The following is a 72,089-nucleotide window of genomic DNA, read 5'->3' as shown; positions in this document are numbered from 1 at the left end:
TCGTCGGTGACCCAGAGCCCAAGCACCGTATGGTCAGCACCCTCTAGGATCCTTCGCAGGTGACCTAGTGCTTCACTCATAGGCCGCTTCCTTGGTCCCTCATCCACCGTACCAGAAGCTCACCATTTTAATCAAACTGAGGCTGGTCAAGACCTCGGCCGACCTTGCTATGCGAGATGTCCTCCATTGACTCTTCGTCAGCTGTTGGCAACGTTATTAGACTAAAACAGCCATTTAAAAACAGGTCATAAATACAGTTTCTATAACGAACACTCATCTCTCCACATTGTTCCACATCAATTCTCATTTATTTCATGTGTATTCCCATTCTCATTACATCATTTTCCATTTCATCACATCTTTTCTCATTTATCCGCATCAGATCTCATCCACTCGCATCTACCCATATCCACATCTCATCACATCACATTCATTCACATCTCATCCATTCAGACCACATCACATTCACTCACATCGCATTCATTTTACCTCACATCACATCGCATTCATTTTACCTCACATCTCATTCATTCACATCTATCCCGATTCACATCCCATCACATCACATTCATTCATATCCATCATATTCACATTCATTCATATCCATCACATTCACATTCGTTCATATTCATCACATTCACATTCACATTCATTCATATCCATCACATTCACATCCACATATATTTATGACACATCACATCTCTTTCCATCACATCACATTCTTTCACATACACATCTATATCCATTCTTTCACATACTCATTCACATCAATTCTTTTGCATATACATTCACATCCATTCTTCACTTATATATTTGCATCCATTTTCATCACATATCATCCACTCATATCCCATATCATTCATTTATATACTGATTCACATGACATGACATCTCATCTATTCATTCACATCTATCTGATTCACATCACATCTTATCGCATCTACTCACCTCACATCTCATCACCTCTATTCACATCACAACCACCCACCCATCCATTCACATCTATCTGATTCACATCACATCTCATCATCTTTATTGACCTCACATCTCATCACCTCTATTCACATCACATCCATCACCTCTATTCACATCACATCCATCCATCCATTCACATCTATCTGATTCACATCACATCTCATCACATCTATTCACCTCACATCTCATCACCTATATTCACATCACATCCATCCATCCATTCACATCTATCTCTGATTCACATCACATCTCATCACATCTATTCACCTCACATCTCATCACCTCTATTCACATCACATCCATCCATCCATTCACATCTATCTGATTCACATCACATCTCATCACATCTATTCATAGAATTTAAGAGAATTCAAATTTTTGAAATAAAGATTCTTTATGTCTCTATTTATGCATAAAAATCAACTTCAGTGGGAATAACACTTTTATAAAAATCTTTTTATGCATAAATTCAATTTTAAGGAAAATAACACTTTTGAAATAAAATTAAATCCTTTATGCATCTTTCTAGGCATAAAATCAATTTTAATGAGAATAACACTTATGAAAGAAAAATAAATCCTTTATGCATCTTTCTATGCATAAAATCAATTTTAATGAGAATAACACTTTTGAAAGAAAAATAAATCCTTTATGCATCTTTCTATGCATAAAATCAATTTTAATGAGAATAACACTTTTGAAAGAAAAATAAATCCTTTATGTATCTTCCTATGCGTAAAATCAATTTTAATGAGAATAACACTTTTAAAAGAAAAATAAATCTTTCATGCATCTTTCAATGCGTAAAATCAATTTTAATGAAAATAACACTTTTAAAAGAAAAACAAATCATTTATGCATCTTTCTATGCATAAAATCAAATTTAATGATAATAACACTTTTGAAACAAAACCAAATCCTTTATGCATCTTTCTATGCATAAAATTAATTTTAATGAGAATAACACTTTTGAAACAAAAATAAATCCTTTATGCATCTTTTTATGCATAAAATCAATTTTAATGAGAATAACACTTTTGAAAGAAAAATAAATCTTTTATGCATCTTTCTATGCATAAAATCAATTTTAATGAGAATAACACTTTTGAAATAAAAATAAATCCTTTATGCATCTTTCTATGCATAAAATTAATTTTAATAAGAATAATACTTTTGAAATAAAAATAAATCTTTTATACATCTTTCTATGCATAAAATTAATTTTAATGAAAACAATACTTTTATAATAAAGATTTCCATTATGCATCTTTCTATGCATAGAAATTAAATTCAATGAAAAGAACACTTTTATAATAAAAAGATTTCTAATATGCATCTTTCTATGCATAGAGATTAAATTCAATGAAAATAACACTTTTATAATAAAAAAATTTCCATTATGCATCTTTCCATGCATAGAAATTAAATTAAATGAAAATAACACTTTTATAATAAAAGAAATTCCATTATGCATCTTTCCATGCATATAAATTAAATTCAATGAAAATAACACTTTTATAATAAAAAAATTCCATATGCATCTTTCTATGTATACAATTTAAATTCAATGAAAACAATGCTTTTATAATAAAATTTCCATTATGCATCTTTCTATGCACAGAATTTAAATTCAATGAAAACAACACTTTTATAATAAAAATTTCCATTATGCATCTTTCTATGCATAGAATTTAATTTCAATGAAAACAACACTTTTATAATAAAAATTTTCATTATGCATCTTTCTATGCATAGAAATTAATTTCAATAATTAATATCAATGATATCCATGCATATTGATAGGTGAATATGTAGATGGAGTAAATAAAAACATTTCTTTTAGAATGCACAAATGGTGGGAATTACTCTTTTAGAATAAAATAAAAATAAACCTTATTTTTCACAAAATTTAAGAAAATTTTACCATAACCTCCTTTGTTTAGTTGACCATTTTTCACAAAAATTTAATTTTTTTTTGCCATAACCTCCTTTGTTTGGCTGACCATTTCTCAAATTTTAACATTCTATTTTCAATTTAAAATTAACCCCAATTTGAAGTAAAGTACTCTAATCTACTCAATTTTCACTTTCTAGTGAGTAAACAATAAGAAAAATTTAATCAATTTATTTGTTACTCATTTTAGGATAAAGAAGGGCTGAATTCTTAAGGAAGAGAAGGGGGCAGCCTTTTCATCAAGGCATAACATCAGGATTCACTTTAATCAACTATAAAAAAAAGACAAGGAAATCTGAAAACCATAGATTTGAAATTAAAAAATAGAAATTTTAGCTTACATGGAGTTTTGTAAGCTTTCCTTTGGCTTGAGGGATTGAGGGTTCTACTCTTGTTTGGATCAAGAGTGGCCACCAATTTCTTTGGAGAGGATTTAGTAAAAAACAATTGAATTATCAATTCAATGTAATTGGCTCTGGGTATGAGTAGAGTAAGAGTGCATAAACACTATTAACCTTTTACAAAGGGGGAAGGCTTCTATTTATAGGAAAAAATGAGCCTCTAACCAAGCAAACTGATTCTAGAATTTTACAGATCAGTTTGGTCAATTTTTGACCATTTTTGGGTCAATTTAGTTTACTTTTTGGATCTAGTTGAAAAAGGAGAGATGAAAATATCTCATTATTTATGAGTTTAAAACTCCTCCACACATGTGAAATAGGTGCCTTTTTAATGAGGGGAGATCCCTACACTGAGGTGTCAAAAATGCATCATTTCCTCTAAATATCTCTTCTTTTTTAACTAATAAACCTTGTCCTTAGTCAACTCTTCATCTTATGTGAGCATTTACTCATTTTTGGGAGATTTTTTTTAATTCTTCATTTTATCTCCTCCCTACATTTGGATTAATCTTATTGGTCCATAGGAACCTTAATTGGAGTATAATTCAAAAATTTCTGAAAATCTGGACCCTTAGGCTAAGGTCCCTTATACCTATTTTAATTAATTTCAATTGCACAACATTGGAAAGTTCTTTTTGAATTTCTGTTTCAGAGGAAACCATTTTAGACACTAGGAGGATTTTTATATCCAAAAATATCTCAATTTTGAATTATCTCTCTCTAGATATTTTCTCTCTCTAGGCTAAAATAGGGTAAAACAGGATCTTTCTTTTATTTCAAAGAGGGGAATAATTATAAGATCAGAAGGGGAGGCTCTTACACCTCCACACCTCAAAAGCCACAGGGAGGAATCTTACATCCTACCCCACTTAAAAAACGCGAGATGTCCTCATCTCACAAAATTAGAGGAGAACTCTTTTCCTTAGGATCCAACTGATTCTAGGGTTCCTTATAGTCAAACACCATATTGGAGAATATGGGAATTTCCCACAATTGGGACACGTGGTCAAAAGTTTGGATCAACCATAACTTGAACACCACTAATCCAAAATGAGCGCTTTATAGCTCTTTAGATTCCATTTTTCAAGCGCTTTCCAATGATAGGTCATATGATAGGGTTTTGAGAAACTTACAAACATGTTATCCATGTCCCCTTTTTTAAGTATTCAAAAATGGGAATTGGGAGATTCCCAAATTCACTAATATGGTGTTGTCACGTGAACCCAACGAAATCTTGGGATAAAGATCCCTTATATAGAAATCATCAGATAACAATTCACTCAGATCATAACATTCAAATTCTTATCACAATAATGGTCCATTAGACTGAAATTTCTATGTGAACAGTCCTCCATGGGAATTTTCAATTATACAGATTTTTAATTTGACATCCCTTAACTTGATCCACTAGGTCAAGTGTTAACAATAGCAATCTGTTAGCACAATCCACTAATCTCATAGTGATTTGCTGAAGTCATTAACGTCATTCTAGTTATGAACATCATCACAGGGACTCGTCCCATTCATCATCATTGTGGTTTTGCTCAGCTTATTAAATTTCAACCAAAATTCAAGAATCATCATTTTTTAATAGAATTCAAATCAACTCATCAGTTCTTCTCAACCAGAATTTAAAAATCATATCAACCACATTCAAACTCATCATCTAGATAGCATTTATGCTTATAATTTCAAGTCTTAGATTTACTTGTATATACTGCCAATAAAGAGCTGCAGTTATAACCTCGGTATATACGAGTAGTCACAGTCATTGGAACTATAAGGTAAATACCATCATGTCCAGGTCTCAAGCAAGTCAGGGATTCCATGCAATTGTGGTACTGCCATTTAAAGACCCAATTATCAATTTATGAATTTCAGTCTGAACAACAATTTGTATGAATTTTATCACATAATTACAACCTTTTACTGCTACTTCATAAATTTTTAACATTTTTGGCTTCTCAATTAATCCACATTAGCCAATTTGCTCTGATACCAGTTGTGAGATCCCTGTCCCCACCGCGCAACGAATCCAGGGGTGCTAGCTGCGAAAGTAGCACTTCTTGCGCGGGGCAGGGTCCCTCACTCCTCGGGGTCTCGCCCATGGATATCCGGACAAGAGACTAATCCATCGGTTCTTCCAAAACTGAACTCAAAAAAATTGCCCTTGCCCGAAAAGCACGGGCGATTCCTCCAGGATAAATTTTCTCTAACGTATTCAAAAGCCTTAACTAACTGAACTGATCTGACTGAACCCACAAGTCCCATAGTCAGATTAGGGAAAAGATTGCACTTGGATCATAGAGACCAACGCTTTTTTCCTCATTGAGAGGCACAGCCGTTGATTCTTTTCCATAGAATAATTTTCATCCGGGATTTACTTCATCTATCGTACCATAACAGAATTGAGTCTCAATTTAGGGATCCATCAGTCTAGCCTAACCCCATCCAGTCTCGTGGGTTAACCAACCGCCCAACCACTGTAGTGACGGGATCCAATTAAGAATTTGGTTAGGTTTTGTCCCTGGTACCAGGGAAAACAGTTCCCAGGCCCCCTAGCCGGGTATTCATACAAACTTAAAATTAGTCACACCACTTACACACCCAATATGAAATTGCCTTTTTCACATAATCAGTTGTCTTTAAAACAATCATTAATGAAATCATAGAGTCACTGATCATAATCCTCAAAATCTCTGGTTGAATCCTTATTTCCAATCAGTCCTTCATCGGTGTACCTATGGCATCACTGGCAACCAGAACGCTCACCACCTGTCCACTCAGGGGGCCTTTTCGATAGTTCCTAGGTCATAGTAACCGGCAATATATTCACATATCAAAATGGAATCTCTGTTGAAGATCAGAAAGGTCAACCAACGGATCCATATAAATGAGCCATAGACTCATCCATTGAGGACCAGCAAGTCAATCAACCAGAACTATGCCCGAATTCAGAAAACAACTCTTACTCCTTGTTCCAATATCTTCCTCGATGCACACGTGGGTATCGGCGACCCAGAGCCCGAGCACCGTATGGTCAGCACCCTCTAGGATCCTTCGCAGGTGACCTAGCGCTTCACTCATAGGGCGCTTCCTTGGTCCCTCATCCACTGTACCGGAAGCTCACCATTTTAATCGAACCGAGGCTGGTCACAAATCCTCGGCCGACCTTGCTACACGAGACGTCCTCCATTGACTCTTCGTCAGCTGTAGACTAGGTCTCCACAACCTCATTCACAAGACGGTCAAAATGCTTCCCCAGCATTCTTGACATAAAACAGCCATTTAAAAATAGGTCATAAATACAGTTTCTATAACGAACACTCATCTCTCCACATTGTTCCACATCAATTCTCATTTATTTCATGTGTATTCCCATTCTCATTACATCATTTTCCATTTCATCACATCTTTTCTCATTTATCCGCATCAGATCTCATCCACTTGCATCTACTCATATCCACATCTCAACACATCACATTCATTCATATCTCATCCATTCAGACCACATCACATTCACTCACATCACATCTCATTCATTTTACCTCACATCTCATTCATTCACATCTATTTCGATTCACATCTCATTCATTTTACCTCACATCTCATTCACATCTATTCCGATTCACATCCCGTCACATCACATTCATTCACATCTCATCCATTCAGACCACATCACATTCACTCACATCACATCTCATTCATTTTACCTCACATCTCATTCATTCACATCTATTTCGATTCACATCCCGTCACATCACATTCATTCATATCCATCATATTCACATTCATTCACATCCTGTCACATCACATTCATTCATATCCATCATATTCACATTCATTCATATCCATCATATTCACATTCATTCATATTCATCACATTCACATTCATTCATATTTTATGACACATCACATCTCTTTCCATCACATCACATTCTTTCACATACGCATCTATATCCATTCTTTCACATACTCATTCACATCAATTCTTTCACATATACACTCACATCCATTCTTCACTTATACATTTACATCCATTTTCATCACATGTCATCCACTCATATCCCATATCATTCATTTACATCTTGATTCACATGACATGACATCTCATCCATTCATTCACATCTATCTGATTCACATCACATCTTATCGCATCTACTCACCTCACATCTCATCACCTCTATTCACATCATAACCACCCATCCATCCATTCACATCTATCTGATTCACATCACATCTCATCACATCTATTCACCTCACATCTCATCACCTCTATTCACATCACATCCATCCATCCATTCACATCTATCTGATTCACATCACATCTCATCACCTCTATTCACATCACATCCATCCATCCATTCACATCTATCTGATTCACATCACATCTCATCACATCTATTCACCTCACATCTCATCACCTCTATTCACATCACATCCATCCATCCATTCACATCTATCTGATTCACATCACATCTCATCACCCTTATATTCACATCTATCTGATTCACATCACATCTCATCACATCTATTCACCTCACATCCATCCGTCCATTCACATCTATCTGATTCACATCACATCACATCTCATCACCCTTATATTCACATCACATCCATCCATCCATTCACATCTATCTGATTCACATCACATCACATCTATTCACCTCACATCTCATCACCCTTATATTCACATCACATCCATCCATCCATTCACATCTATCTGATTCACATCACATCACATCTCATCACCTTATGCATAAAAATCAACTTGAGTGGGAATAACACTTTTGAAATAAAATTAAATCCTTTATGTATTTTTCTAGGCATAAAATCAATTTTAAGCAAAATAACACTTTTAAAATAAAATTAAATCCTTTATGAATCTTTCTAGGCATAAAATCAATTTTAATGAGAATAACACTTTTGAAAGAAAAATAAATCCTTTATGCATCTTTCTATGCATAAAATCAATTTTAATGAGTAACACTTCTCAAAGAAAAATAAATCCTTTATGCATCTTTCTATGCATAAAATCAATTTTAATGAGAATAACACTTTTGAAAGAAAAATCAATCCTTTATGCATCTTTCTATGCATAAAATCAATTTTAATGAGAATAACACTTTTGAAATAAAAATAAATCTTTTATGCATCTTTCTATGCATAAAATCAATTTTAATGAGAATAACACTTTTGAAATAAAAATAAATCCTTTTTGCATATTTCTTTGCATAAAATCAATTTTAATGAGAATAACACTTTTGAAATAAAAATAAATCTTTTATGCATCTTTATATGCATAAAATCAATTTTAATAAAAATAATACTTTTATAATAAAGATTTCCTTTATGCATCTTTCTATGCATAGAAATTAAATTTAATGAAAACAACACTTTTATAATAAAAAGATTTCCAATATGCATCTTTCTATGCATAGAGATTAAATTCAATGAAAATAACACTTTTATAAAAAAATAATTTCCACTATGCATCTTTCTATGCAAATTAAATTCAATGAAAATAACACTTTTATGATTAAAAAAATTCCATTATGCATCTTTCCATGCATATAAATTAAATTCAATGAAAATAACACTTTTATAATAAAAAAATTTCCATATGCATGTTTCTATGCATAGAATTTAAATTCAATGAAAATAGCACTTTTATAATAAAATTTCCATTATGCATCTTTCTATGCATAGAATTTAAATTCAATGAAAACAACACTTTTATATTAAAAATTTCCATTATGCATCTTTCTATGCATAGAATTTAAATTCAATGAAAATAACACTTTTATAATAAAAATTTTCATTATGCATAGAAATTAATTTCAATAATTAATATCAATGATATCCATGCATATTCATAGGTGAATATGTACATGGAGTAAATAAAAATATTTTTTTTAGAATGCACAAATGGTGGGAATTACTCTTTTAGAATAACATAAAAATAAACTTTATTTTCCATAAAATTTAAGAAAATTTTGCCATAACCTCCTTTGTATGGCTGACCATTTCTCAATTTTTAACATTCTATTTTTAATTTAAAGTTAACCCCAATTTGAAGTAAAGTACTCTAATCTACTCAATTTTTACTTTCTAGTGAGTATACAATAAGAAAAGTTTAATCAATTTATTTGTTACTCATTTTAGAATAAAGAAGGGCTGAATTCTTAAGGAAGAGAAGGGGACAGCCTTTTCATCAAGGCATAACATCAGGATTCACTTTAATCAACTATAAAAAAAAGACAAGGAAATCTGAAAACCATAGATTTGAAATTAAAAAGTAGAAATTTTAGCTTACATGGAGTTTTGTAAGCTTTCCTTTGGCTTGAGGGATTGAGGGTTCTACTCTTGTTTGGATCAAGAGTGGCCACCAATTTCTTTGGAGAGGATTTAGTCAAAAACAATTGAATTATCAAGTGAATTCAATGTAATTGGCTCTGGGTAGGAGTAGAGTAAGAGTGCATAAACACTATTAACCTTTTACAAATGGGGAAGGCTTCTATTTATAGGAAAAAATGAGCCTCTAACCAAGCAAACTGATTCTAGAATTTTACAGATCAGTTTGGTCAATTTTTGGGTCAGTTTAGCTTACTTTTTGGATCTAGTTGAAACAAGAGAGAGGAGAGATGAAAATATCTCATTATTTATGAGTTTAAAACTCCTCCACACATGTGAAATAGGTGCCTCCTTCATGAGGGGAGATCCCCACACTGAGGTGTCAAAAATGCATCATTTCCTCTAAATATCTCTTCTTTTTTAACTAATAAACCTTGTCCTTAGTCAACTCTTCATCTTATGTGAGCATTTACTCATTTTTGGGGGATTTTTTTTAATTCTTCATTTTATCTCCTCCCTACATTTGGATTAATCTTATTGGTCCATAGGAACCTTAATTGGAGCATAATTCAAAAATTTCTGAAAATTTGGACCCTTAGGCTAAGGTCCTTTATACATATTTTTAATTAATTCCAATTGCACATTGGAAAGTTCTTTTTGAATTTCTATTTCAGGGGAAACCATTTTAGACAGTAGGAGTATTTTTATAACAAAAAATATCTCAATTTTGATTTATCTCTCTCTAGACATTTTCTCTCTCTAGGCCAAAACATGGTAAAACATGATCTTTCTTTTATTTCAGAGAGGGGAATAATTATAAGATCAGAAGGGGAGGTTCTTACACCTGCACACCTCAAAAGTCGGAGGGAGAAATCTTACAAGAAAGGTGGCATGACAGATGTAACTATAGGAGTTCAAGTTTACCACCACAAGGCACACCCTAGCATGGAGTGTAGATTTCATGTCTAAGGTAGAATCTGGAGAAGTTGTAGTAGGGTTTGAAGGATACTTCCCATATGCATAGGTGTTTTTTGTAGATGGTGAGAAGATGAACTGGTACAAGGAGATGTTGTAATTCTTGAGTGACTTATCATTTTCAAAATATATGACAAGAGGCCATAAAAATAATCTAACACTCATGAGTATGTCATTCATGGTGATACCCGGGAAATTATGCAAAATGGGCATTGATCAAATACTTAAAACTTGTGTCATGGAGCATGAGTGATCAATGGAAGTAGGATACTTTTTAGGAGTGATCATAGGAATTAAAGAGTTCCAAGCATGTCTATGGTGTGGTTGACAACCAAGAAAGATGCTCACACCTTTACAAAAGAACATGAAATGTGCCAAAGAATGGGATAAAAAAAGGCTTCAGATGCTAACCAATCTAGTATTGCCTCTTGAGCCATTCCAAAACTAGGCAAAATTGGGGCCTAAACTTTGATAGTGGGCCCATTTAAACCGACAACCCAAAGAACATGCAACAAGTACATCCTATGGTGCAAAATGGGTGGAAGAAAAGGAAGTATTGCAAAGTAGCATCAGTTGGCCAAATTCCTATACAAAATAATCATGAGAAGAAAAGCTTTAGGTACACATGAACACAAACTTTAAGATCTTTTGAGGAAGGAGATGCAGTGATGTTATGTTTTACTATGTTTAATTTCAAGATGGCACCACACCCACTAAATCTTAAAATGAGATGGGAAATATCATGTAAAATATTTAGAAGTTAGGAATAGGGACATTTAGACTAGCAAGTCTGGATGGCAAAAATCTGCCAAAATCAGTCAAGGGGTAGAAGCTAAAACTGCACCATGGACTTGCCCCAAATGAACATCTCAAGGAACTGAAGCTAGAGGATGAAGGAAGAGGTCCAGATGAAGAGGAAATCCAGATCCAAAATGATGTGCTTATAATAAATGTGGTCATGGAAGAGGAAGAGCCAGTTGTTTTGAGATAACAACGCTAATAATGCTAAAGGAAATAACCATAAATTGCATGCATCGTGATGGTGGTCACACATCAGTAAATTTACACCCCTATCCCCTCATTATTTCTATTGTTTTGTGTTCCTTTTCTACATAAATCCTTTAAAAAGTGAAGATCATGCTTAATCATGATGATCATCACACTAAACACATCGCTATCCCTTCATGATTTCTATTGTCTAGTGGGCCTTCATAAATCCTCAAAAAACTAAAGATCTTGCTTAACCATGAGGATCTTGATGATGCACGATGCACAAGGAGCCCAATATCATCAGTAATTGCGCACCCTTCTTGAGTTGGGTAGATACCGCCACCTATGGCTTTGTTATAACCTTGAGCCTATTGAGCACTAATGTTCTCTACATCCCATGCTCTCTATCATTAGCCACCTTCTTCAAACCGCTTAGAAAGATGATGGAATTTGAACACTTGAGTTTTGTGTCCCCAAAGAAGTAGGAAAGCATGTAGAATGGTTGCAAAAAGTAGGCCTTAATGAGTTTGTTGAGCTGTCAGGAGGGAGGAGATGCAATTTAATTTGCACAATGGAGAAAGGAAACTGACCAAGTTATAGAAATCCAACATGATAAAACTTCCATTTGGCAAGGTGAAATTTTCCCTAGCTTATAATGCAAAAGTACTCCCTTGATGAAGGAGAAATCAAAATTAAACTAGCAGATGAGGAGGACCCCACCAAGCAGTTTAGGCTACGAGAGGGAAGAGACAGAGAATATAAGATCACAGGAAACCTAGATAAGGACATACATAAGCATATAAGGTTTGTGGTGGAGATGATAAATCTTGTCCTTATTGTGTATGTCCATGAAAAACTATGGGTTGGTAAAGTCAGCAAAGGCTAGTTGCCTGGGCTAAAATCTTGTACAATAATATGAAAAATAAGATCATGGAGAAACTAACTAAATAGAGCTAAAAAATAGATTGGATGTTATATCAAAGCCCTCTTCCAAGAAAGAGCAATCCTAGAGAAGCTGGAGAAAGTAGAGGAACAAGAATTGGCAAAGCATATTGCAGAAGAAAGGAGAAGAAGACAAAGGGAAACTTGAAGATGCAGAGAAACAATGTGAATGACACCAACAAGAGGATAACGGGGAGCAGAATATGTCAAAGATGGAGCCCATGGGTGGGCATAAACCCCCTGCCACTCATGCCACACTAGAACAAACAACATCTAGAGTGTCTAAGAAAATAAAGTTTAATTTTGGTGATAAGAAATTAAGTAGCTATAGCCTGGCAAGAAACTTGAAGTGAAGTAGATCCATAATGCAAGAACTCCTTACACTCAGTGCCACAAGACTATAAGTAGACCATGCTAGGAAGCCCCTGCACCATAGAAAGACTATAAGTAGACCATGCTAGGAAGCCCCTGCACCATAGAAAGAGTGCAAGAACTAGCCAATGTCGTGGGGCTTTACCTCACCGTACTCAGGAGCATAAACAGCTCAAACCGAGAGGTTAATCTACCATAACCTAGCCTACAATTACATAAACAAGATGTCGTGCGATTTTCCTCACCGTGCTCGGGAGCATAAACATCTCAAACTGAGAGGTTAATCTACCATAACCTAGCCTACAATTACATAAACAAGATGATTTCTTGCACTTGGATTCTTGTAGGAGACCTTGTTGCCATACAGCCACACCCCAAGCTCCGCTCCAATGTTGCCACCACACTCCAATAGAAGCTTGACCCTCCTCTCTCACTTAATCACACACACTCACTCTCCACACACATATGCAAGCAAGCACACAAGAGCTCAAACAATTAAGAGGCAAGCAAGGAAGAAATAGCATAGGAAAGTAGAGAAGAAAATCACTCTATTGAATTATCATAAAAGAATGAATGGTGAGTATACACAATGACCCTTATCTTGGTCCATAGCCTCACGCCTTGGGTGGCCATACTTAAAAAATAGTTCCATGGTCATTTACGATTGCCTAGGCTTATGTAAAAACTTAATCTAAGAATACAATCTCCATTATTAATCCCATGGTGCACCTTTATAGATAAGTGGAGACGATCACACATCTAAATATACAATGACTCTAGATAAGTGCCCAATGAGGATTAACATTCCCCCCTTCTTGATACAGATTTCGTCCTTCGAATATGTCGATGAAGATTGGTCGAGGCTATTGCTGGATGTATAAATTGTCGGAGGGCCTAGAAGGTCTGCAAGGCAACATGGTACCACGAGTAAAGTGCATTTAAGCAAAATGCAAACACCAATCAAGAAATGCGGAATGATTTTTATGAGACTGGTCAAATTTTCTAGTTAAGACAAAGGTAATATTGTAAGATTCCTCCTCAGCCTGAATAACAAATAAGCCTCTACTTGAATCCCTTGTAATCATTCTATTTTTCTGAATACAAGAAAATACTATTTTTTCCTTGTTTGGCCTAGTGAGATAAAAAATTTCTAGAGAGTGGTAAATCAATATTGGGATATTTTTGGATAAATAAATTCTACAAATATCGAAAAAATATTTCCCTAAAACAAAAAATCAAAATAGATTTTCCAAGGTGCAATTGGAATTAATTAAAAATGATTTAGAAGACCTTATCCTAAGGGTCAAGATTTTTTTAAAATTTTGGATTAAGGTTCCTGAAACAAAAAATCAAAATAGATTTTCCAAGGTGCAATTGGAATTAATTAAAAATGATTTAGAAGACCTTATCCTAAGGGTCAAGATTTTTTGAAAATTTTGGATTAAGGTTCCTATGGACCAATAAGATTAATCCAAGTGTTGGGATAAGATAAATCCAAAGAATAAAAGAAAATACCCAAAAGTGAGTAAATACCCACATAAGATGAAGAGTTGACTAAGTACTAGATTTATTAGTTAAAAACTATGAAATAATAAAAAAATGAGATATTTTGGAGTAATCATTCATTTTTGACACATTGGTAAGGAGAAGGGGGCCCTTCAAGGAGGCGCCTATTTCACATGTGTGGATGAGTTTTAAACTAAAAAATAATAGGATATTTTTATCTCTCCTAGATCAAACCAAATAAAAAAGGGAGCCAAACTGGTCCAAAACTTGTCCAAATTCAGCCAAACTGAAGTTGAAAAATTCTAGAGCTTAGTTGGACTAAGTTAGTGGCCTCCCTCAGCTATAAATAGACCCTCATTCTTTTGTATTCTTATCTGTGAACTAAACTATGCCGGTATTACTCTAAGATAAGCTTATTTTCTATTATCCTCTAAAAACCCTCTACAAATTGAAGATATTGGAGCTTCTCTCTCTCTTCAATCTTCCTTGGAGACATCATCAACATACCAAACCAATTGATTGGTTGGGGGCCTCTACTTTGATCAAAGAATCAAGCAATCTAGAAGGTAAAATGTGGTTTATGGTCTTTTTTCTTTAATCTCCAAATGTTTCTCTCTTCTCAACCCCTCTCAAGCTTGAGAAGCATTCAATTGAATGGCTTTTGAATACAATTGAAGTTCTTTGATGAATTGTAATGATAAAACACATAAATTTCCATTTATGCTTAAATTATAATGTTTTTTTTAAAGCATGTCTCTCTCCCCCCCAAAGAATTGTCATTCCTATGACCTATTCTATATTCAAATTAAGCTTCTCATGAAGCAATTCTCTAATCTAAAAGTAATTTCTATGCTTGTCAAATTAGAGGCCAAATAAGTGGCTTTTTAATGCTTTTATGCTATTTAATTTATGGAAAAATTAAGAATCAAGTCCATAATTGGATATTGATCCAATTAATGGTTATTCTAATCATAGGGATATTACTAAACTTTATGCTTTCAAATTATTTGAGAATTATCAGTAATAGCACAGCGGAGCTATGGTAAAATTTTTGAAAAATTAACACATAAATCATTTTCATTCATAATATGAAAAGAGGACTTCCTACCATATTCTAGGATTAATCATCCTAGATTAATTGAATGATTCTCATTATAATCATGAAAAATTAATTTTTATGTTTATGTATAAATAGTTAATTACAAAAAAGAAGAATTTCTAGTAATCCATTTTTATGTTAAAAGAGTAATCCCCATGACAATGGAAATCCATGTATTCCAATGAAAGAGAAAAATTGTGATGCTAAAATAATGTATAATTTATTTAAATTTATTTAAATCTATCTTTTTGTATAGATAAGTTTAAATGATGAAAGAGGAATTCCCACCACATTGGAATTCAAATATTTAAATGAGGAAAGTTTAATTCCTAGTGTAAAGGAATTAATGGAGATTTTATTGAAATTTTAAGAGAAAATTTAGTTAAATTTATCTTTTTGCATAGATAAGTTAAAATGATGAAAGAGGAATTCCCACCATATTGGGATTCAAATGTTTAAATGAGAAAAGTGGAATTTTTAGTTTAATGGAATTAATGGATATTTTTTATGTAATTTTTAAGAAGAATTTTAAATAGATTTAATTTATGGTAAAAGAGGAATTCCCACGATAATTGGATTGCACTCATGGAAATGAGAAAAAGAAGGATTTCAAGTTTATTAAAAAAATAGGTATTGATATTCTAGTTAAAAGAAGAATTTTTTTGATATGGATTTGATTTAAATTTTAGTGTCAAAAGATGAGTTTCCACCATAATTCTACCTAATGAATTAAGGTTGAGAAATTATGTGATAGAAGGAATATCTTTGGATATTTTAATTAGTAAAATCACTAAATTGATATTTGCCTAAAACTAGATGTTTATCTGAAGGGAATCCTTGTAGAACTAAACCGAATGAATTTGGTTAGACTACGAGAGGGACGGACAGTAAACCTACTTGTCCATCTCTCGATCTGAATCAAGTAAAAACTTCGTGAGACCAATTCCAGTTTCTAATCACAAAGAATAGACTACCGGAGCTACACTAGTTTCTCCTGACCAAACTCACCAAGAATCTGGTTGGACAATAAGACTGAATGATGGGTAGATTACCCTGATGAGAGATCAAGGATCCTCATTATGAAAGTGGAAAATATGGAAAAAGGGTTTTTGGAACCAATCTCAAATCGAAATTTTACTTGCATTAGAACCTCTGTTTTTTTAATTCAAAGGACTGTTTTACGCCAGAATGCTGGAGGAAGCAATTGGCTTATGTTTTTCTAAGAGGAGGTTCATTGGAAAAGCTGGCGGGGAGTCATCAAGGGACGTCGCTCGCGGCAAAGCCTACCAAGGTCTTGATCAGCCTCGGTACGGTTAAAATGGTGCGCTTCCGGTACAATGGCCGAGGACCGACGAAGCGGTCCCTGAGTGAAGTACTATGACACCTAAGTAGGATCCTAGAGGGTTTTGACCAGGTGATGCACGGGCTCGCGGTTGCTAGGACACCCATGCGTACGTCAAAGAAGATTTCAGATGGACTAAAAGGAAAGATTTTGGGAACCAAATTTTGGTATTGGATCTCGTTGGTTGGCTAGCTGGTCTTCAACGGAGAGTCCAGAGGATATTATTGTAATACAATGGACTCGAAATTTTGGCAAATGATGAGATCAGAAATATTATGATTTTTATTGAAGGATTGGTTTAAAGCCAGTAGAATCTGTTATAAATGGCAATTTCATATTGGGTGTGTACGTGGTATGCCTACCTTAATTTTTGCATGAATCGCCAGCTAGGGGGCCTGGGAACTCTTTTCCTCAGTACTCAGGCAAAAACACAACCAAATCTTTATAAAGGAATCCCACCAATACAGTGGTTGGGTGGTTGGCTAACCCATGGGCTGGATGGGGGGATTCCTGAGAAACAACTAGATATGATTAGTTACGTTAATTAGTTTAAATCCTGAGAAGACCTTGTTCTGTGGGAGGGGATCAGCGCGGCTGTGCCTCGTAAATGAGAAAAAAAGCGGTGATTCCATGGACCAAGTGCAAGTCTCTTCTTGATCTCCTACTATGTGACTTCAGGTTTGGTCAGATCAGTTTATCTAGTTAAGACTTTGACTCGTTAGAGTAATTCCCCCGTTAGAAGATTTTTCCCATGGGGGAATCGCCCGTTCCTTTCAAGCGAGGGGAGTCTTCCGAGCCCGGTCTCGGAGGGACCGCTCAGGCTAGCCTCTCGTCCCGGACATTCGCGGCGGTCGGGCGAGGCCCAAAGTGTGGATCCCTACCCCACACGAGAGGCCGACGCCACTTCCGCCACCGCACCGGCAGGGCAATGCAACTAGGGGGTAGGGGCCTCACAGCTGGTATCAAAGCTTTGTTGAAAGCTAATAAGGATAAATGAATTCTTATCAGAAATTAATAATAAAAAAACTCAAAAAAAAAAGCATTTTTCATAATGTATTTTTATTCCGTAAGTCTCATGAATAAAGAAATTTTAATCAAAGAAATTGTTTTTTTAGATGGAAGTTCCATACTTATCTGGTGTTCTAGACCTCACCCAGTCACAAGACATGACTACGTTTGCCTTCGAGCATCTCATCTCTTTCGCTGTCTGCAACTCGAACAAGCCGAGTCAGACTCGTACGCCATTTCGAGGATTTATATTTTCCTGACCCAATAGAGAGACGACATCATAAGTGGTTTGCAGGGCAATATGTCCACACCTCTTGCAACCAGTGTGCAATGCTGAGGCAGAACCTCTCATTGGCCATGATTCTGATGAAGCTGAAAGTGGTACGTGGCGTCATTTTATATCATTCAACACCTCAAAATTTTAGACTTTCATGCCAAATCTACAGACTCCTTAGTCACTTTATTCCTAAGGAGAAGATAATAGCTCCCTTGACAGTAAGTGAACGTTTGTATCAGGGCATGGCTATGGCTCAGTACCGCCGTCTTATGCGTCTCTCGAGGAGATTTTGATTTCTGGAGCCGAGCTACTCTATGTACATATTGCAACTTTTATATAAATAAAGAAATGTTTTCTGGAGAAAAATTCCCTATTGTATAAGTGACTGTTTATGGATGAGCTGATAAAGAAGAATCTGTTACCAGACATATGTCATAGATCTCCAATAAGATCATTTATCTTGTTTAAGAAATTGTTTTCCGAATCCCTTAAGTCTTAGGATCTCGTGGATGATATCAAAATAAAAATTTAATAATATATCATTTTTGGCAGAATCATGAGACGAGAAAACCGTGGCCATTAGCTAGACCCTCTCCTGAAGATGATGAGCTTGACCCCGACGTTCGCAAGTCTCTTCATAGAACTCATCCAAGACCCTTCAAAAGAGAAGGGGAGAACCTGGGCGAGGCTGTGGAGAAATGGGTGGAAGCTATGGAAGAATATTTTGACGTGTCACAGGCTCAATGAGCAGAGCAAAATGGCTCTTGCCAGGCTGAAAATAGTGGAAATAGCTAGGGTGGCATGGAGGAACCATTGTGACACCAACCGTCTGGACACGAATACTCAGTCCTGGAACGACCTTAAAACCTATTTGAGGAAGAGATTTTGTCCCCCTAGGTTTTTGGAAACCAAAATGAACAAATTCTTAGAGCTAAAGTAGGGGATCAAAACCATCGAGGAATATTAGCAGGCCTTCGCTCTTCTACTCAAATATTCACCACCTTTAGATGAAGAGCAACTCATGGCCAGGTTCATTCGGGGAATGAACGAACCCTTGGACACACTGGTCAAGCATGCCAAGCCAGTGTCCATGGCTGAAGCTGTCAGAATGGCGAAGGACTTTGCCAAAGCCTTCATCGTGAAAGTCCTGCCAAAGCCAACTCCCTCATCCTTTAAAAGATTTTAGACACCGGGAAGTTCTTCCAACTTTCTGCCTCCAAAAGAGACACCAAGGTCCTAACCAGAATGTGGAGACGGGAAGCTTCAGAAATGAAGGAAGACCTTTCCCCGGAAGTACATTCTCAGGAACTCCGGCTCTCTCCAGAATGCAAACGGAAGAGCTTTGAAGTGAGAACAAATGCTTCAGATGTCAGGGATTTGGGCACTAGTTCAAGGATTGCCCACCTCCTTCGGTGGGCCAAGGAAGCCAGGGTCCCAGAGTTCAGAGACCGACTCCTTCTTATCAGTCCAATCCGGGTCCCCCATGCTAGAATTAGGGTAACCCAAGAAGAGTGCCAGCTCAACCTCTGTAGCCTCCATGCAAAGTAGTTTCCGAACTCCCTCCTAGAATTGGAATAACCAAAGAGAGAGAGTTCCACCTCAAACTGCAACAACCAGAGTAGTCACCATAGCTGAGGAAGTAGAGGAAGAGAAAGGACAGATCTATGTAACAATAGAGCATCAGGGGAATAACCTTCAGTTCTTAGTCCTCCAGACTCCAGCAGAGTACTAGGGTAAGCAATTCAAGCTTTTGATTGATTCACGCAGTACTCATTCTTTTATTTCCCTGGGATGTCTGTGTAAATTAGTCCTAAATCAAAAATCAAGGAAACCTATGCAAGTGGAATTAGCCAGTGGGAAGATTCTTTTCACTCACCTTGAGACTGACCTTATTCAGTTTAGCCTAGATGGGAACGTAATAGAGTGCCAGTTCAGAGTCCTACCCCTGGGAATATATGATGGAATCCTTGGAATGGATTGGCTCCAAAGGAATCAGGCTGACATTCATTGTCACAAAGGAACCATCTCTTTCCTTGACCTTCACAGGAATAAAGTTCAAGAAATTGGAATTTCCGGATCCCAGTGCTACAATTAGTCAAGGCTTCCAAATTATTAAAAGGGCTAAAAAATAATCAAGCTGTGTATGTCGTTAAAATGAATCTAGTAGATATAAAATGCAAGGCTAAGAACCAGAGTGGTTAAGTGAGTATGTAGATGTGTTTCCTGAAGAGCTGACTGAGATGTCTCCATCTCGTGAAGTAGATCATGAGATTGAATTAACCCCCGGAGCTCAGCCAATAGATCATGAGATTGAATTAACCCCCGGAGCTCCAGTAGCCCAGCGTGCATACAAAATGCCAATCCCTGAAGCCATAGAACTTCAGGAACAGTTAAGACAACTGTTAGAATAGGGATTCGTCAGATCTAGTGTCTCACCTTGGGGTGCGCCCGTTCTCTTTCAAAAGAAGAAAGATGGAACGTTAAGACTCTGTACTGACTACTACAAAGGACTAAATCAATTAACAATTAAGAATAAGTATCCTATTCCTAGGATTGATGAACTTCTAGATCGGTTAAGTGGGACCCAAATGTCCACAAAGATAGATCTCAAATTCGGGTACTACCAGATTAGAATCAAGGAGCAAGACATCCCAAAGACAACATTCAATACTCGCTATGGGCATTATGAGTTCACAGTCATGCCGTTTGGGATTGACTGATGCCCCAGCAACATTCAGCCATCTTATGCAAGATATTCTCAGAGAATACTTGGATGATTTTGTTCTTGTCTTCTTTGATGATATCTTAGTATACTCAAAGAATGCTGCTGACCCCATGAAGATCATGTGCACAAGGTCCTGGAAATCCTAAGGAAACACCAACTCTTTGCAAAGAAGAGCAAATGTTCTTTCTCTGTTGACCAGGTGGAATACTTGGGATTCATAGTGTCAAAGGATGGGATTTCTCCTCACCCCGCAAAGATCCAAGCAGTCGTAGAATGGCTAGAACCCAAGTCAGTAAAAAGGAAGTCAGAGGATTCCTAGGGTTAACCGGATGGTATAGGATCTTTATACCTAGGTATGCTCAGATAGCATCCCCCTTAACTAACCATCTCAAGAAGAGTACACTTTTTCAGTGGACTGCAATGTGTCAGAGTGCCTTTGAGAAGCTAAAGACAGCATTAGTAACCAATCCTGTCCTTAAATTGCCAGATTTTACCAAACCCTTTGAGGTAGTTACTAAAGCCAGTGGGTTTGCCTTAGGCGGTGCTTTGATGCAGGAAGGTCATGTAGTGGCCTAACTCAGAACACATGAGAGGAATTATGCCATCCATGACTTAGAGTTACTCTCAGTAGTGTATGCTCTGAAGTTGTGGAGACATTAGGGTGGTTGCAAGATGAGGTTATGTAGTTTCATGTAGTGGGCGCCCTTGGCTTTAGCTAGAAAACATGCATTTTTTCAAGAAGAATAGCCAATCTCTCATAGTTAGCCAAGGAGTTTCACTTCAAGGTATTCTAATGAAACATCATATGCAAAGTTGGGCACCTAAAACTATAATCCGATCGAATATCCAATAATTGCAAATCCCCTTTTCTTTGGGAACCAAGTTTGTATACAGGCCCTGTCGTAGGTTTAGACAGGTACAGTGAATGTGAGTAAATTGCCTATAACTTTTACATTATTACTCATATGATGTTCCCACTTTGCATATCACAAATACAAATAACATAGAGCTTTACTTGATTTATTGAGTAATTTTTTATGTATTCTACTATTTTCTATATTATTTAAAATGTATTAGAATTGTTAAAAAACATACTATTTTATCCTCCCACCACATCTACCATTTAAAATGCTCAAATTGTATGGATCTATAGTGATGATTAGATTGGGAAAGATTAGTATAATGTGGGTATAAGGTAAAATTACAAATCTAACGGTTGGATTTTTGTAGATTTACTTTGGAAAATTTATTATGATTGTTAGAGGCCCATTAAATCAATAGTAATTTAATTCTAGAAAATTAAATATCGAATCTTTCAATCTAAAAACTCAAGGGATCAATACTCTTGTTGCCATGAATTTATTTTAAAAAAATTTGGCTTATCGGAAGGTCCATTTTCAATCCTCCCAAGTGAAAATTCCCATATTGTGTCCACTCCCCTTTTCAAGTCTAAAACCAATCCTAGTTAGGTTTGGAAATCTAGGCTTGGTAAACTTCACAGCTTAGGTTTCATTCCATGTGTGAGGCTTGTGGGTAGGCACAAATCTTATATATGCATGCCACTTTATGTCCACATGAGCATCGAGAGGATCCACATAAGCAGCTTGCCACCTCAGCTGCCACCTCCACCCTCCATGTCAACATGGTCCACCTAGTTGACTCCCCACCTCATCATCCTAGTCATCATTAATGCCACATCATCTTGCCACCTTTGCATGCCACCTTGCACTTGGTGACATAGTATGCCACATCATGGAATTGCCACATCAACCATAAAAGTGCCACATGTTAAGAGAATGCCACGTGTCATGCACGCATGTGACACGTGGCACCTCCTTCCCACCTCCCCTCTTTTTTCAAAAACATATTTTTGAGAAAGTTAATTTAGTAATTTAGAGAAATAGAATATAGAATTTTAAATAATAAAATATATGTAACTTATTAAATAAAAGAATTTAAAATCACTAATTTTAAAGGATTATATTTTGGGATTAGATCAATAATAATATTATTAAAGTTCATATTATTAATTTTAAAAAAATAAATTTTTTAATTTAATATTTCTTAAATTTTTTTTATGTAGAATAAACCTTTGAATAAAATTTAAAAAAAATACTTTATTTAAAAAAAGTAGTTATATAATTATAAAATAAAAGATATCTTTAAAGATATATTTATATATTTAGTAATGATAAATATTTAGACTTGTTAATAAATATTATTAATAATATTAATTTTTAAGTGGATAATAGTTTATCTTTAATTATCTTTATGTTTATCTTAGTTATCCAATCAATCTTAGATAGGAAATCCAATAAGATTTGAAGTGGATAACCTATTTTTCCTATATAATCACACATCTCTAGTACTATCCCACACTTATCTCTAGTACTATCCCATCATTGAGTCTTTATAATATTTTCTCTCTTAGCTTCCTTGAGAATGGGTTCTCAAAGTCGTAGGAGTCGGAAACGTGATAGGACTAGACTCCCCCCCGTCCACCAAGTTCAAGAGGAGGAGAGGAGAAGGGTAGCTCGTGAGAGAAAGAGAGAGTGGAGAGCACGTCAACGAGCAACACCTTCCGTTGGCGATGATCCAAGCCTTGCTCCTCCTCTTCCACTTCCTCTCCCTTCGCCCTCTTCCCCCCCACTACCCCTTAGTTTAGATAATCCACATGAACTCGCTCTTCTTGAGTCCTCTCTTCTACAAGAACCCACTCCCCTCCTTTGGGCGCCCTTCGTGTGGATAGGAAAGAACTATCAAAGTCAGGGGCACATTGTCGTGCCCATGCAATCTTCCATTCCTATTTCAAAGACCTCACGCCTTCATCACAGGCATGTGTGCTTGATGCTTTGATTGATCTGCCCAACATGGCCAACTACAGGGCACTTTCTGACATTGGAGGTCGAAGAGAGAGGAGAGGTGACATGGCGGTGCTACAAAGTGTTCGTCATTCCTATATAGTAAACAAGAAGAGGAACTCTGCGGACCTTTGGCTGCTCGACGGGCTATTGTGGCAGCCATAAGTAGCTCCCAAATCAAGGGTAAGGTTAGTGCCACATCTCACATCCTTTCCATAGCACCACACGCACTTAGAGTTGGGTCTATTAGACGACAAAGTTTAGATGCCAATGAGGTTGGTGCTTTGTGGACGAGTAGTGGTCGTGTAGCTAGGCATGATCGCCTACTAGATGAAACCACTAGAACCTTGATAGAAAGTTTTTGGGAGGAGAATTGTCGTGCCTCGCCAGTTTTCAAGAAAGCTTTGCGTAAGAGAGTGACAAGAGGAGTGTTCATTGAGCACGGTGCTTGCTTTCTTGAAATGACCCAAACTGAGTTGTATTCTCAGTTTGTGGCTTCGTATCCAGAGCTTAAAATTGGGCAAAGGTCATTTGAGGGGTGTAAGCCTTGGTTTGTGAGGTACTCACGTCAGCGTGACACATGTTGTTATCGCTACCATGTTGAGTTCAAACTTTTTTATGATGTGTTCCGTTCTCTTAGTGGGCATAGAGAGTTGCCTCGTAGTCCACGTGATTTCATCCACTCTCTTTTGTGTGCACTCACGGAGGATGCCCAGTTCCATAGGATGCCTTGTGTGGAGAGCAATTGCACATCATGTGGTTCACTTGCACATCTACAGATGGTAGATCTTGATGCAAGTGACCAAGAGATAGTGGCATGGCAACGTTATGAGTATGTGACACACCAGCTCCAGAGTGGTGTGGACAGTCCAGGAAGTTGCAGCTCGTGGACAAACATACACCACGTTGTCACTTCACAGCCACATTTAGGGAGCAGATCTACCCCTATATACGGCATAGTCATTGTGCCAAGTGGCATGATCATCAGTTCCGAGCATGCCTAGCAGAGTTTCCTATTGGTGTGGTCGTCTCTGTGATTGATTTTGCAGAGAACTACACCTTCACACCTTTTCAGGAGATACAATCTGAGTATTACTTCTCAGAGCAGGTAATGGTTATATTTTGTAATATTTGTTTTATGTTTGAGCTACATTACTTATTTGATTTTTTGTGTCCTAAACGTATGTATTGCTTACCTCACCAAGTTGCTATTACAGTCCACATTAGCTATCGACATGCAGAGGCTCATGTAGATGGGATAGCGAGTACCCCCGAGACCCGTGTCATTATTCGAGAGTATCATTTCTATATCAGTGATGATCGTTCACATGATGCACATTTTGTGCAACACTGTTTTCGTCTCCATGACAATTTTTTAGGAGATTGTGGGATCAGACATGTCCAGCGATGGGTTTGGTCGGATGGTTGTGGCGCACAGCTCAAGTCATCACGACAATTCTATTGGCTCTACTGGTAGTACTTATGGTTTTCTTACATTTACAATTAAACTAAATTCACTAGAACATCTTAAAGAAAACAATAACTAAGACTATCTTTTATGGATTTATAGGTGGCATGTGCAGTCTAGTATCCCAGTGATTTGGTCATTCTTTGAGACTAGTCATGGGAAGGGAGAGCATGATGGTGCGGGCGCGTGTGTGAAACGTGTCTTGAGCCGTCATCAGCTCTGCGGCGACGGCAGCAGGATGCTCAGTGGTTCAGAGATGCGGGCCATGTAGTCGAGTGGTGCTCCCAACATTTGTGTGGGAGTGCAGCATCATCGTACCCCAAACGTGATGCTCGGATTGTCAGGAGATTTTTTTGGCATGTGGATGGTGGCATGATTGACCATAGAGCCTCCCATGATTGTGACACAGTACCTGGCACCTTGGGCTTACATTCCATCAGGAGCACGTGCATGGCGGCCCCCACGATTTACACATGACGGTTTGCATGCTTCTGTGGAGCATGTATGGATGGCGATTGGTCACATTGTGCCTCGAGAGGATGGGCAGATGCATGGATACAGACATTCCTCTCCCCCGAGCATCCTTCACATCCCAGTGCTGTCTGATGAGCACACAGGTCCTGCATTCATGGTCAGTTATGATGACTTGACAAATTTGCTACAGGAGGGTGATGTATTTGCTGTTATTGCCAGTGAGGGAAATAGCGAGGGAGTAGACTACTATCTGATGAGTTGCACTAGGCCAAAGTGCATCCTTGACCAAGATACAGTGGATGATCATGGGTTTTCTTATGACGCCCATAGCATGATTGTGGCAGGCTGGTTCTACCAGTAGATTCGACTTCATCGAGGGAGTCTTGAGTTCGAGTAGTGGAAGTGGGAGTTAGAGGCATTTCAGTTCTCTCATCTCGTGGTTGCTACCAGGCTCACTCTTGTTCGAGTACAGAGCCGAAAACACAGTTCTCACCCTCGTTTTCGGCTTCGAGTGGATGACCATGAGAGCATTCTAGAGCAGTTGAGAGAGCTAGAGAGGGTGCTGTTGACTAGATATCTATCTTGATAGTGACTAAACTCAGACTAGCTGGGTTAGCTCACTTACATTGTACTTAGATTTTTGGGCAGTGACTAACCTCAGACTAGCTCGGGTAGCTCATTTTCATTTTGATGTACTTATTTGATGTTTATATCATTATGAGTTTTTTCATTATTGAGTATCATTACATTTTAGTTGATGTTCTTGATTTTATTATATTTTTTAACACTTTGGCTATCATATTGTCTGTCGAAAATCCAAACATGCTCCGATGGGGACCAAACTTTGCAAGCATGTGGGGGTGGGCCCCCCCCACATGCTTGCAAAGTTTGGTCCCCATCGGAGCATGTTTGGATTGGTAATTAGCGCCCAGTGCGGGTTTTTGAAGTCTCTTAGTGCTTAAGAGGCCAAGGAAAATCCGGGCCTTCCCCATACCATCGTACCCAAACATGCTCCGATGGGGACCAAACTTTGCAAGCATGTGGGGGAGACCCACCCCCACATGCTTGCAAAGTTTGGTCCCCATCGGAGCATGTTTGGGGTACGATGGTATGGGGAAGGCCCGGATTTTCCATGGCCTCTTAAGCACCAAGAGACTTCAAAAACCCGCACTGGGCGCTAATTACCAATTAAGGAAAACACTGCAGAGTATGTTTCTTTCACTAGAATTAGATGGGCAACTTTGGTTAGCCTGTCAACTACCACAAAAATGGAGTTGTAACCTGATTGCACACAAGGTAACCTGATTGTACACAAAAATGGAGTTGTAACCTGATTGCACACAAGGTAATCGAGTGACAAAGTCCATACTGATGCATTCCCACTTCATCTGTGGAATGTCTAGAGGCTGCAGTTTTCCTGGCATCTTGACTCTCTCTGCCTTGACTCTTTGGCACATCAAGCATTTTCGCACATGATCAAGTACTTCTTTTTGAGTCCTGGCCACAAAAGAAGCTGTTCTTCACAGACATATAGGTTTTTATAAACCCTGGATGTCCAGCTATCAGGCTATCATGAGCTTCTCTCATAATTCTTCCCTTTATTCTCACATCATTGGGGATACATAGCCGATTATTATAATACATGCATCCTTCATCTAGTTTGTATCCAAGAACTTGACTCATTTCCTGAGGAGTCTTGCTTTCCTGCATCAGAAGGGTAGCAGTAGGGGCAAAGAATTTGTCATGCAACACCATATTGGGGAATATGGAAATTTCCCACAAGTTTGGGACACGTGGTCAAAAGTTTGGATTAACCACATAACTTGAACACCACTAATCCAAAATGAGCGCTTTATAGCTCTTTAGATTCCATTTTTCAAGCGCTTTCCAACGATAGGTCATATGATAGGGTTTTGAGAAACTTACAAACATGTTATCCATGTCCCCTTTTTTAAGTATTCAAAAATGGGAATTGAAAAATTCCCAAATTCACTAATATGGTGTTCTGCAAGATTTTCTCCTTTGCTTCATTGATCAATGGATTTGACACCACTGTTATTGCAAGCAAGGAGGCTTTTCAGCTGAGCGCATCTACAACCACATTTTCTTTCCTCGGTCGATACTTTATTTCAAAATAAAATTCCTGCAAGGTTTGCATCCATCTCCTTTGACACATGTTGAGATCCCTTTGGGTGAAGATCCACTTCAGACTTTGATGATCTGTCATCAAAGTGAACCTTTGTCCCAAAAGATAATGGGAGGTTGCAAGATGAGGGTACTCACTTTCGTTCACTCTCTCTAAAATTGGGACATCCATACATCTCGGGCGGAGTACCTCGATCGTGATAGCGCTGTGAATTAAAACACGACACGTGCCTCCCAAGCCTAAATCGACATATCTCGATCGAGATGCCAACTAATGCCACGCTAGCAGGTCCGGGTTTCCAATCATCATCCATGTCACCATTACATGTCACCGCCACCACATTGTCTCGATCGAGATATCTATGCCACTCGGATCCACATCAGGGCCACGCTGTATCCCCCTAGGCATATTTGACTAGCACATCTCCATCGTCCAGTATCTCGAACAAGAAATTAAAATCAAATTGCGACCATTCATTGTTCAAGGTAATGGGATACAATCTCCACCGTCCACGTATCTCGAACGAGATATTGAGATCCAATCTCCACCGTCCAAATAGCTCGTTCGAGATACAGAGATACAATCTCCATCGTCCAAATATCTCGTTCGAGATACGTAGATGCAATATCCACCATCCAAATATCTCGTTTGAGATACGTAAACGCAATCTCTACCGTCCATTCAGGTACGTTGGAAGATGCGATCTCAGCCGTTTAAATATCTCGATCGAGGTATATAATGAATCTCGACCGTCGACATACCTTGGTCGTGGTAATGACTTTAAATCGTAGCCATCTATGTACCTCGAACGAGATAGTAATATCAAATCTCAGCCCATCGATCCTTCACCAACCCTAAAATTAAGTGTGTATCTTGGCCGTATGTTGCACTAACCCTAATATCCATAGCGTTAATCTTGCAAACCCTAAATTGCATGATGCTACCGAACCTCGATCGAGGTTATAAAACCGAAAAACTTTTTTTTTGCCTCATTTGTCACAAGTCGTTTTCACTCTCCTTGCTCTCTTGATTTGGATTAGCATTAGTGAGCCCATTAGCATTGTTTTATAGCTTCATTAGTGCTACTTAGCACTAAGCATTAGACCCTTCACATTAGACCCTTCACATTGGACACTTCACATTGGGCCTTTGTGTTAGGCTTAGGTTTTAGCATGGAGTCACACGAGGAGGGCCGCTCATCTATTGCGGACCTCATCACGGAGATAGACCGCCTGCGAGTTCGGCTATCTGTAGGAGTGCTAGAGACACACCGTCTACATTACATATCGTGGCACACTTGGAGGCGATGCTTTCGTCCCTTCATAGCCTTCACGATATTGTTTATGTAGATGAGTGGATAGCCCACCATCGCACTGCTCCTGTGTCACATGGCTTGACATATCGTCAGGTTTGTGATCTTGCTCCGATTAGGGATGGAGCCTACTTAGATCTTTTCCCCAATAGTCGTGGGATGAGGCCTGGGGGGCGGGCAAGCCCCTTACTATTTCGCGGTGTTCGCATCCTCGTATGGCGGCACATATCTATAGTCGATATGTTGCCGCATATGGGAGAATGCCAAACAACCACCGTCAGATTCCCATATACTTCGCAAAGCAATTATACGCGGAGTTTGTCTTTTGGGAGGAGGTGGATTACACTAGCCATTGGCCGGGTGGTGGTGCTGGCCGAGGCCGTCTCCAGGACCAGGGTAGGCGGCCTCCGCCAGCCCTTTGTGTAGCACCTACTACTACAGATTCTTCATTTGTGACATTGTCGACAGTAGAGGCTCTTGGCACCCAGGTCGGCATCGACATACGGAGTACTACGGAGAGCATCCAGCATGTGGTGCGCCTGTTCTCACGATCGATACCGACGACAGATGTCGAGGTATTTACATATATATTACTTCTTAAGTTTTTTTAGTAATTTATTTACATGTTTATATGTACTTTTCTATATTTTTACATGAGCGGCATGGTTGATTGTGTCACGTAGGGTCCCACACCTACCACTGAGAGACCCACTCAGGAGTTGGTAGAGGCGAGAGCGGAGATTGACCGCCTCAAAGCTGCATTACAGACGGCAGAGGCAGCTACTGCAGAGGCACATCATCTGAGAGAGTCCGACATCCAGCTTTCTCTTGCACGTAAAAGAGTTATAATTAAGGTCCTAAGTTATAAATTTCTTTAAGTAATACCTAATGAGAGAGACTAATCAATTATTTTAATGCTTTACTTTTTTTGCGTAGGCTCGGACCGAGGTAGAGAGCTCTAGAGCTGAGGCACAACATCATCTGATTATGGAGCGGATTGCCCAGCATAGGGCAGAGCAGTTGATGCTTCATGTTCGAGAGTTTCGCAGATCCTCGGACGTGACAGTGCCTTACCTACCTTTATATCCACGGCCTGTTTTACAGAGGTTTTTCGATGACCTCTCCCGCAGGATGCACCACCCTTCCTACATGATGCGTGCTGCACTTTATGTATCGAGGACATTGATAGTACTGGTGGATATGCCCTGGGATGTGGACATTTTTTCCATTTGTCTTGCATCACCCAGGAGCTAGTACGGTTCTCAGCATGCCCCTCTTGCCATGCATGCGTCGACCTAGCGACATACAGAGTTTTGGGCATTGATGATCTTCACCCAGGCCTCGAGTAGATGCTAGGACTGGCAGGCCTATTGATTTTACATCAGCTATTGACTTGGGACTCGACGCCTTCGATGATAGAGATCAGGAGCCTGAGGTGCCTCCAGAGATTGAGTGGAGCTCACATGAGTTTGATGCATACCAGAGAGTACTACATGAGAGCCAGATCACAGCATATGAGCACGTGGGTGGTGCTGGTCCTAGTGGTACCTCGGGTGATGGTGCTAGCAGCAGTGCTGCTTCTCATGAGCAGCGTGTCCTTACAGAGCAGAGGAGCTTACACGAGCAGAGTGGCAGACACGTACCATTGCAGATTATAGATTTTGGGTTTACAGACAGAGACGTCTTGCATTAGCACGACGTAGAGAGAGAGAGAGGGCTATAGCAGCTTTTGGGACTCGTGAGCTCCCGAGTACACCGGCACCAGCTCACGATCCTCCCTTTGAGGCAGACCTCCCCGTAGACATTCGACGACCCCCGTAGGCCGGCACAGCCTCCTCGACATGCACAGCAGCCTCGACGCGCACGTCGACCGGTAGTTAGAGATGACGATTTTGATTGGGTTGCCGTTAATAGTGACTAAACTCAGACTAGAGCTGGGTTAGCTCACTTACATTGTACTTAGATTTTTGGGCAGTGACACCTCAGACTAGCTGGGGTAGCTCATTTTCATTCTGATGTACTTATTTGATGTTTATATCATTATGAGTTTTTTCATTATTGAGTATCATTACATTTTAGTTGATGTTCTTGATTTTATTATATTTTTTAACACTTTGGCTATCATATTGTTTGTTGAAAATCTCCATGCCATCGTACCCAAATATGGTCCGCCGATGGGGACCAAACTTTGCAAGCATGGGGGGGGACCCACCCCCACATGCTTGCAAAGTTTGGTCACAATCAGAGCATGTTTGGATTGGTAATTAGCGTCCAGTGCGGGTTTTTGAAGTCTCTTGGTGCTTAAGAGGCCATGGAAAATCCGGGCCTTCCCCATACCATCGTACACAAACATGCTCCGATGGGGACCAAACTTTGCAAGCATGGGGGGGGACCCACCCCCACATGCTTGCAAAGTTTGGTCCCCATCAGAGCATGTTTGGACTGGTAATTAGCGCCCAGTCCGGATTTTTCAAGTCTCTTGGTGCTTAAGAGGCCATGGAAAATCCGGGCGGCCTTCCCCATACCATCATACCCAAGCATGCTCGAATGGGGACCAAACTTTGCAAGCATGTGGCGGTGGGTCCCCTTCACATGCTTGCAAAGTTTGGTCCCCATCGGAGTATGTTTGGATTGGTAATTAGCGCCCAATGTGGGTTTTTGAAGTCTCTTGGTGCTTAAGAGGCCAAGGAAAATCCGGGCCTTCCCCATACCATTGTACACAAACATGCTCCGATGGGGACCAAACTTTGCAAGCATGGGGGGGGACCCACCCCCACATGCTTGCAAATTTTAGTCACAATCAGAGCATGTTTGGATTGGTAATTAGCGCCCAGTGCGGGTTTTTAAAGTCTCTTGGTGCTTAAGAGGCCATGGAAAATCCGAGCCTTCCCCATACCATCGTACCCAAACATGCTCCGAATGGGGACCAAACTTTGCAAGCATGTGGGAGTGGGTCCCCCCCACATGCTTGCAAAGTTTGGTCCCCATTAGAGCATGTTTGGATTGGTAATTAGTATCCAGTCCGGATTTTTCAAGTCTCTTGTGCTTAAGAGGCCATGGAAAATCCGGGCCTTCCCCATACCATCGTACCCAAACATGCTCCGATGGGGACCAAACTTTGCAAGCATGAGGGGGGGACCCACCCCCACATGCTTGCAAAGTTTGGTCTCCATCGAAGCATGTTTGGATTGGTAATTAGCGCCCAGTCCGGATTTTTCAAGTGTCTTGGTGCTTAAGAGGCCATGGAAAATCCGGGCCTTTCCCATACCATCGTACCCAAACATACTCCGATGGGGACCAAACTTTGCAAGAATGTGGGCGTGGGTCCCCCCCACATGCTTGCAAAGTTTGTTTCCCATCGGAGCATGTTTGGATTGGTAATTAGCGCCCAGTCCGGATTTTTCAAGTCTCTTGGTGCTTAAGAGGCCATGGAAAATCCGGGCCTTCCCCATACCATCGTACCCAAACATGCTCCGATGGGGACCAAACTTTGCAAGCATGTGGGGGTGGGTCCCCCCCACATGCTTGCAAAGTTTGGTCCCCATCGGGACCCACCCCCACATGCTTGCAAAGTTTGGTCCCCATCGGAGCATGTTTGGATTGGTAGCGCCCAGTCCGGATTTTTCAAGGCCATGGAAAATCCGGGCCTTCCCCATACCATCGTACGCAAGCATGCTCGGATGGGGACAAAACTTTGCGAGGATGTGGGGGTGGGTCCCCCCCACATGCTTGCAAGTTTGGTCCCCATCGGAGCATGTTTGGATTGGTAATTAGCGCCCAGTGAGGGTTTTTGAAGTCTCTTGGTGCTTAAGAGGCCAAGGAAAATCCAGGCCTTCCCCATACCATCGTACACAGACATGCTCCGATGGGGACCAAACTTTGCAAGCAGGGGAGACCCACCCCCACATGCTTGCAAAGTTTGGTCACAATTAGAGCATGTTTGTCCGATGATACATTTACAAGGGGAGACGTAGACTCATTGGTTTCTTGGTGGGTATTGACAAGGGTACGTGTAGAGATCTGCAGATTGCATGGTTTACCCAGGAGGATAGTAAGTGACAGAGATCCCAAATTCACATCGAAATTTTGGAGTCCGTTCTTTGAAGTAGTAGGAACTTTCTTGGATCTCAGCACAGACTATCACCCCAAAACAGATGGCCAGATGGAAAGGGTGAATCAGGTAATAGAAGATATCCTTTGGTCATGCTGCAGGGAACCCAAGAAGTGGTTAAGTCATCTGCATCTAGTCGAATTTGCTTACAATGCTTCTTATCATCGGAGCATTGGGATGAGTCCTTCCAAAGCTTTGTATGGACAAGATTGCCTTACACCGTTGACTTGGTCTGACCCATTGATCAGAGTTGAAATGTCCAAACAAATGCTTGATGACATGGACCAGTGGATGCAATCAATCCGTAAAGATATAAAGGCAGCCCAAGACAGACAAAGCATTATGCAGATAAAAAGAGGTCAGAGAGAGAGTTTGAAGAATCGGATATGGTCTTCATTCGAGTACGACCGAAAAGAAGTTCCTTATCCTTAGGGAAGTACAAGAAGCTCTCTCCCAGATACTGTGGGCCGTATGATGCTGTCATAAAGAAAGTGGGCGATCTAGTCTACAAACTTCTTCTGCCGCCTCCCCATCTCAAGGTACATGATGTATTCCATGTCAGTTTGCTTAAGAAGTATGTACCTAGCCCGAGTCACATACTTGATGATGAACAATTGATCTCTCTGACTCAAGCCCAGATGGTACTCCAACATGAGGAAATCCTTGACGTTTGGGAGAAGATTCTCAGGAGCAGAGTCCTCATAGAATTCTTAGTAAAGTGGAAGTTCTTCCCTCTAGAAGACGCCACTTGGGAGAAAGAAGAAGAGTTAGCGAAGGATTACCCCCACTTTGTGCGAGATGAGGATATCTCGCATTTTTCAAGTGGGAGAGGATGTAAGATTCCTCCTCAGCCTGAATAACAAATAAGCCTCTACTTCAATCCCTTATAATCATTCTATGTTTTTGAATACAAGAAAATACTATTTTTTCCTTGTTTGGCCTAGTGAGATAAAAATTTCTAGAGAGTGGTAAATCAATATTGGGATATTTTTGGATAAATAAATTCTACAAATATCAAAAAAATATTTCCCTGAAACAGAAAATCAAAATAGATTTTCCAAGGTGCAATTGGAATTAATTAAAAATGATTTAGAAGACCTTATCCTAAGGGTCAAGATTTTCTAAAAATTTTGGATTAAGGTTCCTATGGGGACCAATAAGATTAATCCAAGTGTTGGGATAGGATAAATCCAAAGAATAAAAGAAAATACCCAAAAATGAGTAAATGCCCACATAAGATGAAGAGGACTAAGTACTAGAGTTATTAGTTAAAAACTATGAAGTATTAATAAAAAAATGAGATATTTTGGAGTAATCATTCATTTTTGACACATTGGTAAGGAGAAGGGGGCCCTTCAAGGAGGTGCCTATTTCACATGTGTGGATGAGTTTTAAACTAAAAAATAATAGGATATTTTTATCTCTCCTCTCTCCTAGATCAAACCAAATAAAAAAGGGAGCTAAACTGGTCCAAAACTTGTCCAAATTCAGCCAAACTAAAGTTGGAAAATTCTAGAACTCAGTTGGACTGAGTTAGTGGCCTCCCTCACCTATAAATAGACCCTCATTCTTTTGTATTCTTATTTGTGAACTAAACTATGCCGGTATAACTCTAAGATAAGCTTATTTTCTATTATCCTCTAAAAATGCTCTACAAATTGAAGAGATTGGAGCTTCTCTCTCTCTTCAATCTTCCATGGAGACTTCATCAACATACCAAACCAATTGATTGGTTGGGGGCCTCTACTTTGATCAAAGAATTGAGCAGTCTAGAAGGTAAAATGTGGTTTATGGTCTTTTTTCTTTAATCTCCAAATGTTTCTCTCTTCTCAACCCCTCTCAAGCTTGAGAAGCATTCAATTGAATGGCTTTTGAAACAATTGAAGTTCTTTAATGAATTGTAATGATAAAACACATAAATTTTCATTTATGCTTAAATTATAATGTTTTTTTTAAGCATGTCTCTCTCTCCCCCAAAGAATGGTCATTCCTATGACCTATTCTATATTCAAATGAAGCTTCTCATGAAGCAATTCTCTAATCTAAAAGTAATTTCTATGCTTGTCAAATTAGAGGCCAAATAAGTGACTTTTTAATGCTTTTATGCTATTTAATTTATGGGAAAATTAAGAATCAAGTCCATAATTGGATATTGATCCAATTAATGGTTATTCTAATCATAGGGATATTACTAAACTTTATGCTTTCAAATTATTTGAGAATTATCAGTAATAGCAGCGGAGCTATGGTACATTTTTTGAAAAATTAACACATAAATCATTTTTATTCATAATATGAAAAGAGAACTTCCTACCATATTCTAGGATTAATCATCCTAGATTAATTGAATGATTCTCATTATAATCATGGAAAATTAATTTTTATGTTTATGTATAAATAGTTAATTACGAAAAAGAAGAATTTCTAGTAGTCCATTTTTATGTTAAAAGAGTAATCCCCATGACAATGGAAATCCATGTATTCCAATGAAGTAAGAGAAAAATTGTGATGCTAAAATAATGTATATTTTATTTAAATTTTAAGAGAAAATTTAGTTAAATTTATCTTTTTGTATAGATAAGTTTAAATGATGAAAGAGGAATTCCCACCACATTGGAATTCAAATATTTAAATAAGGAAAGTGTAATTCCTAGTGTAAAGGAATTAATGGAGATTTTTATTTAAATTTTAAGAGAAAATTTAGTTAAATTTATCTTTTTGTGGGTGATATGTGGCCAGTGGGATGATAGGCTATGTGACAACCATTCTAGAGACTGGCATAATTATAGCACCAGCTCACTTAGTTGGGTTCACACTTTAGAGAACCCTAGTATGTATTTGGTTAAGTAACTTTTCATATTGTGTGTACTCTGATCTTTGTATATGGTGTGTTGAGTGTTGTGTGAAGAAGAAGAAGATTTTCAGCCTCTCACCTTGTGTGTTCTCTTTTATGGTTTTGTGAGTGTGTGTGTGTGCTTGCAAGAGCTCAAGCTCTCTTCTCCCCTACATCTTTCATTACCATCAAGCTTTTCACTTACGGATACTCTTAAGCTAAGGATCATGCATCAAGTCCATACACCATCTTAAAAGGCATGCAATTAATTGCAACTTTGTATGATGTGCGATAGGCCCATAAAGTGGTTGTGAGCTTAGACTCCCAATCAATACGTGGAGCTTCAACAATCTTTGTTAGTATTGAAATAAGAATCTTATTGGTGCTCTCCTCCTGGCCATTTTCCTCTGGGTAATGCTTACGCCGGTGAGCGATCATGAATGTGTTAGTGAGATTTTTTATTACATCATTGATAAAATGCTTACCTTGATCACTCACTAGCTCAAATGCCAAAGCATGTAATGATGTTCTCATAGAGAAACTTAGCAATCACCATGGCATCTGCCTTTCGTGAAGCTCTTGCTTCAGCCCATTTGGTTACATAATCTATGGCAACAATAACAAAATGAGCTTGTGTGCCACATGTAGCAGGATTAATAGGGCCAATGAAATCTAAGCTCCATTTTTCGAAAAGTTGGTGGACTCTAACAAGATGCGGTGGCATCATGTCCTTCTTTTATGGGCTTTGCACATCGTTGGGCACATCGTTGGCACTTGTCGCATTCCTTGACAAATAGTGCACAATCTCCAAAGAGCGTGGGGGGCCAACAATATCTTGATTGGAGTATTTTTCTTATTTTAACATCGCCTTGTCCACCAGCTACCCCTTGGTATGCTTGTTTGATGATGTATAAGTATTCATCCTCCCTGGGGCAGCATCTTAGTGTGTCATCCTTACCTCTTCCTTACCTCTTCCTTACCTCATCCTTACCTCTTCTATATAAAGAGTTCCGTCAATAATTTGGTAAAGTGAACTCTCTTTAGCAACATTCTTGCTAAATCTTTCCTTAGTTCCTTTCCTTTTGGAAAACCATTACCTAAAAAGTTAACAATTTTCTCAATCCATTCTAGAATAGCCTCAACCTTAAATAGCATAATATCCGGTAACTCGTCATCAACCCCGATTGGTGCTTCGCCATTAGATATGCGAGATAGATGATCCGCCATGACATGTTTCTTGCCAGGCCTCACAACAACTACTGTGAAATCAAACTTGAGAAGAATCAACAACCACCTTGTGATCCTTTCTATGGAGCATGGTTTGTTTACTAGATACAACAAGGCTTAATGGTCAACATAGAAAACAAATTTGTTAGCAAGAAGGTAATGCCAAAATATCTTTACAGCATAAACCATTGTTAACCCTTCACGCTCAGTGGTGGTGTAGTTGATTTCAATCTCATTTTTGCCGACTTGAAAAACTAATAGGATAGTCCAACTTGTGTTTCCCTGGCTGTGCTAGGACACATCCAATTGTAAAATTAAAGACGAGATTCGAGTTAGGCGGAGCACTGGCCAAGGCTTACTTCAGCGCATCATAAGCTTGTTGACACTCATCGGTCCATATATATACCATCAATAGCTTGTACAAAGGACGAGCTATTTCTGCATAGAAAAGAATAATCTGACGGTAGTAGCTGACATGGCCCATTAATCTCTAGACTCCCTTGTAGTTTTTGGTGGGGATAATTCCAAGATGACTGAGTTTTCTATCATAAGTGAAAATCCCATTTTTGGACACTATATACCCAAGAATAACTCCGTGTTTCACCCAAAACTGGCATTTGTAAGGGTTTATGGATATGTGATCAAATCGACACCTTTCAAACACCGTTCTTAGGCACACTAGGTGCTCCTTCCAAGATGAATAAATGCACAAATCATCCAAGCAAGCTTCAAGAAAATTTCTTAAGAAGTCCTTAAAAGCAGTATTCATCATAAGTCTTTGGAATGTGGCTGGTGCATTGGTTAGACCGAATGGCATAACTCCGTAAGCATATATACAAAGGCTGTTTTGGCGTGGTCCTCAGGTGCGATTGAAACTTAATTATAGCCTGAGTATCCATCCAAAAATTTATAAGCCTCTTTGCCTGCAACTCGTTCAAGTACATGTTCTAAATATGGCAAGGCATAGTGATCCCTAGACCTGGTAGCATTCACTTTCTTGAGATCAGTTCACACACTCTAGGTTTTCTATTCTTCTTGGGCACAACCACAATGGGTGAGACCCATTTTGAGTGTTCAATCTCATAGATAAATCTACACTCAATGAGTTTATCGATATCTTCCTTTAAAATTCTTGCATATTTGGGATTCAGAATGGGTGAGACCCATTCTTAGTTTACAATCTCATACATGAATCCATGCTCAATGACACAAAATGTAAAGGCACATGCCTCATAAAACTAGCACCCCAACATTGTCATCCTCAAGATCAGCATGTTTTCTACCAATGCATACTTCATCATCATTATCATCATCATCATCATCATTATCATCATCGCTTCTGTGTGTGTGTGTGTGTGTGTAGTACAACGTAAATGAATCTGCGATTCCAATACACGTACAGTAGTTATACCATGTCAATCTTTCTCGATCAGCCTGCATAAATAAATAATAGAGAGAGAATATGTTGGTCTACCATGCATTTCATCTACTACTTACAAATGAAGCTCGAAGGTTTGAGTAATAGCTCCTTTACGAAGGTGGATTTGTTCTTCTTTAGATTTTTTTCTTTGAGCTATAATCATGTATAGCATGTGTAAAGTTCATGTGATAGACATGATCAATAGGAGTAGAATATGTCACCTCAAGACTATCATCATCTCCATGAACATGTGTACCACCCATATATGCATGATCATCAACACGTATAGACAATCTCTTCATGAGAAAGTCCTCTCTCATATGCATCAAGTTCCACATCCTTCAAGTTCCCATAGTCAAATAATAGACCATCATATGTCATCCAATCTGGACTCAAGAATGGATCATACAATGTAGACCTTCCACGAGTCACTCAATGCACCACCCAATGCATAATTATCTAAAGCATAGTCATCAAAATGTATCATCAATACATGAATCATCATCCCTTGTGTCAACAAAAATTGCATACACATCTAAAACATCCTCAATGATCATGTCTTTATGATCTTGTTGCATCATATCATAAGCTGAAAATGTATCAATCAAAGCACTTATGAAAGCAGTCTGTAAGATTCCTCCCCAGCCTCTCAAGATATCCAGCATCTTCCGCTATAATCAATCCCCTCTTCAGAAATATAAAAGATCTTATCTCTACCTGTTTTGACATAGAGAGAGAAAATATTCTAGAGAGAGAATATTCAGATTTTGAATATTTTTAGATAGAAAAATTTCTCATATTATTAAAATGAATTCCCCTGAAACAGAAATTCAAAAAGAACTTTCCAATGTGCAACTGGAATTAATTGGAATGGGTATAAAGGACCTTAGCCTAAGGGTCTAGATTTTCAGAAATTTTTGGATTATGGTCCAATTAAGGTTCCTATGGGCCAATAGGATCAATCCATGTGTGGGGAGGAGATAAATCCAATTTGTAAAAGAAATTATCCAAAAATGAGTAAATGCTCACATAAGATGAAGAGTTGACTATGTACAAGGTTTATTAGTAAGAAACTATGAGTAATATCAAAAATATGAGATATATTGGGTATCCAAAAATGAGTAAATGCTCACATAAGATGAAGAGTTGAATAAGGACAAGGCTAATAGTTGAAAAGGGGAGATATTTAGAAGTAAATACTCACATAAGATGAAGAGTTGAATAAGGACAAGGCTAATAGTTAAAAAGGGGAGATATTTAGAAGTAATGATGCATTTTTGACACCTCTGCATGGGGATTTTCCCCTCATGAATGAGGCACCTACTTCACATGTGCAATTGAGTTTTAAATCTTCAAAAATTGAGATATTTCATCTCTCCTCTCTCCTAATTCAAGTCTAGTTGCAAAAAGTTAGCTCAACTGACCTAAAAATGGTCAAAAATTGACCACACTGAATTGGAAAATTCTAGAATCAGTTTGTTTGGTTAGGAGCTCACTTTTTCCTATAAATAGAGGCCTTCCCCTTTGTTGAAACTCAATAGTGTTCTATGCACTATTACTCTACTCCTCCCAAGCCAAGAACTGTGAATTTATTAATAATTCACTAGTTTTTGACATTTTCCTCTTCCAAAGCTTGGTGGCCACTCTTGTCCAAACAAGAGTTGAACCCTCAAACCATTTATTAATAATTCACTAGTTTTTGACATTTTCCTCTTCCAAAGCTTGGTGGCCACTCTTGTCCAAACAAGAGTTGAACCCTCAGACCATCAAGCCAAAGGAAAGCTATCAAAGTCATTTTTTTAACTTATTTTTATGGTTTTAAATGGTTTTTATGCTTTATGTCTTCTCTAAAAATGTTATGCCTCATTACAAAAAGGCATTCCCCTCTCTTCTCTAGCAAAACCAACCATTCTCTATCCTAGGTGAATGGTTAATGATTAAAGTCAAGTTTTTATAATGTTTGTCTTAATTAAATGAAAAAATGTTTACTTTAGGATAATTTCAATACTCTTGGTGCCCTTTTAATTAGTCTTAAAGACTTAAAAATTTAAAAAATGGTCAGCCATACAAAGGAGGTTATGGCAAAATTTTTAGAAATTAGTGAGATAAAATTCATCTTTTATTATCCTAAAAGAGTAATCCTTACGGTTTCTATATTCTAAAGTATCATTTTCATGCATAAAAGATATATTTTGATTATATGCATAAAAGATAAATTATTATTTTAATATAAAAGTGTTACTTTTATCATATTTGGATTTCATGCATAGAGGTATGCATAAAAGATTATTATTTTAATATAAAAGTGTTATTTTTATCATAATTGAATTTCATGCATAGAGGTATGCATAAAAGATTATTAATTTAATATAAAAGTGTTACTTTTATCATTTTTGGATTTCATGCATAGAGGTATGCATAAAAGATTAGTATTTTAATGTAAAAGTGTTATTTTTATCATAATTAAATTTCATGCATAGAGGTATGCATAAAAGATTATTATTTTAATGTAAAAGTGTTACTTTTATCATATTTGGATTTCATGCATAGAGGTATGTATACAAGATTATTATTTTAATGTAAAAGTGTTATTTTTATCATAATTGAATTTCATGCATAGAGGTATGCATAAAAGATTATTATTATAATGTAAAAGTGTTACTTTTATCATAATTGAATTTCATGCATAGAGGTATGCATAAAAGATTATTATTTTAATGTAAAAGTGTTACTTTTATCATATTTGGATTTTATGCATAGAGATATGCATAAAAGATTATTATTTTAATGAAAAAGTGTTACTTTTATCATATTTAGATTTCATGCATAGAGGTATGCATAAAAGATTATTATTTTAATGTAAAAGTGTTACTTTTATCATATTTGGATTTCATGCATAGAGGTATGCATAAAAGATTATTATTTTAATATAAAAGTGTTACTTTTATCATATGTGATTTTTATGCATAAATGGGTGCATAAAAGATATTTTTTATACTAAAAGTGTGATTTTCATCATAATTAGATTTTATGCATAAATTAGATGCATAAGAGAAATTCTTTTATTCTAAAAGTGTAATTCCTACTAAATTGGATTCATGCATAGATAGATGCATAAAGAAATCTATTTTTAGTTCAAAAGAGTTATTTTTAGTACAATGTTTGTGCAAATGAATCTCCTCTTTTAAACCATAGACTACTCACTTGAGTAAACACCATATACTTAAGAAAGCTTGCACTTTCATTGGTTTCAACAACCTTGTATACATAAGTCCATACATCATGGAAAACCTTAATCTTGCTTTTGCATCCATGACCTTTTGACTTTGAACATTACCACCACAATGTTCTATACTTCTTATATCTTCAAAAGCATATTTTCCTTTGTCTTGACTCTCAATTGATAAAGGCCTTTGATAGACATTTCCACCCATTACCCTTGAAAATGAAAAATCTCCCATTAGCCTTGTTTGAGATAAGCGTTGTCCTTGTATACCATATATGGTTGAAGAAGGTTACTTAGTATAAACATTGCTTCTTGCTTGCATAGCATCAACATCCTATTCATCACTATCCTCATCAATTGAGTTCGTAAGATTACTCTCAAGAATGTTGAGTTGAGACTCAACTCTACTTTCTTGGTTCCAATCACCATTGCTAAGAGTGATCGCATAGAAAGAATTGTAGCCACCTTGATTGAGTTGACATTCAACTTCACTTTTATGGATCCAATCATCATTTCTATGAGTAACCTCATAGGAAGAATCATAGCCAGCTTTATTCTCATAGATATAAGCATCTTCCATACCTTTTAAAATGTTGAAGATCATACTCATAGTCTTCATTACATTGATCAATATCCATACATGTTGAATCTTTATGATTGTCACTATCCTCATCGGAAGTATCATCTTCAATGCAATATTCCTCATCCATGGCACAACTTCCATTGCAAGTACTATCCTCGATATTATAATCATCTTCGTCCCCATAATAGCTTTTATCATCCTCACTATCATAGTCACACACATGACCGAATTAGGGTTTAGAACTTTGCTCTAAGTGGTTAAAAATTGTCAAAACATCAAATAGGCCGTATTTTCTCAAATGGACTCCAAATTTGATGAGCTTTAGTTTTTCACATCCGTAATGGAGAGTAGAACATGTATGCCACCTTGGATCCCACTTTGGATATGCGTTATACCTCTCTGTTTTGAGATTTATGCTGCACACCCATTTTCTACTACACCACTCAAATGAACCCCAATTTGCATGATCTTTGGGTCATTGGAATGCTCTTGATGAGTAGATCAAGGATGTGTGAAAACCAATTTGAAAAGTCAACTAAAAAGTCAACTACTTTTGTTGACCAATGAAAAGTCAACTACCTTTGTTGACGAATGAAAAGTCACCGGCTTTGAGTTGACCAGTCAAACGGTCTCCGAATCGGGCATGCTTGGGCTTGTTGGAAAGATCTTAATATGTACTTTCATGCTATATGATCACTTTTCCATCATCTTGAGGCATTTATAACTGGGCCAAGATTTTGTATAATCTACAATGCAGTGGAGTTCACCGCCTTTGTAAATTCCGAATTGGGAGTTCTAATGCTTGTTAGAAAGCTCTTTAGTAGTGCTATCTAACACTCTAAACCCCTTGAAAACATCCTGCACCATTTGTGACTGAATTAAGCTTTTCTGCACTGCCTGTGCATAGATAAAATTGTCCCAGTCTCCAATGCATCATCAAGCTTGACCACAAATAATCTTACTAATGTCAAATAGCATGTATTGACTCAAGATAAGCATTTGGCATTGCATTTTGAAGAATTTTTAGCACGAATTTTGGGAAATCGCTACTGGATCTCAATCCAAAATTGACCACAAACAATGTCCAAGCATGGACAATGTGCATATACGAATTTTGGGAAATCGCTACTGGATCTCAATCCAAAATTGACCACAAACAATGTCCAAGCATGGACAATGTGCATATACGAAACAATTGCAATCCTTTTCACTTTGTTTGTGCCATTTCGGATTGTTGATGAAGCACGTTGAAGCTTGCCGATCTCCTGGCCAAGTTCTCTTCCAACTCCCTTACTCAAGCTTGAAATCCAAGAGCAAGGGTTTGGGCCATGTCTTTCCCACCAAGTACCTAATTCCTCACTGTACCGCTTTACCATGGCACTCACAACATGGTGATTTCAAGCCATGTTCCCTCCGGTCTTTTCTCCAAATACCAGGGTATCCTCACACATCACTAGTAACTAGAAATGAAAAGTGTAATACAATGTGATGTGGAGAGTTATTGAATCTTAAATAGATGGTAAGATCACTTACAAACAATATTCATACATTCAAGTATGTACTCATGCTCATCCATGAATCTCCCAATGATCTCAATACATCAAGTATCCATAGTATACCCTTACCATAGCATGAAATAAGCATAGGCAATCTAACCAAGCATCATTTAAGCATAGATTGCATTAATGCATGTGTCTCTTTTGCCTAATCATACGATGTGCCTTATGTTATTAGAATCAAGCCTTAAGCATGATTAATGGTATTTATCTGCATTCACCTTCCTCCAATAATACACCATTTTATTATTTTATGACCAACTTTCTTTCATTAGACATTTTCTCTCTGCACTGGTACGAGGGATCTTGCACCTTACATGCTCATTGCTACTAGTAGATGTACTAAGCCTAAGCTTCAATTCTTCAACAATAAGAAATGAGACCAACGCCTCAAAATATGGGGAATCATCACCTCCAACCATGATAGAGGTATCAAATTTGTGAGTAGGTATATGAGCGGTGAGTATTTGCATGGTTATAGTGTGTCTCCTATCGATGTTAGGGTATGGTTGAAGTGTGCCTCCCATGGATTTGATGAATGGAAAGTGATGTCTTGTACATCAAAGAGAATTATGTGGATTATTCTTTCTAGGTTTGATTAAAGATCTTGACACTAGACTCAGGCTTACTAAAGTAAGAGCCCACCATGCACTAATGTTGTTGGTGCCATGGACCATAAGAAAGGTAGAGAGTGAGTGTAAGTCTAGCAGGATGCCACATGAGCAAGCAAGAATTGTTCCACATGAGTTAACAAAGCCAAGATATACCTACCTCAAATAAAGGGGTCATTTTGAAGCAATCAAATCAAGAAAGCTCTCAAGGGCCTTTCTATGAGTACTACAAGTTTCAATCTTGTAACCTAACTGAACTTAAGTCAAACTTAATTACACTCTTCAACAAAACAACAAAGAAATGCTTTCATTTGTGGAAGAATGGGACATTACCAAAATGAATGCATACTCAAGCACAAGCCAAAAAGTGACCATTACAAGAAGTTGGGACACAAAGAACAAGAATGCACATCTGAGAACCAAGAAGCTAACAACATAGAGTCTTCATCGAACAAAGAGGAGATTCCCAACAACAGACTCTTCTAAGAGATGCATCAACAAACCTCACTACCCAACCCTATTTCTCAACCTACATGCCGTAAAAAAGGGGTCACCATATGAGTAGACACCCTCCTAGTACTTTTGCACGTGTATGGCCTCATTCTCTTGTAGTGAGAAGTTGTATGCGATGGGTTGCTCCAATACCGTGTTTATTTCCATGGTGTGTAATAGTAGCCCCTTACGTGGTAGTTGTGGCGGCTCCTGAGTAGTCACAACAACATTTTGGCCTCAATGAAAGACAAACACCATGCCTTGGAACCCTCGTGCCCCTGTCCGCCGGTGGGGCTGCACAACAATGGTGAATTTCATAACAACAGAAAACACTATTGCTTGTTGCAGCTCCTCAATAGTAGTCAGTAATGTACATGCTTCTATGCAAGACAAATGCCATGCCATGAGCACCAAACGTGTATGGCAACATTGCCAGAAGAGAAAACGCTATTGCCTTTGATAAAAGAGAAGTATTTTTTCATAAGATTTTTTAATTCCCTTGCCATTTGGAATCATGTGGCTCCAACATTATCTTTTTTTGCCTCATCGCTTGCCTGTGTAACAAGTCTTACAAACCTGGACATCTCATCTACCCATGATAAGTCCATGACACATAGCCACTCACCTACTGCAATTGGTGGTGCCACTTTGTATTGTTCTAGGTGCATGTTAGTCCTAAGTACATTATTGTCAGATTTTGGAAAGTGCTACAATATCTTCATTATCATCTGATGAGAATGTTGGTGCTTATCCTATAGTTTTTGTATTTGTGTTTAACTTAACTTTTTGTGCTATTAAAAACTACTACCCAAGCACATTAGTTAACTAATTTTGTGTGTGTTATGCGTCAAACTATCCATCTTCAATACCACACTTCCATCTCACACCATTTGATTTGCTTAACCGTAAGTATGGTGAGGATGGATATTTGGCTTTCTTCCCGACTCCAATGAGATGTGGAAAAGAGGAGAAACTTGGCTTTCACTATGGCATGTAGCTCCTTTAAAATGAGAGGAATTAAAAACAAGGTGGAAACGAAAATAAAATGTGCTAGGATTTGTATGATGATCTAATAACACCCAATGCAACTCTATCCTCAAAGTGCGTGCATGCGCATAGAAACTAAGGCTAAAGCCAAGGACTACAAGTAGCCAAAGTTCATCAACAAATGACCATAAAAGGTAGAGTTCTAAAAATACAGAATAATGTTTTGCTTGCTTTTTTACTCGAAATGTTTTGGGACTTGGTCCATTACCCTAAACATCCAACCTTCTAAAATGTTTTTATGAGGAGCTTGTATGTTGTTTTGGGAACTGATTTCAAGTAAAGACATGCTTCTTTGCATGTACAGGGTAAGCAGGCACTAAACCATTAGCAAACATATAAGCATTCACAATTCAGATGCAAGTGCTGTTTAGTACATCAACAGCTTCAGGTTACACACAGACTAAAGATGTGCTCCTGTGATAAAAACACAGATGCGTATTTGCGATTTCTACACCGTTTTTGTAACAAAGCTTGAAGACAAGCGTGCTTGAAAGTGCGCGCGCGCGTGCGCAGAAAAGCGTGCTTGAAGGTGAAGAGACACACATAATAGGAGCTCCACGCACACCCATATCCAAAAAAGAAATGTAAATACAAATAATATTCTGCACCATGTTTGTACAGCTCTAAATTCCATCCACAGCTCATGGGTAGCCATAGCTTGAAAGGATTTCATGCAGCACCTCTACTCCGCCTACTTTCTAGAACTTCTGCAGTAGCTCCAACCATCATCTTGTAGAACTCAAGGAGGTCATGCAGCTCATGCGTTCCCAGCCTTTCTAAGAGCATTCTCGCCTTCACTTCCCGATCTTTCAAAAGGCTCACTCTCTCCAAAAACCCGGATGAATTACGGACAGTCGCCCCCACCTGCTTCAGCATCTTCACCTGTTGTGTATTAAGTGTGGCTTTGGTAGACTGCAGCACCCCCCCCCCCCCCCCCCCCCCCCCCAAACAACAAAAAAAGAGCCATGCCAAAAATTAGTACACAGCAAGAATCAGCTGGAGACATGTACATGGGACTTGAAAAATGAGGATAAACCTGTAGGAAGTTGGCTCCAACTTCAAGGTACTTCCTATCGTTTGCTTGGAAATTTTCAAGAGCCATGAGCGCCTGCATGCCATCATGCATGCTCCGATTTTTCCTGATACTAAGCTGCTCATCATATAAATGCTTTGCAATGCAGAAGCTATGAACAAGCCTCATCCGTTGCTTTTCCATCGCGCCATTAAGTCTCACTCTATCCTTCTCTGGCTTTAAGCTCAGCAATTTCTTCTGATAAGCAACCACTGCTTTGGCAAACTCCTGCAGTAAGTAACGAAGGGAAGCGTCAATTATAAAAAAAGCTAGCAAGTACTTAAAACCCCTATGCATTATCATTTGAGATGTATGATCAATCAATCTACCTGATAGGCACGAGGACATCCCGGATAATCGAAAACTGATTCTGACACCAAATGGGCACCTTCTCCATCATTGTCTTGTTCATGCCTCATACGCTCTGGATGAAACTGTAGTCCCACGATAAACTTTCCCTCGTCGGGACTGTAGACATCCGGATCATAAAAAGCTTCTATCAAGCCACATGGAGAGAATGCCATTGGCTTGAACCTTGCCGCCAGCCTCTTAACTCCCTACAATGACAGAAAAAAAATTCAACGTTTCTCAACCAGTTAACCTTCCACATGCTATCTTTACTGTCATCTTGCAAATTACACCGAAAGAAAGCAACTGCTTGATTAGTGAAAGCTGTGGATGGCACCTTAATGTGTGAGCTTTGAAATCAATGTTACCTGATGATGATAGCTGTTGACATTCAACTCTGGACGGTTCCCTTCAAGAGAGCCTTCAAACCATTCATGCAGTGGAGTGCCTTTGACAACGTTTATGGGGTGTCGGTGCCCATCATAATCATCGTAATTGATATGCTTTACTGCTACCCTTCCCTTTTGATTGATTTCCTTCTCCACATCCTGCAGATTTTTAAATTCAACTTAGACCTATGTCAAGTGCACCCGCACCCGCACCCGCACCCGCATTCACACACATGCGCACAAATATCCAATACGCATGCACACATACTTGGTGTAATCTTTATAGCATATATACAGGCATACATGATGTGATCCTTTAAGTACACATACATACTGTAATCTTTGATGGGAGGATGTGTATTAATGTAGAATGCTTGCTTGTGTGACAACTTCTAGATAAATCTAACTCTGGTAAACATGATTGTCAGAAAGCATAAGAGATAAAAGTACCTGATACAAGGATCCTCCACAAGCAACATTGAGAACCTGAGACCCTCTGCATATCCCTAGATAGGGAATGTTTCTCTCCAAGCAGCGCCGCGCAAGCTGCAGCTCTACTGAATCCTTGTCCTTGTCAATGGAGGTATCACTGCTGTGGAGCTTCCTTACCTCCTCAATTTCTTCAACTGTGAGAGCTGGTGAATCGCTCTCATACAAAGACGGGTCGACATCCTCGCCTTCGCAAAGGAGCACCCCATGGATAGGCTCAAAGCTGTCAAGAAGGAGATCCAATCCGCTAACCCGCGGTACAATGACAGGAACTGCACCATATCTGACGATCAAGTCCAGATGATATTCTCCTGCAACAGGGGAATAACACCTTTACAATTATATCAAGCTGCTTGTTTGCCTGACATGTTCTAGATTAACCTATCAAGCCCCTTGAAGCTTTGACTACTACAGTATAACCACATACTGATCACAACAGATAGAGGGCAATAATCACCATATTAAGCCTATAGCCCTTACTTATCATTTCCTATACACAAATACAAGAATTGAAAACCTAGCCTAATCACCATAAGGGCTAAATAATGGCTAATTACTGATTAACCTAATGCAGATAAATGAGAAAGAAATGCAGTGCTAGTTAATCAAAGAGAAGGTTAATTTTTTTAATGAACTAATGAAATGTACCAAAAAAAAAACTGTTCAAAAGATTGATGAACTGATTAGGGCGAAAACTGATAGAAAATCAATAGTGTGCGAGCTTAATTAAAATAACAAGTAAAGATTTTTGGTAGGCAATGTGGAGATACACATACCCACAAAATCTACGAATTTGTTTTTGCGCACCGTTCTTCGTGAAACGATGAGCACTCTCGGCAGTACAGAGGCCAGCTCCGCTGCAGCTTCCATACTGATTAATAATATGAAATATATTCCTGCCTCTGATGGAAGCTGAATCCCCAGATTCTTATGGCAGAACTGTGCGCAAATTAAACAAGCAGAGGTGAAGAGCCTTCTAGCCACAAAATATTGATCTAATACTTTGCATTTGAGCAGAACCTGGAGTGCCCACTTCGGATTTCAGCCTTAAACCTCTGGTTTACAACCGCCCACTTCGTGTTTCAGCCTTAAACCCTTGGTGTAGAACCGCCCACTTCGCAATTAGCAAGATTGGAAGCAATAATTAACCTCACCACCCACGTTGCTTTGGCGGTTGAATCAAACGCTTTGAATTCTGCAAGTTTCAATCTACGGTTTTGGAAACAAATTGGTGCAATTTGATCTTCATGCGCTACGCTAGAAGCTGCATATATATATATATATATATATATACCATGGCATCATTCATATGATATGCCACGTTGATCCCTCCAGATTAGTATTAAGTAGAATAATTAGATACATCTTGGCCACAGCATTTCTCTCGCGTGGCATTGACCCTCTAGATAGACATAACGACCGTCCTACCAACCCTTCTCCTTATCTCCTCTTACTTAGGTGTACAAAGGTTGCCTAATTATACACAACAACTTCTTTTAAATATTTGAAAGTAATGTATTTCTTTATATATAAAAATTGCTCACCTAATTCCTAGGTTCATGAGAGGAATCTCTCTCACACTTTTAAAGTGTCAATGTATAATCTAACACATAAATATATTAATTTAAAACCCTAGTGTGTACAATATGTAAATGGCTGAACTAAGACTAAATACTGTGCAGTCTATCTGATTTTGAAATCATTAAATGTATATGGATACCTTTTGAGAGATGAAAGGATGGTCGTGATGTAATTGTCCTTATATAATATACTATATATATATTTTTAAAAAAAACTTATGAATATACATTTGTTACATACAAAAAATACGAGACATTTATACATGCAAAAAAATAAGACAATTTTTAGCACATTCAAATCACTACCATTTCTAACATGTTAAAATTAAAACATGCATTTTATACTTGCAAAATAACATATTTATACACATGAAAGCCAAACACTTACAAACATTTACAAACTCTACACAATCATTTGCATGTTCTAAATTATATAATTTTCAAACATGCTAGAATCAAAACATGTGAATTGACATTTCAAACATGTGAAAACCCAACATTCAAACATGTGAAAAGCAAACATTCATACATATGAAAAACCAAACATTTCATACATGTAAAAAAACACAATAAACATTCATGCATGTGAAAAAAAAAACATTTCATACATGTAAAAAAAAACACAATAAACATTTTATACATGTGAAAAACTAAACATTTCATACATGTAAAAAAACACGACAAACATTTCATAGGTGTGAAAAACCAAGCATTTGATACATGTGAAAAAACACAATAAATCTTTTGAACATTCAAAACAATAATATTTTTTAACATGTTACAATTGATGTTTTTCTTACATGTTAAAAATGACATTTTTCTGACGTGTTAAAAATAGTGGTTTTGTTATGTGTTATTCACTTTTGAATGCCTAAAAGAGAATCACTTTCTCACATATTTAATAATAAATCTCTCTAAACTTTTGCATGTGACAAAAATAGTGACATCCAAAGATTTTATATATAAGATTAGTTTCACATATATGAAACATTAAAATTACTCTTAAAATCTTTTTAGTTTTTAAATCAAAATAAAAACAATGGCTTTAGTCTACAATACAATCTTTATGGTTATCTACTATCTTTAAAATTTACAATTCTTTTAACTACTCATATTAAATAGATTACAACATTTGTTGATATTTAGTACAACATTTATAAGTATAAACAAAAGTTTTACATTCGATCTTAAAAGCTAATTTTTTAATACCCTTAAAGTATCACAAAGAAAAACCACTTTTTATCCATCTTTAGCATACAAAAATAGAAATACACATCAACATTGAAAACCTTTACAAATTATCTCATATCTTCTAGTATTTATAGCATTTCCAACACTACCTTTACTCACTTTTACATTTATCTAACTACTAAAAGAATCTCATTAGTCCACATAGTGTACTCTCTCCCTATTAAATTATACCAATCATCCCAATTTCTCTCTAAAAGATAACATTGCATAATCCCACCATTTAATATTTATTTCAAAGATCTTAAATAGCTACACTTAAATTACTTTAAAAAAATGATAACTAATATAGATCATAATAATCTCGCCAAGTATGATACCAAGTAACTTGAGAGCACGAATAAGTTCCAAATATATCTCTACGAGACAATTTACAAACCAAAAAAGAGAGAAACAATCGCTCTCAAAATGCAAAAAAGAGTACCAAGTGCTAAAGTTTGTATTTTGTTAAGGCGCCTCCCTTTCTACTCAAGAAGCTCTATTGTATCTTGGGTTAGAATATGATAGCTTACTTTCTTGAATTGGACTTTATTATTATCAATTTCCCAATTCACCAAGAAAGTAAGCATAGCTTCTTCATCTTCAAGTAGAGATAAATAAAACATCTCTCTTAAATTTATTTTTCATATTCTTCAAGTAACTTTTGATATTGGCATACATGACATCATCAACATCATGTTGTCCCATCAACTTTGTAGCTATCGCCTCCTTCTCAACAACATTTAGGTCATCAGCCTGCAAGAGAGTTGCCATCAAATCATGGGTTAAAAAGAATAATAGTTTTTAGAGAAAAAACAATCATAAATATAAAAGGTAATTTTTGCCACGCATACTTTTGACAGAAAAAAGAAGCAAGCATAGAGAGGTGCAAGATTGAGATGAGGATCACAGACTTCAAAGAACCATCTCATTATCTTAATCATATTGTGATTCAAAGCACCCCATAACACTCCAGTTGGAACTGCATTTTCGCTACTCTTTATCATGTTGTAAGAATAGAAAAAAGCGATGTGATAATGGTAAATTATAATTGAAGTGTTCAAGAGCAGGGCCAAAGTTTATCTTAATGACCATTGAGGAGTCCCAACAATTAGTTAAGCCTTGTAAAATAATTTAGGCTTTATAAATACTAGATATGTCACATAGTAAATATATATATTCTATTATATATATAAAGCAAAAAATGAAAACCACTTTAATAAAAATAACAGGTCATTTGAAAGGCATTTCAAATTATTATCTTTCAAAGTGAAAATGGAATTATAAGGTATTGCATGTTTTATGACACGTTAATTTTTTATAGGCAAACTTGTCCTTTGATAGGTAAAACACCTATCAAATTTTGGCCCTGATGACACAAATTTACCAGAGGTTGCAACCATAAAACTCTATTAAACTACCAAAGCTTCAAAATGAAGCCTACATTTTAGCTCTTAAGCTGCATGGCTCTATATATACATATATATGTGTGTGTGTATACATATATATACCTGTGTGCATATATATGTACGTACATACATACATACATACATATATACATACATGCATGCATGTATGTATGTATGTACGTACACATGGATATATATACGTACACATTGAGGGGGATTTTCTTGAAAGGTGGCCTATATCACCTCCCAAGAGAACCACACTCACAAGATAAACATTAGAGAATTTTTATCTTAAAAAAGAAACACATTGGAAGAACAAAATATAGTCATCTAATTCATCAACTCACCAATGAAACCAATGCTCAAAACCAAATGGAGGTAGAGCCAAGCTTGCTTATTAGTTATTGGAGACAAAGTACATGGAGAGGGAAATTTGTGGGCTATACATTAATCACACATGGATGAGTTACACACACCTATAGTGGCATTTTAAATACCCAAATGGTGGAGAAAACACCCCCAAGGCACTAGTACGTGGGTTGATAATAAGTAGAGGTTTGTAGAGAGCTAGGATGAGGGAGTGAGCATTGGGAGATGACTAAGGACTTTATGATGGCATGGGTGTTGGGAAGCAGGCGATTAATATAATCTTGAGGGCTAAGGAGGAAAGAAGACAGATGTGTTTTTTGATGGTGATAGATGCCCCCTTTTCATAGGTGGAGGGGGACTCCCTTAGCAAAGATATAAGCGGTGTTAAAGTGGTTTGATGAAGAGGTTGTAATTGGATTAAGTCTTGGTTGTTGCTAGGTCCAAGGTGGTAGAGGAAGATTCCAAAAGATATTACAATTTTCCATGTGAGGCAAGGTTTTCAAAGGTCATATTAAACAAGTGTGTGGTGAAAACATCACAAAATGGGGAGTGTGTTTGTGGGTAAGAGAAGAAGTGAGGAAGAGATTTAAGCAAGCTGTCCAAAATTGTTGCAAGCCAGTGTTTTACCAGTAACTTTTTGTGTACAGCTCGGATTGAGAAGCTTTAAAAAGAAAAGTTGAAGTTCGTGAACCTTTCTAAAGAAAAATTTTACACCTACAATAATGTAGTTCGTGAACTTTTATTGCCAAATTCCGAGTGGAAAGTGCTCAAAAATTCAAATCAAATTTACCTATCCCGTAACAAATGTCTTCCAAGAGTGCCCCTTCATTTTTGCATTCTTTATTTGGAAGATGGTTCCTTAGTCACTCACCACCCACAAAAGAATAAGGCATGTGAATACACATGGTGTATGGACTTAGCACTTTAATGCAAGTTCAAAGTAGTACCCAATTGTAAGAGCATGTCAACACTCCCTTGTATCCATCTTAAGCAAGACATGCATACACCTCCCAATAATATTACAATATTGGAAAATATTGACTTATTCACTCACTACATAATAATGCATATCCTATTTGCATGCACTTGGTTTGTCAAGGGTTATTTATGAATGTAAATATTTACCCTTAGTAGGTTGAAACTTATTACTCTAAATAAAACCACAAAACAATAGAAATGAAAAGACTTAATGCACATATATATACATGATTAGGGGAACATAGTGATGTGTATGATAAATAACAAGGAAAAATGGAAAAAATATGTGATTTGTACATAAGTTATAAGGTCTAAAAAATACCCATAGTAATGAAGAGGTATGAAATAATTGCAAAAAAAGGTTTTTATAAAACATGTCTCAACATACATATATACATATATATACATATGTATATATACATATGTACATATGTGTATATATATATATACACATATATATGTATATATACATATATATGTGTATGTATATATACACATATACGTACATATACATATACATATGTGTGTACACATTCACATGTATGTAGTATGTATGTATGTATGTATGTATGTATGTATGTATGTATGTATATATATATATATATATATATATATATATATATATATGTACACATATTCGCATGTATGTATGTAGATACATTGTTAATCCTCATTGGACACCTCTCGAGTGTCAATGCCATCCATTGGCAGCCGTCACTTCATTTGGCCGTTGAGATTAAAAATGGTGACATTGTATATTTTACGTGTGTAATTGCCGCTTGTCTATGAAAGGCATGCCACGAGATTAATTATGGAGATTGCATTCTTAGATTAAGTGTTGGCACAAGCATAGGCGGCCTTGGGTAGCCATGGACCTATATTTTAAGTATGGCTGCCCAAGGTGTGAGGGGGGGAGCCTAAGATAAGGGTCAATTTGTATTCTCACCATTCATTCTCTTATGCAACTAATAGAGTGCTCTTCTTCTATACTCTCTTGCTCTCTTGTGTGTCTTGCTTGCTTGCTTGCCTAATTCAATTATTAGAGCTACTATATTCTCATTGTGTATGTGTGAGTGCATGTGAGAGAGGGAGATTGAGTGAGAGGAGGGTTGAGCTTCCATTGGAGTGCGGCGGTGGCATTGGAGTGGAGCTTTGAAGTGTGGCTACACAGAAGCAACATCGTCTCCTACGAGAATTCGAGCACAAGTGTTCACGAGGTGAGTGACACACCTTGCCCATATAATTGTAAGCTAGCTTATGGAAGATTAGCTTCTCGATTTGAGCTGTTTTATGCTCTCTTGAGTGTGGTTGGGCAAAGCCCCATGACCTTGGTTAGTTCCTACACTCTTTCTATGGTACAAAGGCTTCCCATAAATGATGCCGCTATCGGGGAATACCCCACCGCATACCCACAATGCATTTTGAATGTATGTGTGCATATGATTAATTTTTATTATATTTTTGAGCTGTTTTATGCTCTCTTGAGTGTGGTTGGGCAAAGCCCCATGACCTTGGTTAGTTCCTACACTCTTTCTATGGTACAAAGGCTTCCCATAAATGATGCCGCTATCGGGGAATACCCCACCGCATACCCACAATGCATTTTGAATGTATGTGTGCATATGATTAATTTTTATTATATTTTTGTTTTCTGTTTTCTCAAGAATGGCAGAAATGAATTGCTGAAAACATGTCCATTTTGTGGCATTGTGGGCATTATTGTTGAAATCTACAATTTGTGCAATTTCTACATGTTCAAATTTTGCAATTCCTACATGTTCCTCAAATTTTTGCATGTTTTTCACTTTCTGTATGTTGCATTTTCTGTGAGCTCTGCAATTTGTGCATTTAGGTAAATTATCCTTCCACTTATCATTTACAAGTTCAATTTATGGTTTTTTTGCATTTTCTATTTTTTAACATTTGTGGTTTTTTTACATTTTTCAATGTTGAAATTAAAAAACAGTCCATTGAACATTAAATTGAAAGAATTTGGTTAAATAGATCACAAAATCGGTTTCCTAGCATAGTGTTTCTCCCAATTTCAACTCTTTATGTGGAGAAATCGGGATAAAAACAAAAATTAGGGGAGGATTTGCTATACATAAAAATTTCTATGTTTTCTGCACATTCTGCATTTTTGGATTAGTGTAATTAACATGAGTTAATTATGCTTATTCCTCTCTCTAATTTGGGGCATCTTGATTGGCTGGCCGCATTTAATGCGTGCAGGCTTTCAGGCCACTAGCCCAGAAAGTCCAAAAGTCTGTTTTGAGTAGCTGGATGCATTTAATGTGTGTAGGCCCCAAGTCAAAGATTCTAGGAAAACCCCTTTTTGGTAAAACCAAAGATTCAAATCGTAAACAGTAAACAAAAATGTAAAAAAGTAAAATGTAAAAAAGTCTGTTTTGAGTAGCTGGATGCATTTAATGTGTGCAAGCCCCAAGTCAAAGATTCTAGGAAAACCCCTTTTTGGTAAAACCAAAGATTCAAATCGTAAACAGTAAACAAAAATGTAAAAAGTAAAAAGTAAAAATATGAAAAGTGAAAAGGTAAAACGGGATAGGTAAAAAGTAAAATGTAAAAAATAAAAAATAAAAAAGTGAAAAGGTAGAAGGTAAAAGGGGAACGGCAAAAGGTCCAAGGGCAAAAACAAATATGTAAAAACTTGCCTAATATATGTTTTAGGCTGTTGTTTTGCGATCGCGTGTTGATGCAACTTGTGACACCACAAAAAATTTACATTTTTACATAGTTAAGGAGCTTCCTTAACTATGGGAGGCAGCACTTGTAGCGCTTGATTGACCCAGAAAAAATACACTATTGCTAGTGCCAAACGTGCCAAACCTTGGGACAATCCAAAAAAAATTTAAAACAATAAAAATAAAAAAATCACAAACTCATCCAGGGCATTTGTATGACCTCCTAACACCCCATATTCATATGCACCTATGATCCAGGCGTGTATTAAAAGCCTATTTAGATGATAGTGCATCTATGTACTAGCCTACATTGGGCTCAGGACCTTCAGACCCAATTTAGCATTGTATAAGGACTTGTACTAGGGGCCAGTGATACTTCATTAGATTTTGAGTTAATAGAAGCATCCCCATCCCAAGAAGTGAGAACCCTAACCAGGTCTCACTAATCAAGCCAACTACCAGTCTTTTTGACCACGTAGCAAGATACCTCAGAGGTTTGGCCTCAACTGCTACCTCTGAACCAAATCTTACGATTTACAGACCATATGATGGAGGAGTTGAGGTTAACTCTAGAGAGACACCTAGTGTACTCTCATCGTTTGCAAGCAAGGAGCATTCATGTTGATATCCCTATCCATATAGCGCATGTTGCACCTGCTACAATTGTGACCATCGAACCACCCCTTGTACAAGTTCTTATGCCCAATGATAGGACATTAGAAGAAGTGCAGGCGATAGAGGCACTAATCCAGGTTGCTAAAGTAAAAAAGGAAGAGGAGACTTTGTAATTGGGCACAATATCGATTAGCAACCCAAACAACCCAATACACCCAAAACGAGTCCCAAACCAGGACTATGCAAGTAGTGCCCGATAGTCTTGACACAAGAAATAACATTGTGTCTTCCTCTGGGGGGAAAGAGCTAGGCTTGCAAATCATGGATCAACATCTTCTCACAAATGATTGGGAGTATGATGCACTAACAGAGACTCTTGTGGATTTTTCCACAGGCCAAGCTTATGGTATTAGTTGGGAAGAGATTGTTCAATCCACAATAGAGGAGGAACAATTGTAGGATCTCTACGATTGCATATATAGGGTCGTTGAACATGAAAGGATCCAAAGACCTATGGCGCAATTTGGGACATCCAATGCAAGAATGGTCATAATGTGTGAAATGGTAACACCTCCTGTGATTGAGCCCAGTGGATGCTCTCATTTATAGTATCATCCAACTATACCATGGACCAACCCACATCTTCCAACACATAAGGCCATGTTTTATAGGGACGTAGAAGCATACTAGCATGAGCTTCACCTTCTTAGATCCTAGAGCTGCCCCCACCTAAGACAATACTAGTACACTGCCTCATCTAGTGGCAAGCACCACACAACAAACTATGGCACCTATGGCTGCTGACACAGAATTACCTTTGAGCCATATGCCCACGGTTACCACGATAGCCAACACCACTTCACACATGGAGCCCCCTATGTCTGGCATATCTAGTATTACCATTCCTAGAGGGGTCACATCTCATTCTAGTGCACCCATGAAACATACCTTCCCTAGAGTGAGTGCACTACCAACTCTTGCTCTACAAGACTGGTTGCACCTAATACCCACATGACTAAAGAACCTATTTGGGGCACCACTAGGGCACATATCTTATATGTAGCACATCTACCCCCACCAGGGTCTAGACTAATGCATCCTCATGCAGTGCCACGTTTTGCACCTCCACCTGCTCCCATCATTTCTCATGTTATGCCAGCACTAGCTCTACCCATAGACCTAGTTGCTTTTGCATAGACCTTGGGAAGAGCGGCAATAGAAAGCATAGCACTTGCTGTGAGAGATGGTGGTCAATAGAGCCATGGAAAGGCTACCCAGATAGCCAAGCTAACTCATAAATTCAATGGAGATGGTGACCCTAGGAGACACTTGGAAGTATTTGGTCAAGTGTGTGAGGCCCTAGGAGAACAAAATGAGGTTTCCAAGACCAACGTCTTTAGTCTAGTATTAGATGGTAAGGCTGGGGAGACTGGTATAGAACTCTCATGGTCGAGAAACACTTGAACTTCACTGCACTTAGGAGATTGTTCTTGAAACAATTTGTGTGTGAAGGAGTCTCACAGGGTGTAGCTTCTCAGCTACACAAAGCTGAGACGAAAGAAGAGGAGTCGGCTAGATATTTCATTAGCCGTCCCCTAAACCCTGCCCGTGCCTTGTTTGGACAGTTAAGCTCTCTAGGCTCCCAATAATTTCGATGTCATGAAACAATGGTGCTAAAACTTTGCGAGTGTAGGGGTAGCATTCCCGTGGACCCGATCACAAAGTTTCACCCACATAGGATGCCACATGATAATGATGCCCCACCCAAACCCACTATTTTTTGCATAAGGGACCCCTTGGGCACTATGCAAAAAATAGTGGGTGGCAACACAGAGTCCCACTCATACGTCTAATGGTGGGTGGAACTTCACAAGTGGAGGGGTAGCAGCCCATTTGAATTCTCATTTCCTTCCGCATGAACGCTATTCGACTAATCAATTGCTGGATAGATTCATCCATAGGCTTAACCATGAAGCAATCTATAATGGATTAGTCATTAGAGGGATCACTACATGGGAGGATGAAGTCACAAAAATGCAATCCAACTAGAAGATAATCTGATGGTCAAAGGAGTTAAAGCATTGGATTCTAAATCTATTACTCTAGGGTCACAGGACATAGCACTTCTATAGTTAAACCCCTTGCTAAAGGCAACACTTTAGCGGCAAAGATGAATTTCATAGATTTCATGAAAGCACTCCAAGAAGGAACGAATGCCGATAGACCCCCTAAAAACATACTTATATACCCAAGGAGAGAGCTTCAATGGTGCTTAATCTACCGATAAGGACATTTGACCAATGAGTGTCCAGTCCTATGGGCACACTATAATGGTAATTGTACTTTTTGTGGACGTTATGGTCACAGTGCCACACGTGTTTGCAAACCCTTTCTAATGCTTAATTATCTTTAGCAGCCCCATCACAACCACATTGAGCTATAATGCATATGGCAACATCTCAATCTAATGTTGATCAAATGACACAACAACTTATTGTTGCAAGGGGGCTTTGCAATGCACAAAATGTGACGTTGCCTCCACCCACTACACTGTACAACCCATCTGTAGATAGTGATGCTTGTATGCGTTACTCTATGGGTGTCGCTACATGACGCCTCTACTGCTTGGGTGCCTCTTAAAGGGTGGCTGTCTTAGTGCATCGTGTAAACGATGATGTGCGCCTCTTAAAGGGTGGGTGTCTTAGTGCATCGTGTAAACGATGATGTGCATTGCATAAGCGACACACAATGGATATTTTAAACAATTAAAAACTAGTTGTAGAGTGCTACAGTTCTCTCTATTGCTCTAGCATGTACACTATTTAGAACGACAGTTCTCTCTATCTCTTTGTCTCTGTTATTACAATGCTTCTCTCTCTATCTCTATGTCTCTCTCATTACAATACTTCTCGCTCTCACACACACACATACATACAATATCAAAGTACTCATTTTCTCTCTCTCTCCCTCTCTCGACTCAAATTGGATTGAGCACACATTAAATAAATCTCTCTCGAAGGTCGAGCACACAAGTGAGAAAAGATCAGTTTAACATGGCAGATTATAACATCAATAAGCACATAATTATACTTCAACAATTTACATTTGTGCACAAAGTTGAACAAAAATAAAAGCTCATGTAAATATATGTAAGCATACAAGAGTACAAAGTAAATAAAGTGATCAAATGTCTACAAATGGTAGAATGTAAGGCCGACATAGTCTACCTAATCCTATACTCATGTATATGGGCAATAGTACGTATAACTCTGTACAACGCCTCCGTTTACAAAATGGGGCTCGAAACAAGCTAGGGGATCTAGAGAAAGGAGGAGGAGGATCCTCTAGTCTCTCCAAGATCTGTACCCTCATCATCCTCTGGAGCATGGTCCCCTGACGTAGGTTACTCATTGACATAGATTTGCACCCAATGGTACTCCATCATGTCCTCATTATCGTGCAACTCCTACGGTTTAGAAAATTTAATTAGTTGATGTTTGAATACTTTAATTAGAAGTCGAATGACATTTAATCTAGATTACTTACAAAAGTAGATGGGTCTTCAGATGCCTATAACCCTGATAGGTGGCCATCTCTATCTCCTGACGAGGAGTGGTCTTGCGACCATAGTCCTTCACCTATTATTTAAAAACCACATGAGTTATTGGTTGATATAAAGAACATATGATACACACCTAAATGCACGTACAAGGCAAAATGTAAACATTCTACTATGAACATACAAAAGTGGCAATGATGAAGCCCTTCTTGCCCATCCCTCCAGGATGTGATGTATGCCCAGCCTGTAGCCTAGCTCATGCTCCATCCTATAGACATATGTTCCAAATCAAAAAACATATGTACATAGACCTAAGATTTAAGACATACACTAGTACATAGCTAGAGAGTAAATATTACATACCTTTTGCTGATCCCAATGTGTCTTGAGTCGCATCTCTCGCCGAAAGCTCCTCCATGACTCAGCATGCATTCTAGTGGGGCAGGTATTCTCCGCCACTGTACGATATCTCCTGCACATTTTAAAGTCACATATCCAAGAAGTTAGAATAAAAAATAAATGCATGTATCAACAACTGTGAGCTGTGAAACACTCGCCCATCAAGTTGTCACCAAATTTCATATCACATAGACATAGGTTGCAACAAACAATGAGTCTAAATATAGATTACAACTAGAGATAATACTTACTAGGTTCATATGATGTAAAAACATTGAGCTATGAAACACTTGCCCATCGAATTTCATATCACATAGACATAGGTTACAACAAACAATAAGTCTAAATATAGATTACAACTAGAGATAATACTTACTAGGTTCATATGATGTAAAAACATTGAACATGCTATGAATACTTACACTGCAAACTCATACATAATTGACTTTAATGAATAGTTGATGTAATTTTTATTTTGTTCTAATGGTAAATAGGTTTCGACTCATCGTTGAGGAGGTGTGTCCTCGTCTCCATTAACATCTTCTACGACGTCCTCTAGATCCGTGCAGCATGAAGTTGATTAGGCACATACATACTATGAGCAGAGAGTTCCATGTTGGTGTATGGTTTGTCGAGGAACTCACCGATGGACACGATGACAGTCCCGTATCCACGAGCTAGAGTTTGGAAGATGTCATGATGCACCAATACCAGAGAGATAGGATCAACCAATGGTAATTGATATTTCTTTTTCTAAGCATTCTACATTGACTCGTTTGAATTCTATATGATCTTGATAGACAAAGTAATATATAACATGCATTTAGGTACAATCATGATGGCCAAATCCAATTGTACATCTTTCTGATGATGATGATGGCTTTCATGGGCTTGATCAATCTATGCTTCCTTGCACGCGCCACAGTCAAGCTGTTCTTTAGTTACAAATGGAGGCATGTTCGCACCAATTACCTCATGGTTCTCAGTCCAAGACATCTTGCGATCATTCCTTACCCAGTTGCCTACTACCTCTCATAAAGGCATATAATCACAGACATTATGGCGTCTGGTTGTTGGGAGCATCACTTACAGCTAATGGAGAGGTTTTTAGCTTCTGGGGTGCTCGCTATGTAATCGCACGCCAGATACGATTATCAGCGAGGGTTGAGGTCTGTTTATTGCATAGGATTTACATGTCCTAGTTCACTCTAAGGTCACTCTTATAATATTTTGTGGACCTATCTATTCATGGGGTCCATGGCATCAACTTGCTCACTACATCAAGGGTATGATCACATACAGGCTCTGTGCTAATGCTGCCTCTATCGTTGGAAGAGGCATTACCCATAATGAATTAGAGAGATTGTATATAGATGGTGGCAAACCTTACACTCAAGGAAATATATCAAAGCTAATCAACAGTAGAGCAGAGGGAGGAATGAAAGAAATAATTGTACTTTTGTGGAGTGTGACACTGGTCAATGAGCCATTGCACATGAGTCGAGATGTACCAGGATACATTGTAGTCAATTCTATTAGATTGTTCCGTTGTGCTGGTGAGGAGTTTCTAGTCAATGCTATTAGATCGTTCCGTGTTGGTGAGGAGTTGCTAGTGAATTATAGTAGGCGTACGTGACCGCCAGATCCACATAGAAAATAGATGTATTTATAACACTTTTAGTGCACATATATTTTGTAATGGGATTCTATCCATGAAATTCTAGTAGTATATTTATATTTTTCACTTATTATATCTTGTGGCACCAAAGGTCCTATCAATTTGAGTATATTTGAAATAGCATGTATACATAATGTCAAAATTTAATTTGATGAAACTTTGCAGATGTGTTTTGTTGTCACTTGTCTTATTACTGTCTTATTACTGGTTCTTTGTTGTCACTTGTCTTGTTTATGAATTATTTTGTCTTTATGATTATCTAATAGAGCTCACAAGCGACGAGGAAGACAAAGAGGGAGGGAAAAATTGATGACACCTGAGATTTCAATATGGTATAGTTTGAAATATTGGAAAGAATTGAAAATCACCCATATTCTTGACCCCATGCATATTTAAAAAAATGTTGGACACTCTTTTTGGAAGCATCTTGTGGGGGTATCAAAGGTATAGAGTCTACGAAAGGAACAAAACTATAAACCATCTTTATGGCCTATCGTAGGTCCTAAAACAGGAAAGACGACTTATGGTCACGCACCATGGGTACTGACAAAGGACGAGATGAGCACAATCGATGATAACATGAGATCAATACATACACCTACATGCTATGGTGCATCATTATAAAACATGTTTAATATGGACGATAATGGCCTTTCTGTATTAAAGACGCATGACTTGCATAACTTCCTAAAGGTAGGCCATGGCTCTATCTTATTCTTGACATTTGTTAATTTGTATGGATACTAATGTTAAAGGTGGACTATTTGTAGCATATCTTGCCACTTGTAATTGACAGATGCTTAACTGAGGGCATTCAAGATATTATATACCATTTGGGATCGCTTGCAAGGTAGTGCTCCTTCAAAAAATGTGTCTAGGATTCATCTTTACAATTGAAGTTAGTTATCAATTGGTGTTTTATCATTTACCGCGTGGATCATGTCAAAGGAAATAGAGACTTGGGAGATTCCACAAAAAAAAAATTTGGAGTGCATAGACCTCCTATGTTCGATGGAAAAAACGTTACCTACGTCCTTTTTTGACATCCAAGTCCATGTGCTTATCCACCTCATTGAGGAGATGGAGCTTGTTGGAGTTGTAGGATGTTTTGGGTTGGAAGATTCATGGGAGTCTTGAAGGGTTTTGTGCATCAGAGGGCAAGGCCTGAAGGATCTATGACAGAGGGATGGTTGCATCATGAGTTTATGCACTATCTCTCTGAGTACTTGCAGCTTGTTGATGAGGAGGCTCCCCCTGTTTGAATGGTAGAAGAATTAACTAAATTATCAGAAGAGGTGTTATGTGGAACGGGACTCCCAATATGTCTTGATAGGATGAATGAGAGAATTTAAGTATTTTCGTGATCTACAATTCAGAATGTATGCAAAAATGGATCGACGAGCATGACAAATAATGGCAAGAGAATATGCAAAGAACATCGAAGAGGCAACCGATGACCCCCACCATGTCAATGACATGGATACAAGAGTGAATAAAAAAGGTACAAGAAGATGGTGCACAAGTTGCGCGTGAGGAGTTCGAGCTCAGTCTTGGGTGTGACAAGGGGGTAAGATATGGCATGGCCCATAATTCTGGTATTCTATGTGTGTGCTTTTGTGATGTTAATATTCTCTACGCTTGTGATTTTAGATTCAGGCATATAGCAGTATGTGGGCCTATGGACAATATCTTCGAGTCAAAAGGATTGATTATATGTATCTTACTTAAGACTCATGCATTGTTGCATCATTTCAAGAACAATCTCGTGCCCATGACACAAACCTTGTTGATGACACGCTAGGTTATGTTGGGGATCTAGAGAGATATATGAAGTTAATTATCATTTTATGAAACATGTATAGTTCAACTAGAAATTGATTCATTCTCTCACATGTTGGTGTATTTGGTGCTAATTCGAGAATATATTTATGACAGGTCATTTTAAAGGTTCACTAGTTCCGTACACAATACTACAGAGGAAAAGATGCTATCATGAAAAGAGAGCCCATGGGTTTTTGGTCTATTGACTCCTCCAAGTTGCTACAAGAAAGCAAAGAACTTACCTTCTTCTAATGCATTGTGTACAAGCATTATTTTACAAGAATCCAGATGGTAGTTCATGGTGGCAAATCATGCAAGTCAATCCTTGAGGTTGACGGATTTTTGATAGCACACTGATCTTCTTGCTCGAGGATATGAACCATACTGATATCATGAAGATACATCATTGGACGAAAAGAAGTGTACACATCCCGACCTCACCGTGATGGAGGATAGCAACCATATTGATATCCTGGAAGATACATCATTGTGGCCGAGAAGGAGTGTACACATCTCAATCTCACCCGTGATGGGTGATTTCTCAAGGAGATAGACTAGGACCATCTAATGTGAATGAGGAACGAGAGGAGGAAGACAAGGATGAGGGGGACGAAGACCTCCCTGAGTTTGGCATTAAGCAGGTAACTGAGCTTGTAACATCAACTGTTCCTATACCACCTAGGTTGGACCCAACAGAAGAGGAACTACAAGAAGCTAGCAAGCACAACGATGAACCACTCTTTACATTGACTGTAAGATCCCTGTCCCCACTGCGCAATGGATTCGGGGTGCTAGCAGTGGAAATAGCACATCTTGCATGGGGCAGGGTCCCACACTCGGGGCCTTGCCCACGGATATCCGGACAGGTGACTAATTCCTCGATTCTTCCAAACCAAACTTGGAAAAACTTCTCTTGCCCAAAAAGCACGGGCGATTCCACCAAGATAGCTTTTCCCTAACGTAGTCAAAAGCCTTACTTAACTGAACTGATATGACCGAACTCGTAAGTTTCATAGTCAGATTCAAGGGACAGATTGCACTTGGATCATAGAGACCAACGCTTTTTTCCTCATCGAGAGGTACAGCCGTTGATTCTTTTTCCATAGAACAATTTTTGTCCGGGATTTACTTCATCTATCGAACTAAACAGAAATTGAGTCTCGATTTACGGATCCATCAGTCTAGCCTAACCCCATCCAGTCCCATGGGTTAGCCAATCGCCCAACCACTGTAGTGATGGGATCCAATTAGGAATTTGGTTAGGTTTTGTCTCGGGTACCAAGGAAAAGAGTTCCAGGCCCCCTAGCCGGATGTTCATGCAAATTTAGCTCCAGTCACACCACTTACACACCCAATATGAAATTGCCTTTTTCCTAGATTGAAATGTATTGAAATGTATTTAATTCAATCATTTAAAGAAATCATAGTGTTATTGATCATAAACTTCCAAGTATCCGGTTGAATCTTAATTTCCAATCATTCCTTCATCGGAGTATCTATGGCATCATTGGTAACCAGAATGCTCACCACCTGTTCACTCAGGGGCCTTTTCTATAGTTCCTAGCTCATAGTACCCGGTAGATAATTGCTTATAAAATCAAGATAGAATCCTTGTTGAAGATTAGCAAGATCAACCAACAGATCCATATAAAAGAGCCATGGACTCATTCGTTGAGGACCAGCAAGGTCAATCAACCAGATCCATGCCCGATTTCAGAAAACAACTCTTACTCCTTAATCCAATATCTTCCACGACGCACGTGTGGGTATCTTCGGCGACCCAGAGCCCGAGCATTGTCAGCACCCTCTAGGATCCTTCGCAGAGGTCACCTAGCGCTTCACTCATAGGCCGCTTCCTTGGTCCCTCATCCAACGTACCGGAAGCTCACCATTTAAATCGACGAGGCTGGTCAAGACCTCGGGCCAACCTTGCTATGCGAGACGTCCTCCATTGACTCTCCGTTAGCTTGCATCTTTATCAGGTAGGTCTCTACGACCACATACTCAAGACAGTCAAAATGCTTCCCCAGCATCTTTAACATAAAACAGTCATTTGCAAACAGTTTACAAATATAGTTTCTATATTGAACTCTCGTCATTCCACATTATTCCATATCAATCCATATTACTTAATCCAATTCCAATTCATATGTGTATCCATTCTTGACCAGATACATCATTTTCCATCCCATCACATCGGATTCATTCACTTCACATAACATCCACTCCTATCTTTCTTAATTTACATTACATCTCATCACATCCATTTCTCAGTATATCTCAGTATATCACATAACATCCACTCCTATCTTTCTTAATTTACATTACATCTCATCACATCCATTTCTCAGTATATCTCATTCGTTCAGATCTTATATTATTCATTCACATTCTGATGATTCACATGACATCTCATCTCATCCATTCATTCATATCGACTTCATATCCATTCACATTCATATTTGCATTCATTATTCCACACACACATCCACATTCATACATCCACATTCGTACATCCACATTCACATCTACATTTATACATCCATTTTCACATCCAATTCCACATTCATACATCCACATCCACATCTACATTCATACATCCACATTCACATTCACATCCATATATCCATATCCACATTCCACATCTTCATTCACATTCACATACATCCACATTCCATATCTACATCCATATCCCCATTCACACATCCACATTCATATTCACATACATCCACATTCACATTTCATATCTACATCCATATCCCCATTCACACATCCACATTCACATTCACATTCACATACATCCACATTCACATTCACATTCTCATCCATACATCCATATCCACATTCCATATCTACATCATTTCTTTCACATACATATAACTACATCTATTCCTCGTTCATTTTCATCTAATTGATTCGTTTCACATCCTCATATCTATTTATAGAATACAAGAGAATTTTTATTTTCAATATAAGATTTCTTTACGCATTTATTTATGCATAAATTGCATTTTAAGGAGACTAACACTTTCGAAATAAATATCAATCTTTTATGCATTTTAAGGAGACTAACACTTTCGAAATAAAAATCAATCTTTTATGCATCTTCCTATGCATAAATTCATTTTAAATGAGAATGACACTTTTGAATAGAAAATCAAATCTTTAATGCATCTTCCTATGCATAAAATCAAAATTGACGAAAATAACTCTTTTGAACTAAAAATAGATTTCTTTATGCATCTTTCCATGCATAAATCCAATTTAGTAGGAATTACACTTTTAGAATAAAAGAATTTTTCTTATGCATCCTATTTATGCATAAAATCATTTATGATGAAAATCACTCTTTTAATATAAAAAATTATCTTTTATGCATATGATTATGCATACAATCATTTGATGAAAATCACTCTTTTAATATAAAAGAATTCCTTTTATGCATAAAATCATTTATGATGAAAGTAACACTTTTATAAAAAAAATAATAATCTTTTATGCATACTTCTATGCATGAAAATCAATATGATAAAAGTAACACTTTTATAATAAAATAATTGTGCGCTTTTGTCGCACAGGTCGTAGCTGGGGACTTGCCAGACACCGTATGCGAGCCACGAATGGCTACAAGCATACAACCAGGGAAGGAAGCTCAAACAGAATGCCAAAGGGTGTGTCACTCACCGCTCAACCACCGCCTTGAAGGATTCCTGCGTCGCAGCCGTGAAGAAGGAGCCGCCGTCGCCGCTCTACCGCCTCTCCGCCGCCGTGCCGCTACACAGTGCTCGATCACTCTCTCTCTCTCTCTCTCTCTCTCTCACACACACACGCAGGAGAAGGAAACCAAAGAGATAAGGCAAGAGCACTCTTGTATTCACAACACATGAGAATGAGGATTTTAGGGTTACATTTGACTCTTATAGGTGACTTGGCCGTTCACACTTGGACGCCCATACATGGCTGGCCGATCCTAACCCTTATCCTACTAATATTCAAGGTGCGCCTCTCATCGGCGATCACCCAATCCCTTCATCCTTAACATATGGTGCCGACAAGCCCGGCCCATGACTCAGAATATTTAAATAAATGACGTAAAACATAGTACGTCTCAATGTCCGTCATGGGTTAACATGCCCCCCTTCTTGATGTAGATTCCGTCCTCGGAAGCTATGGTATGGTAAGCTCGAGAGGGCTGTTGTTAATCGTCTGCAAAACAGGGAAGTAGAGTGAAAGTATGCTGGAATTCAAACGATATAAAGTGTATAAATTCAAGCATGTTAGACCACAATGGATGTTGCTATGAGAACTTAGTTTAAGGGTCACATGAATGAGCTAGTGTAGCAAATTAACAGGAGTTTAAAATTATTAAAAGTAAATTAAGAGTAAGCAAGGTGTCAAAGGTTAATCAAGGTTTATAACTGGCCTAAGTCAAGGAAAATAACCAAGCTTAATAAATAAACAGATGACCACACTGTGTCTACTCTAAGAACAAGTTAATACCACAAGCCTTGGGACACAAGAAACATCAGAGTTACAGGAGCTTTTTGCCTTTTTTTTTTAATGCACGTGACAATTTTTACACACAATGGCGACCTTCCTAAGGCAAAACTAACATCGATCCTGGTACCATGTTTAACACAAGGCATTATCCAGGAATCTATTAGCTTACTTTAGGCAAGGCTACCCCCTACCAACCAAGGCATCGGTCTGGAGTAGAATACTCCTCGCCTACCAAGTATCAATAAGGCGATAGGCCAACATTAAAGCACATCATAGACTTGTATTGCCATTTATTGTAGGCTTTTTTTTTATATAATCTATTTCTTTTGATCTTCGCTCCTGAACTATAATTTGTCTTGCATCCTTTCGACAAAGGGGTAATAGCTATGTCCTAGAGGTCAACACACACATGGCCAGGTGTCAAACATTAAGATGGTTTGACCCTAGACCTAAGACAATCGTATTCCAAGGTTAACTAAAGACGTCATGCTGCCTAGGAATATTTCCAATAAAGGTAAGCTCATTAATGATTTACACTAGCATGCAAGCAACTTCAAAAACTAAGTAGTACATTGACAATTTCCATGTGGTCATGCATTATAGTTTATGCAATTGATTGAACAGTAAAAACGAAAGAGAGTGGGTATGGAGGAATTACACCTGTAATTGGAGATCTCCTTGATTCGATGAGATAGCTTGAGATATATTTTGATGAACGTTGCGGCAGTCTCAGGACTTGAAAGCGAACCCACCTCAAACTTTTTTAACCTGTACAATCAACTAACAAGCACTATACCTCGAGAGGCACATCAGTGTGAAAATTTCAAGACTTGTTTAAGGAATCTAAACTAGAAAAAACTTAAAAACGCTAACCTACCTACCAGTCACCACACTACTACTGAGGATACGGTAAGAGGATGTTGTAGAGTCCTCGCTCTAGCCCTAAGGCTAAGCCTCTATCCGCATCATCCAAACAAATAAAGTCAACCTCAGTAGTGCCATGAGTTTCATCCGTCCATTCATCATTGTCAGATATTTCCTTTTCATTTTCCCATCCACATAAACTCATCAAAAATGTAACCATGCGAGGATAGTCATCTTGTGGAAAAGGAAAGCATTGGGCTATCGGGGATATGTCCTCTACGGAGTAGGGGTCAGTCATGGTCAATAGGCGAATTAGCCATTCTAATTCCTCAATATTTTCCTCTCTGGCTAGTACATCTATATGATCCCATTTAGTTTCAATTACAGGATAGCACATGTGGAATATCTGAGAAAGGTACAGATGATACCTCTCACCAAAGGTAGGAGTGGATGAAGTGTATGATGATCGGGCATCTGCCATATCTGCAAACACAGATATAGCATCAGTAGGTTTATGAGACAGGACAATCTAGTTCTTGATTGTATACGGATATTTCTCTTGTTTTTGTGCTCTTGCTCTTTTTACTATTTTTGTTTTTCTCTTTTCTTTTCTATGTATGAAGCTATATATATACATCCCCTTGAATTTGGCAATTACATGGTCAGGGGAGAAGGTTAAGGAGGAAGCAATAGAATTTCGAGCGTGAGTACATGCTCCCCCTTTCCTTGGGTAGATCATATTATTTGCAATGATGTTGCAGCCTCTTGGAACCAATTTGTCCAGCGGGTCATAGGTTGTGATGTGGGCAGATAGCTTTTTATGACCCTTGTGGCCACATCCAATTGCAGAGATGGTAGTGTACGCTCCCATTGACGAATGGAGGAAATGGTTTCCGACGATACTATTACAAGGGGAGACGTAGACTCATCGGTTTTTTGTTGGGTGTTGACAAGAGTAGGTGTAGAGCATGTAGAAACTTCTATATGAGTGTGTGCCTAGCATGAGGAGCTAGAAGCTTCATGTGGCTCCCCCCTTCCTGAGCTAGGTGGTAATGATCGATATCGTTTGGGAATCCAAACTAACTCTGGAAGAAGTGGTGTAGAGCACTCTATTACCTTTCCCTTACCACGGTCTTGAATTGTCATTGGGGTGGCAACAATTGGTTTGCAAGGTTTTACAGGTGATGTAGAGGGTTTCAACTTATGTTTAGGGACCCAAATCTGGTCATTTCCCTCGTAGTACCCTTGGGCTGCTAATAATTTTTTAGGGATCCATCGCGATGTTACATTGCCCTTTCTCGGGTGGGTAGCTGCTTTCCTTTTACGAGGCTTCTTGGTGGCTGAACGAGATTGAGCAGGGGAAGTAGCTGTTAACGAAGCTTTGGGAACCCATTTGTATGTACTCTTTGGCATAGTAAGCGAAGCTTTAGAGACCACCTTGCATGTTTCCAGTCTTGGCGTTGAAGCGTTAGAGGGGTGGCAAACAATCAAAGATGGTTTTGCCACTGGACTTGGTGATTTTTCGTTATCCATCATTTTGTCCAGAGTCGATGGCTTAGGAGCGAGATTTTGAGCGGTCAGACCTAGTGTTGGTTCTTACGTCGTGACTCGTCTGGTTGCCCAATCGATATTGCATTTGGTGGATATCATCCATTTGCGCCCTAAGTTTACAGTCCCTTCCATGGTACCAGCAGGCATAACCAAAAAGCTTTGAATTATGGTTCCCTTGTCATAAGCAACCGGAGTGTGCAGAATTCCTGAGACAGGGGTTTTCTTCTTGTTGATTCCTTGAACTTGGATAGA

At 38.1% G+C, this 72,089-nt stretch overlaps 1 protein-coding gene across 1 annotated transcript; it reads right to left on the bottom strand.

Annotated features, from left to right (window-relative positions):
• Positions 1–46,688: 46,688 nt before the first annotated feature.
• On the bottom strand, positions 46,689–49,962 carry LOC147634857 (putative glutamine amidotransferase GAT1_2.1). The gene is made up of 7 exons (XM_086803424.1): positions 49,606–49,962; positions 49,362–49,524; positions 48,547–48,896; positions 48,076–48,255; positions 47,689–47,916; positions 47,324–47,587; positions 46,689–47,199 (listed from the first exon to the last, which is right to left on the bottom strand). Exons 2-7 carry the CDS (start codon positions 49,453–49,455, stop codon positions 46,957–46,959), a joined length of 1,359 nt encoding a protein of 452 aa, XP_086659550.1. The 5' UTR covers positions 49,456–49,524; positions 49,606–49,962; the 3' UTR covers positions 46,689–46,956.
• Positions 49,963–72,089: the final 22,127 nt, after the last annotated feature.

This window comes from Cibotium barometz, chromosome 10 (genome assembly GCF_041138505.1).
Source record: "Cibotium barometz isolate CiBa-2024 chromosome 10, ASM4113850v1, whole genome shotgun sequence".
NCBI lineage: Eukaryota > Viridiplantae > Streptophyta > Polypodiopsida > Cyatheales > Cibotiaceae > Cibotium > Cibotium barometz.
This window is presented reverse-complemented; position numbering and strand designations above follow the sequence as displayed.

Bases quoted from the DNA above. Each gene is read 5' to 3' on its own strand.
- LOC147634857 (XM_086803424.1), bottom strand. From the start codon at position 49,455: ATGGAAGCTGCAGCGGAGCTGGCCTCTGTACTGCCGAGAGTGCTCATC. The intron at 48,256-48,546 runs GTACTTTTATCT...AAAAATCTGCAG, and splicing joins GTGGAGGATCCTTGTATCAG to GATGTGGAGAAGGAAATCAA. The intron at 47,200-47,323 runs GTTTATCCTCAT...GGGGTGCTGCAG, and splicing joins TTGGAGCCAACTTCCTACAG to TCTACCAAAGCCACACTTAA.